We start from the raw sequence: 72,089 nt of genomic DNA on the forward strand, positions 1-72,089 counted from the left end.
AGAGCCTTGTAACTTGTGGTGGGGCCCATTTGTCCTTTCGGCAAGTTACACTATAGGAACAGCTATACCCAAGGCTACAACTTTTGCTCTCACCTGATTTCTATAGCAGCTCGAAGGATTTATCGCGCAAGGTCATTCCCAAGAGTGATGTGTCTCTTGGCAGGCCTCTCTTAAAAAGATAAAACTTGAGTGTTACTAACACTTTTCTCTTGCACCTAGGACCATGAAAGCCAAGGGAGAGGATAGTGTGTGTTAGAAGTAGGACCACTCGACCAACTCTTTTGCACAAGTGCACCAAACACAAAATACACTTATTCTTTTTAACTTGTCATTACAATGATGTTCTATCTAATTGGAGATGTTGCTCCAACAACCATGATGTTCTTTTTAACTTCAAAGGCAAAATGTTGAGTAAACTAGAATTTAAAATCCTGGTCAACTTAATGAAAAACACGTTTGCATGAAGTAAAATCATTTTTTGTAAAAATGAGACAAGTTGATTGTTCTTTTTACTTGCACAAAATTGAAATGTTGATTGTGAATTTTTAATTCTGGATTGATGCAAGGAAACCAAATTTTTGTGTTGTTGATTTTAAGCACCAAAAAGAGAATGAATCCTAACTTGCAAGAAATAAAGGTTTGTTTTGTTGATTTTAAGCACCAAAACGAAATTTGAATCCTAACTTGCAAGAAATAAAATTTGTTTTTGTTGATTTTAAAAGCACTAAAAGAAGTGTTTTTTTATTGTTAGCAACAAAAAGGGTTAGTTAAAAACCTGCACAAAAAATAAACAGTTAGAAAAATCTGAAAACATGGTGGGCTTCCACAAGCCTAAAAAATAATATTATCAGTTACAAGGCCCTTCTTTTACAATGTTTTGTTACAATAGCGCTACTCTGTGTGAAAACAAAAGTGCTACTTAACACAAATGCGCTAAAGTATAGACAAAGGCACTAAACTAAAATATGTAAACAGCAATACAAGAGCGCTAAAGTATGGACAAACGCGCTAGTTAATAAGCAAAAGCACTATAATATGTGCAATAGCGCCAAATTTGAGACAATAGCACCATTGTAAGAACAATAGCGCTAAAATGTCAAATTGCAATAGCGCTAAAGCACGGGCAAAAGTGCCAAAGCGTGACCTATGTGTTAAGCTAAACAGTCAACAAGTTAGTTTTGTAAAAATAAAAAATGTTGTCAATTGTTAGATTCACGTCGGGTTCACCAAATGATGCTCTGCAAAATGGGGCAAGGTTAGACTAAAACTTGTGGTCATATAACACACAAAACAAAGAAACAAAGGCAAACATTAGTGTTAATCAACCAAAAATTAGTCTAAGCAGGCATACCAAAAGAGACACTAAAAATAAAGTAAAGCATTTAACTATGAATATAAATGTAAGAAGACATCTCCAAATGCCTTCTACCATGCTCTTAGCTCCTTCTCCCTTGTTCCTCTCCTCTCCAAGTTCCAAATTAGTGTGCCTCTCAACAACTTTTTGCACTATGGATGCTTATGGAGGTTCAAGATTGTAGATGATTATTAAAAGTATGCAAATGCAAGCTTAATAACCAAATTAGGATGAGTTATCTAAATGCTATTTGTTAATTTTAACCAAAAGAGTGAATGTGAGTAAGATATGCTAAATGCTCTCTAAAATTCTCTATAACTTAGATGCTGGTGTAGGAGCACCCATGGCATAAGGAAAGTATATGGTCAAATTCATCATTTGAAATATAATTTATATTTGAAGGTCATTTATAATGTATTTGAATCCATTTGGAATGATTTGTAAGACTTGGAAGCCTAAAAATGTAAGCAAGTCCTGATTATGTCCTAGTTGTCCATATAGGCCCTTATAGATCAAGATGGTCAAAATTGTATAAAAGGCCATGAGAAGGATATCAAGTATGTAAAAGGTATTAAATAGATTATTTGGACATGTTTATGAGGTTTTTACAATTTGGAGAGTCATTAAGAAAAAGTGTCAAAGTTGCAAGAAAATTGCAAAAGTGCAACATTTGCAAAAATGTAAAAGTGCAAAAATTGCACATAAAGTTGTAAAAGGGAAGATGAAGGGTCATAAAGGTAGTTGGATGGCTTATAACTACCAAAGAGTCTATAAATATGTTTTATTGGTCGAACCAAATCATTATTGGAAGAATAGAGAAGAAAGGAGAACATTTTGAATACATTTTGGTGCTATCTACTATTGTTATTTTGGTTGGCTTTCCAGTTTTTGTGTTGGTTCCAGGCCTTGTACGACCATGTATGGCCTGGAAAACTTTGTATATGTATAATGGATAGTTAGATATATTAATTATCTTTCTTTTCCTTTTGGTTTGGAGTTATTATGTTTAGAAATGAAGAAGATATGGAAGTTTTGATGAAAGTTGTTAATTGCAGATTTGATACTTCCTGAGAACAGTCACATTGCAGCGTATAGTATGAACTCATATGATATTATTAAGACCTCTAAATAGACTTATTGGAAAGATATGTGAATATTATTTCTTTTCCCTTTTGTTTGAGGCATTTTTGTTTATATTTGAGAAAGTTATGAAGGTTTTGGTGAAAACCGTTTGGAACTACCCAAAACCCTGATTCACTGCGACCAGTTTTAGAAAACGCATCATAACTTTGGATTTAACCGTTGGATCTTTCTATAATTTGGAGAAAAGTTTTATAACTACCATTTATATAATCTGACTGGAGATATTGTCTTGGTGGTTTATATTTTAAGAGTTATTAATGACTGTTCATGACTATAATTTCATGACCAGAATAGAGTAAATTTCACAGTTTGGACAAATTCTTGGTTTTCATTTGCAAGAAACGAATAGATGAAGGGTTTAAATCATTCAAGTTCAGTGCATGATATATGGAGAATATTTGATAATGGTTATTTGGTTGATTTTTTCATGATGCTCCGCATCAGATGCATACAAGTTTTTCAGGATCTAGATTATGAAGAAATGGGCTCTATTTATAGGAAAAATGGAGCAATGGATGGTTGAGATTGAGTAATCTCAACAAGGGTCAGGATTGAATGATATTCAATCCATGTGATGGCTTTCAACCCAATCCCAGGATGACAAGTGTCAATATGAGATAGGTTGAGAGGAGAGAGAATAAGCATTAAATGCTTGACATGACCTGAAGGTTAACTTGGGAGTTAAGGTCAAGGTTGGGTTGAGTGAATAAATTCTTTATTCAAAGAATAAAGCTTTTATCCAATGGTTAAACTCTTGTGCGGGTAAAAGGGATAACCATGGTCAAAGCAATAAATGTTTGAGGAGACACATGAGTCATATGAGGGTTGAGTTAGGGGTTAACCATAAATGGTCATGTAAGAGCCATAAGTGGTTTAGAAGACTTTTAGAGGTTAAATTGTTGAACACACAAAGCATTAAATGTTTTTCAAAGACTTTGAAGTCTTTGAGAAGTGACTCCAAGTTGCTTAGGAATGTGACCATAATTAGGGGATGGATTAGGCTAATTGATTAGGATTAGATAGGTTCTAGAAGAATTTAGGAAGGGGATTTAGGAGGCAAGTGGGAGATGTAGGAAAATGCAAGTGGGGGGAATAAATGATTTAAATAAATGGTTTTTTTAATTTATTTAAAAGAAGAAAGGGGATTAAATTGAATAAATAGAATTTATTCATTTAATTGATTGTGAATTTTGGTTTAATGAATTAATTAAAATAAATTAAATAATTTATTTAATTAATAGGAGAATGATTTGAAGATGAATTAATTAAATATTAATTTAATTAACTGATGGCTAGTGGATTTTTTATTAAATAAATAGCAAATATTCATTTAATTAAAATGGACAGATTTATGTGACTACATTTTCTATGTGCTAAACAATGCGATGAATGCGCTAAAGTTTACCATAGATGCACTGCATAAAGTCCCAGATGCGCTAAAAGAGTGTTCCGGTGTGATTGTAATCTTTAACCTACACAAAAAATGATGTTATTTTCGGGGTCGAGCCCCACGATGGGCACCAAAGATGTATGAGGGAAAATGTGATGATCAAAACAAATAAATTGAGATCAAATGACCTACATACCAATGAGACTCTTAGTGCAAGTGTAAACTAATTTAAACTAGTTTAACTTCCCAAGGGGTGTCCCATTGTTCTCTATCTCACAAGATCCCTAAAGTTAATGTTTTTCTCTCAGATCATTGAGCAAATGACTTAGGAATGACAACTCCAAGAACAAGTGATATTGTGATCTATATGCATGAATGCATTCTAAGATCTATATGATATGTTAAAATCTATGATGATTAAGTTAAGATGAAGATAGTGATATGATAAAGATATTGCTAAATTATCTGAACATGATATACTAGCATGGATATACTATTGATATGAAAAATGCTTCTAAATGCTATTATGATATTCTAACAAAGAGAGGATAAAATTCTTAATACAATTAGATTATAATGTAGATGCATGAAAATTGGATTTGGATCTAGAGAATGAGGAATGAGAGCTCTATTTATAGGGAAAATAGGGCAATGGAGGGTTAAGATTGACTAATCTCAACAAGGGCTAGGATTGAAAGTTACTCAATCCATGTTTACAATTTTCACCAATGAAATGGTGACAATTGTCAACAAGAGGTGGCTTGAGAGGAGATGCAAGAAGCATTAAATGCCTGATGAGACATGAAGGTTACCTTAGGAGGTAATTTTATGGTTAGATTAGGGTCATCCATGGGATAAAGATTTTACCCAAGGGGTAAACTCTTGTGCAAGGGTTAAAAGGATAACTAGGGTCAAATCCATGAGTGCTTGATGAGACCCTTGGGTTAGATGAGGGTTAAGTTAGAGAGAAAGTCTCTAACAATGAGGGGAGGTTGAATTTGATAGTTCTGATACTTAATATAAGTACAGATCCAATAGCCAACAAGATGAGAGGGGGGGGTGAATCATACAAACTTAATAATCCATAAGAACATTAGATTCAACCTCGGTAACATATATATTAGTAATATAACCAAAACTGTTAAACATGCAAACTCAAAAGCATATGAATAATATAAACCTCATAACACCAAATTTAACGTGGAAACCCAAATAGGGAAAAACCACTATGGGATTTCAGACCCACTAAGAAATATAGTCTTATAGAGTATGCTCAGTTAAAAGCAAATCCTATTAAAGATTACAAACACATTGCTAGATGTGACCCGGTTAAGGGATTTCCCTCAGATCTGTTAGGATCTTCACTTTGTTAGAAGTGACCTTGTTAAAATATTTCAAACACTCAATCAGAATGTCACCTTGCTAGAGGGTTTACATATAAGACTGTTAAGTCCACTCGGTTAAGAGATTTTTTGTCACTTTCACAAAATAACAGTAATAAAAATATATCTGCAACTTCACATCTAAAATGCTAAAGCAGATTCCTATTTGTTCAATACAATCTAGACATAGAACTAATCTTGTCTATCTGTTGGGCTTCTATACTCTATTATTCTAACAGGTCTTCAAGCTTTTGTGCTTGGTAATCACTATGTAGCATCCCTGTGCATACACTTGCCCACATGCATTGTTTATCTATAGTTTCCTATTTATAAACAATTAGGTAACCACTTAATCTCCTTGATCACATTTCCCATGATCAATCATAGCCATCAGATCTTCAATCTTGTCCAGGTTCAATGCATCTTTCAATCTGAAAACGTTTTACCCCACCTTGGAACTTGCATAATAGTCTTGGAACTTGTGCCAGGGTATTGCGGTTCAATCTGAGCTATAGATCTTCATGTCGACTTTCCATTGCCTTAGATTCGTTAACAAACTTCTTCCATGGCTCACCAATCATTTGATCTGCTCCAGCTCATCGGCTTCCTTCATTAAATACCGCATGTAAATATTTAATGCATTCTGTTATAGCTCGGTTACAACTTGGTAACAACTCGATGAATACAAAACTCCACTCGGTAGACATTCTACCTTCATTAACCGATAGCGATAACCTTAGGGTTTACCAACTAAGTTCCTTAGGGTTTACCGACTAAGTTCCTTAGGGTTTACCGACTAGGTTCTTTGCTTGATAACATAGTATAGTATTAACCTTTACAATTTACAACATATGTATGATGTTAAAATAGTCTAAAACATCATGATCTCATCATTGTCTAACTCGGTAGTAGTTGCCCATTGAATACCTTATTCATCCCCTTATTCATCATATTCTTTCCTGTGTCTTTTACCGACATCTTTATAATCTTCATATCATACTTCTCAACATATGGAAACATCATACTGAATTAGAAAATGAATTTCTTGACATCAATGACAAAATAATAATATCAAGATAGTAAAACATCTTTAGTCAATTATATCCATAATCATCAACAACCTTCTCAATATCCTTAAGAAATGCCAACAATCTTTCATTGTATGTTATAATGCAATATTGCCAACAATCTCCCCCTTTGGCATTGATGGCAAAACCAATTGATTTGACCTTAATAGATTCAGATTGCTATGATTCTGAAATGCTGAAATGCTCTCCCCCATACATTAGACTTCTCCTCATTTCTTCAGTCTTCTTCCCAATCTGTAGTCTGCTCATTTTTCTCTTAGTCTTCTCCCCTGATAGGTCTTCTCCCCCTTTGACAACAATGCCAAAAAAAAATAAAGAACTAAAACATAATTTCTTTCTGTAAGAAGTGATTTCCTGCTGTTGTGTATCAACTGAGTCTCGGTCAGAGCATTTGTCTTCAATTCCTGTTCCCTGTATAATTCTTGTATTATTTCCTGTACACTTTTAGAAAACATCCTAAAGTGTATAACTCAGCATTAACTCCCAAAAGATATTCAATAGATTCATCGGATTGATGCTTTCACTGAACTAGGTCAGTGAGTAGAAGATAAGGGTAGGACCCCTAACTTACTTCTGAGATATTCAAAAGTGTCCTTTGGTAGTGGCTTGGTGAAGATATCTGCTATTTGCTCCTTTGTGCTAACATATTCCAACACCACTTTCTTCTCTTGAGCTTCTTCTCTAAGATAATGATATTTGATAGATATGTGCTTTGTCTTAGAGTGCATAACAGGATTCTTTGAAATATTGGCACTATTATTGTCACAGAATATAGTTACTGGCTTGGTAACTTTGTCATTTATACCTTCCAATAGTTGTTTGATCCATGCAATGTTGGTACAATTCAATGCTACAGCAACGTATTCAGCTTCTGTTGTTGACTGTGAAACACATCCTTGTTTCTTGCTAAGCCAACTCACTAGTCTTTCTCCTAAAAAGAAAGCTCCTCCACTTGTGCTTTTTCTATCATCAATGTTGCCTGCCCAATCAGCATCAGTATAAACTTTTAAATCAAAATCATTTCCTTTCTGATATACTAAGCCATAATCCTCTGTGCCTTTCAAGTATCTAAAAATTCTTTTGATTGTTGTCATGTGTGTTTCCTTAGGATCTACAAAGAATCTTGCAACTATACCTACTGCATGTGCTATGTCTGGTCTGCTGTGAACAACATATTGTAGTTTTCTAATCATGGATCAGTAGAGTGTCTCATCAACAGATGCAGATTCATCATTCTCAGATAATTTACAGTTGGTAGTCATAGGAGTACTTATTGGTTTTGAATCCTCCATTCCAAATTTCTTCAAGATTTCCTTTATGTACTTGGATTGAGTAATGAAAATCTCATTTTTCATTTGCAGTATCTATAAACCTATAAAATACTTTATCTCACCGATTAATGACATCTCAAATTCCTTGCTCATTTCATTTCCAAAGTTCTTGCATAAAGAGTCATTTCCACAAAATATAATATCATCAACAAATATGGCTGAGATCAGTATTCCATTTTCATCATTCTTCATGTACATGTTGTTGTTCTCACTTGTCCTTATAAAACCAATCTTAATCAAATAAGAGTGCAATCTTTCATACCATGCTCTTGGTGCTTGTTTCAAACCATATAAAGCTTTGTTCAATTTACGTACCTGATCTTTATTATTGTCTTCAACAAATCCTTCAAGTTGTTCAATGAAAACTTCTTCTTCTAATATTCCATTCAGAAATGCAAATTTGACATCCATTTGATATACCTTGAAGTTCTTGAAAGGAGCATAGGCCAACAATGTTCTTACTCCTTCAAGTCTAGCAATAGGTGCAAAAGTTTCACCATAATCAATTCCTTCTTCTTGAGCATAACCTTTGCAAACTAGTCTTGCTTTGTTTTGAATAACTTCTCCTTTTTCATTTAGCTTTTTTTTGAAAATCCACTTTGTACCGATTACATTTTTGTCCTTCGGTCTTGGGATTAGTGTCCATGTGTCATTCTTCTTGATTTGATCAATCTCTTCTGTTATAGCATTTACCCAATCTTCACTATTAAATGCCTCTTTCACTATTCTCGGTTCAAATTCAGATATCAAACATGTGTTCTATCTCAGTTTGTTCCTTTTCATCACTGGATCATCCTTATCTCCTATAATCTGACTTGGTGCATGATGTCTTCTGACATACTTGGCTAATACAGGCTCGGTAGGCTCTATATGATCTTCTTCATCACTCAGTAACTGGATATTCTCTTCATTTTCTTCAACAGTCTTCTCGGTAGGACTTCTTGGTTGAACATAGACAAATTCATCATAGTCTTCTAGTTCCTTATAATTTCCTTCATCATTTCTTTCTGCAAATTCATCAATTTTCACATTTGCACTTTCTACTATTTTGTTAGATGATTTGATCAAACATTTAAATGCTTTGCTTCTAGAAGAATAACCTAGAAATGTTCCTTCTTCACTTTTCTATTCAAACTTGCCATTTCTATCATCTTTATGAACATAGCATCTACTTCCAAAGATTTTAAAATAACTAACATTAGGTTTCTTATCATACCAGATTTCATATGGTGTCTTTAAAGTACCTTTCTTCAATTGAACTCAGTTCAAGGTGTAAACAGTTGTGCTTATTGCTTCTCTCCAAAATGTTTGTGGCACCTTCTTTTCAATCATCAATGTTCTAGCACAATCCACAATAGATCTGTTTCTTCTCTCAGCTATTCCATTCTGCTGTGGAATTCTCGGTGCAGAGACTTGTCTTTTAATACCATGATCATTACAGAATAAGTTGAATTCATTAGATGTGAACTCTCCTCCTCTATCTGATCTAAGACATTTCAGTTGTCTTCTTGTTTCATTTTCAACTCTTGCCTTGTACCATTTAAACATTTGAAGAGCTTCTAATTTTTCCTTTAAAAACATTACTGAAATCATCCTTGAATAGTCATCCACAAATAATATGAAATACTTATCACCATAATAACTTTGAACTTTCATAGGACCACAAAGATCAATGTGCACTAGATCTAAAATTCCCTTAGAAGTGTAAGACTTACTTGTAAAGCTTGATCTTGTCATCTTACCCATCTGGCATCCTCGACACATAGCATTCTCAGGTTTTTCAAGACTCGGTAAACCTCTTACTATATGCTTCTTACTTATTTTGATTAGATTATCAAAATTTACATGACAAAACCTTTTATGCCATAGCTAGGTATCATCAATCTTTGCATGCAAACACTTATTCTGAGTTGAGTCAAGGTGAAATGTATTACCTTTTGTTTGTGTCCCGGTAGCAGCTAACTTTCCATTCTTGTCATGAACTTTGACAATTCCTTTCTGAAATTATATTCGGTAATCTATGTTGTTTAGCTGTGCTACACTCAACAAATTGTATTTCAAACCTTCAACCCAATAAACATCATTGCATCTTGCATTATCAAGAAGTGTTATAGATCCTTTACCTCTTACCAAACATGGTGCATCATTACCAAATCTAACATAGCCTCCATCATAATCTTCTAACATAACAAACTTGTGTTTATCTCCTGCCATATGATGTGAGCATCCACTATCTATAATCCAAGAATCATTAGTGTTTATGTGAGATATTAGGGCTTTTTCTTCATACCTTTCTTCATCTGAGCCATCCTTGATAGCCACATAAACTACTTCCTCTGTATCAGTCTCATCCGATTTGTCATCATTAGATTCCTCATCAGCTATTAAGCATGTCTTTCTATCTCTTCTTCTGAAGTCTCGGTGTCCTCTGTAATGATTATCTTTCTGTCTGTCATCTCGGTAATCTCTCTTTTTAGTAAAATCTTTGTTAGGATAGTTAGAAGCCATATGTCCTATCTTATCACAATTGAAACATTTCAAAGGTAGTTTTCCTTTATACTTACCTTTGCCTCTCGGTAACCTTTTGGCTAATAGTGCTTCAAACTCTTCTTGCTTTCTGATTTCCTCATATAGTTTGTGTACTTCTTCCATGTTCTTCCGAAATATTTCACTTGCTCCACTATGATCTCCTTCAGAGTACTTATACTTTCTTTCATTGTAATCATTAGATTCATCAAGATGAAAAGAACTAAATGCAGATTCAACTTTATTTACCGAAGATCCACTGTTATCAAAATTACTTAACTCAAACGCATGCAGTATCCAATAGTAGCATCCAAAGAAACTGACATATTAGGTATAGACCTCAATTCATTGATTGCAAAAACTCAGATTGCATAAGCTGGTAGAAGGGTTCTCAACAACTTACTTGTTATATCCTTTTCTTCAATAGTTCCACCTGCTCCTTTGATTTGATTGACAATCTCCTTTAGTCTTGTATTGTACTAAGTTATGTTCTCACCTTCATTCATCCTCATAGATTCAAGTTGTCCTCTCAGACTGTCTACTTTTTCTCTTTGAACATGTTCATCTCCTCCATATACTGATATGAGCTTATCCCACATTGTCTTTGCATCATTGCAACCTTCTAGATCATTAAACTCTGAATCGGTCAATGCAGATGTTATTTCAATCATTGCTTGAATATGTTCTTGCTTCATCTTTATCTCTTCCATAGTCAATGGATAGGTGCTTGGTGTAACAAAATCATTCTCCAGATAGTATACAGTATATTCTCCAACTCTTGATAGATGTAGCTTCATCCTTTTCTGCCATGTAGAGAAACTTGACTTGTTCAGCTTCGGTGCATCCCTCTTATACATCTTTGGATCTTTAACTCAAGTGCCTTTAAACTTTCCTTCCAGAGTACAAAGCTCTGATACCAATTGACAGTTATGATACTTAATATAAGTACAGATCCAATAGCCAACAAGATGAGAGGGGGGGGGGGTGAATCATACAAACTTAATCATCCATAAAAACATCAGATTCAATCTTGGTAACATATATATCAGCAATATAACCAAAATTGTTAAACATGCAAACTCAAAAGCATATGAACAATATAAACCTCATAACACCAGATTTAATGTGGAAACCCAAATAGGGAAAAACCACACTGGGATTTTGGACCCACTAAGAAATATACTCTTCTAGAGTATGCTCAATTAAAAGAAAACCATGTTAAAGATTACAAACACATTGCTAGATGTGACCCGGTTAAAGGATTTCCCTCAGATCTGTTAGGATCTTCACTTTGTTAGAAGTGACCTTGTTAAAGGATTTCAAACACTCAATCAGAATGTCACCTTGCTAGAGGGTTTACATATAAGACTGTTAAGTCCACTCGGTTAAGAGATTTTCTATCACTTTCACAAAATAACAGTAATAAAAATATATCTGCAACTTCACATCTAAAATGCTAAAGCAGATTCCTATTTGTTCAATACAATCTAGACATAGAACTAATCTTGTCTATCTGTTGGGCTTCTATACTCTATTATTCTAACAGGTCTTCAAGCTTTTGTGCTCGATAATCACTATGTAGCATCCCTGTGCATACACTTGCCCACATGCATTGTTTATCAATAGTTTCCTATTTATAAACAATTAGGTAACCGCTTAATCTCCTTGATCACATTTTCCATGATCAATCATAGCCATCAGATCTTCAATCTTGTCCAGGTTAAATGCATCTTTTGATCTGAAAGCATTTTACCTCGCCTTGGAACTTGCATAATAGTCTTGGAACTTGTGCCAGGGTATTGCGGTTCAATATGAGTTGTAGATCTTCATGTCAACTTTCCATTGCCTTAGATTCGTTAACAAACTTCTTCCACGGCTCACCAATCATTTGATCTTCTCTAGCTCATCAGCTTCCTTCATTAAATATCGCATGTAAACATTTAATGCATTCTGTTATAGCTTGGTTACAATTCGGTAACAACTCGGTGAATACTAAACTCCACTCAATAGACATTCCGCCTTCATTAACCGATAGCGATAACCTTAGGGTTTACCAACTAGGTTCTTTTTTTGATAACATAGCATAGCATTAACCTTTACAATTTACAACATATGTATGATGTTAAAACAATCTAAAACATCATGATCTCATCATTGTCTAACTCGGTAGTAGTTGCCCATTGAATACCTTATTCATCCCCTTATTCATCATATTCTTTCTTGTGTCTTTTACTGACATCTTTATGATCTTCATATCATACTTCTCAAGATATGGCAACATCATACTGAATTAGAAAATCAATTTCTTGACATCAATGACAAAATAATAATATCAAGATAGTAAAACATCTTTAATCAGTTATATCCATAATCATCAACAACCTTCTCAATATCCTTAAGAAATGCCAACAATCTTTCATTGTCTATTATAATGCAATATTTCCAACAAAATTAACCATTAATGGTTTGGAAGAATTTGGGGACAAATTTAAGAGTCCTTCCAAATTTGGGGGAACTCCACAAGTTAGCTTGTTGAAGAAAATAAAGCCTTCAATGCATTTAGAAGACTTTCTTCCAAATTTGAGAAGTGACCTCCTCCAATTTAGGAAAATGGCATGATTAGAGGGATTAAAGCTAATTAATTAGGATTAGATGGGTTCTAGAAGAATGTTTAGAAGGCAAGTGGGATATGTAGGAGAGGGCAAGTGGGAGAAAAATAATTTTAATTAAAATAAAATGTTTTATTTCAACTAAAATAGATGCAACTTGCATAAGTACAAGTGGGGGGATTTTTATAAATAAATTAGATTTATTTATATGCAAGGGTCAATTTAATTAAATGTAAATTAATTAAAAGGAAGAAAGGGGGATTAATTAAATAAAGTGATTTATTTAATTAAAGGCTAGAAAAGGTGTAGGTGAATTTAATTAAATAAATTGAGTAATTCACTTAATCAAATAGATTAAAATGAAGAAATTAATTAAATAGGATTTAATTAATAGGAGGGATGGGGTTAAAATAAATATTAAATATTTATTTAAGAAGGTGGTCAAATTTATATGTCTACAATGAGGCCTTACAGGAAGGTGGTAAGATTTATAAGTCTTGTCTAATTTTGACAAATTTTACTACTGAAATAGACAAGTAGATAGATAGCCCATATTTCTCAAGCATATTATCCCACAGTAAACTTAATCGGAAATGTTGAAGGTCAAATTTTGACTCTAATGGGATAGATTGGTGATCTAGAGAGGGAAAATGACAAGATGCAGAGAAGGGCAGGTGAACTCTGGAACCTAGTTGGTCCCCAGTTAGACACCTTGGTATGCCATAAGATGGAATGTTTTCACAAAATGACTCAAGAGACACCAACTAAGCTGTATGCAATAAAATTCCATGCTTATGTTTTGAACAGTTTTGTTTCTATTTTGGAAAAATTGCAGGTAGGTTGGAATACCTATTTTGGATTTCTTGAGTCTACATATGCAGATGTACTCAAGTATGTATAGATATAGTCATCCATTGTGTATACATTACATAGAATTTTGCTTCAGACCCTATCTTTGGCATTGTTGTCAAAGGAGGAGAGATAAGGTTGATTTTTTTTAATTATGGAGTGATGCAATCAAGGTAGGTAGATCTAATGAAGGACATCCCTGCCTTATAGCTCATAACACAAATCACCATGAAAGATACTGGCATAACACAAAACACTAAGCAATATACTGACAACCAATAATATATCACAAGATATGACCGGTAAGTAACCCTAACTGGTTGAAGCAACAAAAATATAATCGGTAACAAATAAATCCATCATTACAATCAGTTAAAGAATTGCATAAGCCTCTAGCGGCTACACATGCTGGACCACAACCAAGGATTACAAAAAAATTCATGCAACACAAATCTAAGATCTGCAAATCTTCTGCTTGACAAATAGGCCTTCGATAACAGTCTACACTAATCCAGACTTCAGTCCCCCTGGACCAGAATCTCTTTGGAAACTACATCTTTGCTCGGTCTCCTTCCTTCAACCTCTGTCCTCTGTCCCCCAAATAAATATCTAAATTTTCCCTTTATACCATCCACAAGCAATAACAACTTGATCAAGTTGGCCAAAGACCAACTAGTTCATGATGAAACATGCAAATGATAACATGTCGACCCGAATCGCCAAGAACATCTTCAAGTGCATAAAAATTCACACGATCCTTTGGGAACATCAGACAAGACCCAAAACAACATTTCTCAACAATTTGCAAGTTATGGAAATCACCCGCAACCCGATTCCATACACTACAAAACCAACCGGTAAGAGCACACCAATACTAGGCCAATACCAGGATCGATGTCTCACCGGGATCAAATCCAAGGTGTTGGTTTGAACTAATCCAGTTCTCCTGCATCATGGAGTGTATAGATTTTTGAGTTTTTTTAATCTAAGGGGGAGCCTTCGAATTACTTCATTCCTAATCCAATGTATAGGTTTCACAGGTTTCAACACAACCATTTTTCACAAGTGTTGCCATCAATGCCAAAGGGGGAGATAGTTGGCAATTGACACTCATCTAGTGATTTTTTATGTTTGATTTATGGTTTAGGGTTGTCATTTATGGAAAATATTCTTGGAGACTTGATCTGGTGGTCGTAATTTCTCTTATCCGGAAGTAGGAGTTAACCGGTAAATCAAGGTTATTCCATTCCAGTTTTGGTTCAGATAGATTTCTAGTGATTGCAATGATTTTGGTGACTAAGTTCGAGGTGAAAATGATGAGGCCAACATTAATGAAGCATTTTGTAAAACTATTTTGATCTGGTGCTATGTCTTGTTAGAGATTCAAGCCGACTTGAAGCTACATATTACACTTTTGATAGTCGACTTGGAGGAGATTATTTTTGATATGACCGGGTATATAAGATTGAATTGGCGATTGGTTTTTGGTGTATTATTATTGTTGTGATCCATTTTGGTGCGATTGAGCACAGTTTCATGTGGGCATTTGATTCCTAGGTGATCTGGTATCTAACTAAGACAAAAATAGAGCATATTGCAGAGCGAGTATAGTCAGAGATCTTGTGCTTAACTGGAACTCATTCTTGCATTGTTAGATGCTATTTCAGAGCTCTTTAAGTGTATTTCCTCATTGTAATTGAATTTTAAGTCATTGAGACTTTCTTGAAGGTTGTATCCTTCTAGGTCATTGTATTTGAGCAGTGAGCTCTAGGCAGTGAGCCTGAATTCAAGTGTATTCCCCATTTATTTAATATTTATGTACTCCTAGCCATAGTATATGAATATTGTGGGTTCCAACCCCACTGTGGTTTTTCCCTTTCCGGGTTTCCACATAAAAATTCCATTGTTGTGGATCTGTGGTTTATTTATTGCTTTCTTATGTTCTTTACTATTATGCATTGCTAACAGGTGGATAAAGAATAATTTTTTGAACTTGAATTCTGACATAACACTGATTCACCCCCCCTCTCAGTGTTCCTTAACTCTAACAGAATAATCATCAATCAACAACTTGAAATATCTATCTCCTTGCAAACTTCTGACTCTAGAGGAACCACATAAATCAGTATGCACAAGATCTAACAATCCATTAGAAAAATGCTTTTACTTTTGAAAGAAACTTTGATTTTCTTTCCTAATTGACATTCTTTGCGTATAGAGTTAGTAGGATTCATCAATTTAGGAAGATCTCTTACTGCCTAAGGAGAACATATCTTAATCATTCTATCAAAATTTACATGACAAATCCTTCTATGTCATAACCAACTTTCATCAATCTGGGCAATCAAGCAACTTTTATCAGCAACATTCATGTGAAAGATATTACCTTTTGTATTTGTACCTGATGCAATCTCATTTCTGGAACTACTCAAGATTCTACACTTCTCATTCTTTAATTGAAGATCATATTCCATTGGTGAGAGGCTCATCTTTACACTTTTAATAATACTTTATAGCTTTAATTATGTGTGAACTAATATGCTTGGCAACATTCTTACAACTTGCATGTTTACTAATTTTTGCTATTATATTCTCCTTATTAGAAGTAATATTAGGAATGATATATTTTTGTTAAATATTTTACTTTTTGATTGATTTGCAAGTATAAATGTTGTGATAACTAGAAATATGTTGCTTTGTTCTATTTGATCTTCATAAATATATTTTTTAATATATTTTAAGAGAACAAGCAAACTAAATAGTCAACTCCAGTTCATTTGCCACTTGTATGATGATAGCTCTTGAAGTGTTCTCGATATAAGATCCTCTTGATCTTCCTTGTGTCTATTTCATCAATTGTCTATAAAACTTTAACTTCCTTCTGAAGTTTGTTAGCCTAATATTAAGTTTTCTTCAATTCAGTTGTATTTGTTACTCTATTTTAAGCAAGTAACAATAGTTTGAATTTGAATAAAGGATATGTATAAATATCTTGTTCAGTTTTGTAAAATGTAATAGGACAATTAGTCAGTAAGTTAGCCAGTAGTAGAGTTCCATATTTTGTAATTAGAAATTTTGTTTTTACTTCCTGTTGGAAGTGCATTTCAATGGAAATCAAAAGTTGATCTAAGAATTCTTGTACTTCGGATCCCACTGGGGGAAGAGCAGGGCCCGCTCAACCGAAGGGACGTGATCCTTGTGTTGTTTCTTTTACACATTTAGTTTTGTCTATTGAAACTGATTTCAAATTATTCGAATTCTTTGGTAATGCTTTTTGATTAGATTAAGTGTTGAATTTCAAAAGTTATAGTTGTTTAATTCTCACTCAGATATTGTTTCAATAATTGCATGTTAAGAAGTCTTAGTTTTCTACTATCATTTAGTTTCCTTTCAGTAAATGAATTTAGTTTCTCATTATAGTAAGATGAAGAATCTGAAACTAAGGAAAGAACAAAAGAATTATTGCGTTAGCTCATGGAATTTAGTTGTTTTCCTATTTGTTTAAATAGATTTCATTTCTGCAATTATAATTTAGATTTATTTTCTACAAACGTAATTTAGATTTCACTTTCAACAAGTGTAAAATAGGTTTATATTCCAGCACTTATATATATTTGATTTCATAGGAATTTAAAAGTTATTTAAGCTTGTGATTAGATAATTCCATGATTAAGATCTTAAACTTTGTTATGTTTGGACCCTTGGTATCAGATTTGAACCCTTTGTAGGATAGTTGATTTTCATAGTTTAAATTTGCAGCTTGTGTCTTTTAGTTCTAAGCTGTAGTCATAGGAATAGTTCTTGATAGATTCTGAAAGCTCCAAAAGAGCATGATCCAACCCCAGTCACTGTTTTATAGTGCAAAACCCCCATAATTGAGACCCTCCTTATCGCAGACATATTTCAGACACACCTCAGATCGATAATGTAAATAATTTAAATAGTGCAAGTTGTGACATCAATGACCTTGCCCACCACCCTTGTCAACCATATGTCCAACACTTAGAAGATTATGCTTTAGGCCTTTTACATACAAGACACCATCAGTATTGTGCTTACCATCAAGAGAAATATAACCTCTACCACGAATTATACCAGCTTTGTCATCACCAAATCTTACAACACCACCATCATACTTTTCCAAGCTCACAAAATTTTTCTTATCACCTGTCATATGATGAGAGCATCCACTGTCAATCACCCATATCTTTTTCTTCAACTTGTGCAACCAAAGCTCTTTCCTCATTAATGTAGCTAGTAGAATTAGTAGGTATTAGATTATCTTCCTTGATAGCAATAAACACCCATTCGTTATCACTTGAATTTCCTTTATCAGATTCATCATCTGTCACACCTTCGTCAGCAGCATAGTAACATCTCTTCTAAAATTTAGGCTTTTAGGTTTTCTTAGGAACTCTTTCTAGACACCTTGAAGAAAAATGTCATATCTTATTACATGAAAACATTTAAGAGACAACTTTCCTTCATACTTACCGACTCCCTTGGGTAATCTCCTAGCAATCAATGCTTCAAGTTCCTCAAGCTCTCGCTCTTCTTCTTCAATTTCCTTCTTCTCTTTCTCATATCTTGATATCCTCCTTGAAGAGATTTCACCCGAATCAAATCTTTCCTTGTCCTTTCTAAAAACAGTGGCTTTGAATGCAAATTCTAACTTAGGAAGAGAATCAACAAATTCACTTAATTCAAAGGCTGATAATTTACCAATCAACATGTCTTTGGTTACATCTGTCACGGACCGGATCTCCTCAATAGAAACAACTTTATGTTTGAGGATGTAGGCAAGGATCTGAGCACTTTAACAATGTCTATCTCTGATTCTTCCAAATTTCCACCGTCACATTTGATATTGCATACTAAGTCATTCACCTTCTTCATAAAAGAAGTAATGTTCTCATCTTCACCCATCTTCAACATTTCATACTTTCCTTTTAGGCTTTGCAATTTAGCAATCTTCACATAGTTGTCACCTTCTTATAGGGTTTCCAATTTCTTCCAAATCTCATGAGCAGTTTGCAACTCCATCACATTTGTCATTTCCGAATCAGTCAAGGCACTCAGCAATGCTTGCTTAGCCCTAATATTGTATTATTCTTCCTTAATCCCATCTAGAGTTGAAGGACCCTTTGCAGGAATAATATATTTATCTTTAGTAACTTTTCAGTAATCTCTGCCAAAGAATCTCAAGTGACACTCCATCCGGTTCTTCCAAAGTGAGTAATTTGTTCCATCAAATCTCGAACTCTTCTTCTTTTAAGTTGCCATCCCAGATCACCTCAAGATGTTAAACTTCTTTGGAGGAACCTTCTCTAATACCAATTGATGAAAATAGGGCAGACAACTAAGAGAGGGGTGAATCAGTTGTCATCAAAACTTATAGCAACTTTAATCTCAAATCTGATAATTAATAGTGAAAGCATAAATCAACAACACATCATGAACACACATAACACCAAGATTTTTGATGTGGAAAACCCAATCAAGGGAAAAAACACGATGGGAACACACCCACAATATGATTCTACCCTGTTAGAAGTATATGAAATATTAAGATGGGGAATGCACATGTATTTAGGCACACTGCCTAGGGCTCACTGCTCAAAAACAACAAAGGGCAAAAACCTTGGGAAGACTCACTGTCTTACAAACACATTCAGATTACATCTGAAAGATCATGAACTAAGAAAATAACATCTTCTAATGCCCAATTACAGTTTTGGTTAAGCACATACAACTTCCTCTTCTCACAATTCTGCTCTGTCTCCAAAATATTAGTACATTATTTGCACTACACTCATCCACATCACACTCAATTACAAAAATATTACATTTATTTATACAAGACATCAACCTTGGATCAATATCATCAAGGTCGGCTCAACACATATCACCTAATTACAAAAATATAACCATACACACGACAATATCACATGCAGACCAAAACAATGTTAGCTAAGACATAGAATGGACCTAAATAACCACCTTGAATATGAAACACCTCCAATAATTATGCATCAAACACCTACAACACACTACAAACATCATGTCAGCCAAGAACATGAAGAACACCACCAAGCCAAAGAAAATCATCAATAACGCATTCACCAATCAATGCGGACCACCAACATGAATAGTACATGATCTAGAAACATCCAAAAACATCATGAATTGCCACGACAACATCCACACCAACTAAAATTACTAGAATCATCATTATCATCATACCGAACTTCAAGAACATTAATTGAACTAACTATCAACCTGAAATATTCACTTATGGACCTCTAAATCAAGAACCACTTGAATTGAGGACACACATCAACGTGTCAAACATAATTCCAAATTCACAAATCAATATATTACAATGTGGAGAAATGCATATCAAAATACTGAACACTGGAAATACTGAATGATAGAAAAAATTTGCCACGACATAGATACTCATAACTCACTCAGAATTCCATGTGGACCTATGACACTTATACTGAATCAACTAGAGATATCACTCTACGAACCCTTTAATCCACAAACATTGATCATAAATATACAACATAAACTAACTAATTGAACTTCACTACATCACTACTCAAGACAGAGAAAATATGTTCACAACAATGACCACATTTCTCAAACACTTAAAGATATCTTATAAGCACATATTTGCAACACTCATCCAACAATGTCCAACAACAAGTTTATCAAACCATGAGGAAGGGCCCACATCACTGAAAAATGGTTCAGCATATTGGGCCATAGGACTAATGGGGATTTATGAGCCTCAAAAACATCCCTCCAAGCATTCTTTATAGGAGAGGAAGAAATTGCATTAACAACCTGAAGAACAACATTCGATGTGCAATCTTGTCATAGAAAACTACAACACCACATGCTTCAAATATAGCCTTTATAATAAGGGAAGCCTATGCATCCATAATATGAGGAGCCCACAAGAAAACCTCCCCATCATTTGCATATGAAAGATCTTGCCAAAAAATTGCAAAGAATTCAAAGCCTAGTAGAGTACAAAGCTAGTTTGGATCCTATTTTTTATTGGAAGGTTATTGAGTAGGGAAAAAATTAATTATTGGAAGCAAAGAAAGTGAATGGTGGAAGAAACTAAAAATTAGAGAAGGTGGTAATAAATTAAAAGACCCAATTGTATAGCTAAGAATATAATTTGAAACTAAAGAAAGTGATTGTGATTTATAAAGTCTAGGAAAACAATAAAACATGAGGTCTAGTGAACACTAACCTTGATTTTTGTAAAGTGATTTTGTCAATAGTTATGAGTTTCCTAAAAGAGTTGACAATATTCAGGAGGATATTAGGACTCCAAAACATAAGAGATGGTCTAAGAAGGAAAACCCAAGTAGAGGAAACAACACATAGATCAATAGAGGGATCAAGACTAGATTTCTATTTACAAATAGATAGATCATTTTTGTACCTTTTATCAAATAACCACAATCCTTTTGTCAACACCTTAAGAATATATTCCTTAGTAGGAAAATACCATCAACTATGGCACTAATAAACACACTTCCTTTTAGTTTTCACAATTTATCACTAAGGATGAACTAAGTCAATATTGCATAAAAGCAAAGAAATTACCAACTAAGGCTTCCTCCATTCCCAAAAATAGCTTCATCCATAAGCAAATCTAGAACATTTGATGCAATCTTGTAATACAAATCTAAAACATCACATACTTCAAATCTAGCCTTCATAACGAGGGGATCTTATACATGAATAATGAGGGGAGCCCACAAGGCACTGCATGTAAAATATCTCGCCAGAAAGTTGCAAATAATTTAAAACCTAGCAGAGCACAAAGCTAGTTTGGATCCTAATTTAAATTAGAAGGTTATTAAGTAGGAAAAAAATTAATTAGGGGAAGAGCACTTGTTATCATTCATGTTTTAATAATCGTTCACTCTTTGTACACCCAACCCTTCAATTACTAAATTTAAAAAAAATAAAAAACAAATAATTAAAAGTTCATTAATAAATTTTACATGTATCAATAGCTGCTCATTTTTTAGCATTTTTACCACTATAATTGATCCATTTGTGCACCTTTATTGGAACCAATAGTGCATGACTACTAGGGCATTTGTGCATAAGTATTGGCAATTTTAAGTGCATGGTTGTTTGGGGCATGTTTAAGTAGGTGTTGGGGCATGTATTACGGATTCCATAGTGTGAATCATTACTACCTAAAGCCAAAACAATAGTTATAAGGGGTTAAGTTGCATGCGCTGACAACCAAAAAAATCATCAAAATCCAATCTACTATCTAGAATCGATGGATAACTGGTACACTTCCCCTATTAGAAGCAAATAAATTGAATGGTGGAAGATTAAAAATTAGAGGTGGTGGTAATAAATCAAAAGACCTAATTGCATAGGTAAGAATATAATTTAAAGCTAAAGAAAGTGATTGTGAATAAGTGAACATATATTGTAAAATGATTAGGAAGAATTATACATCAAAATATTTAAGTAGAAATTTCTATGTATAAATCATTAGTCTATAGAGAATTTAATATAAAATGGAATGGAAACATGATAATGATAGTTGTAAAGTAAAAATGTTAATGAAATATTTTCCCATGATGGATATGTAAATAGAATTTTAGAGGAACTTAAGTATGTTAATGAAATATTTTCCCATGATGGATAGTATGGAAGTCATGAAAGGCATTGAAAAAAATAAATGTGACTCGTGTTTGCTATATGCCACCATTTATGGAGGAAGCCATGAGTTTTTTATCACTCAAAATCTAAATACAGGGTGTTGCAAATCGGATCAAGTCACAGTCAAAGTGTAATCATAATATTCAAAGGCCAAAGTGTAAGAGAAATTAAAAAAGAGAGCATCCAACAAATTGGAGCATTTTTCCACCAAAGGAGAAGTTTACTAAAATAAAGGTAGAAGTGGATGCAATCACTATATAGAAACCACCACAGAAAAAGTGTGCTCATTGTGTAGTGCCAAAATAATCTCAGCCTCATCTTGACATAAGTCTACTAATATATCTAGGTAAATAGAGAAAGATAAGTCTCAACTTGTCATTGGATTTAATCTCAAGGCTCTATTTTTGGCTTGGTAATCTTGATGAGTTAAGAGCTTAATCATATGTAATTTTGAAATCTGAACACTTAAATTCAAGGATGACAATCATATTGATGAATGGGGCATGATTTTTATCAGTTATTATAAAATTAAGTTAAGGAGGGCCTCATTGTATTCTTATTCATTCTGATCATGAATCACAGATTGTGATTCGAAATGTTGATGATAAAAATTGGCATACACAATTGAATCTATGATAAATTATTGAACATTACCATGGATTGTGGAAATTTGATAGCATTAAACAAAAGAGAAAGTTAAGAAGAAAGGATTTTTTACATGGTATTATAGTTTATAGTGGTGGTTTCATAAACAAGCATGATGGGTCAAAAGTTCATCTCACTTTTTTTAAGAGTGATATTTTTAGAGCCAATGGTAATATTTTCTATAATATGTGTGATTATTTATAATACCGAGGAATAATATGTGCTTTAGAATTTAAATATGTCAAGTTCGAGGATGGACAAATCAGAGGATGGAGGTTTTCTATCATCCTTAGCTAGCTTCTCACTCAAGGGTGGTTCATGCATGAGAAGAAATTTTTCCTCACTTGTGTCCTTGAATAAAAGAGGGGGCTTGGAATTATGTGTGTCCCTTAAAGGAGCAAGGGGGGCTAGATTTTATTGTGGTTACACTCGGTCTATTCACGTTTTGGTTGGTGTTTTGTACAACAAAGGAGGAAATGTTTTCACAACACTAGAGGAAGCATTGGACACACTTGAAGGAGATATGGAATTTGAAATGAAAAGTGTCTCATTGTGAAAGGAGGTTGGGAACACTTTATGTTGTCTCATGTTGTGTATATGTTTGCAGTATTTTGTTGGTTTGTGGATAGTTCAACTAACAAAATTGGTGGTTGTTATTGGTTTGTGGATAGTTGAATCTACAAAATTGGTGAGTTGTTGTTGGTCTCTGGATAGTTTAATCTACAAACTAACTATGGATAGTTGAATGTTCGGTTGGAGAATTAGAATATTTTCCCAGACAAGAGAAGTTTGGGTTAATGTTGATGCAAAGTTGGATGATCGGGCCATTTTTTCCTAGCTAGGGAAGTTTAGGTTAATGTTGATACAATTTATTCTTCTTCTTCTTCTTTTTAATTATGTAAATGTTAAGGGGGATTGTTAGTAAATTAAGGTTTAAATTTAATAAATTTACTTACTTAGTTAGTTGGGTGGAAGCTATTCCTGTAATGGGAAAATAAGGCTACTAAAGCCAATGCAAATCAATGTAAAATCATCCAATTGAATTAATAGAATTTCATACTTTAGTTTCACCTTTATCTACAACAATTACTTGTTTTCATTTTATTTATGTTATCTCTACCATTTATAACAAATATTGAGTACTTGTAGATTGTCAAGAATGTTGTATTATAGTGATAGAAGGAAATGTAGGAAATATCATTGAAAAAATATGGTAAGTGAAGATTAGGTTGAAATTATGATGTGGATGTGTGTAATATAATAGTGGGATGTAGGAATAAGAATGATAGTATAAAATGCTTGAAAATTTTGTAGTACAAGTGAACATCAAGAAAACATACATAAGAGATACCAAAAAATGTACAAATAAAGAAAAAATAGAGAAATATTAGCTATGGAAAGGAAGAGCATTTATGAAGGTTGAAAATTATGTCAAAGATGAATATTTTATTTTCAAGTGATTATGAAGGTGTGTGTGTGTTTGTGTGTGTGTGTGTGTGTGTGTGTGTGTGTGTGTGTGTGTGTGTGTGTGTGTGTGTGTGTGTGTGTGTGTGTGTGTGTGTGTGTGTGTGTGTGTGTGTGTGTGCATGTGTGTGTGTGTGTGCGTGTGTGCATGTGCATGTGCGTGTGCGTGTGTGTGTGTGTGTGTGCGCACACGCGCACGTGCGCGTGTGCTTGTGCTTCACTGGAAATAATTAATATTAGAGTTTGGTGTTCAATCAAAGATTAATTTTTTTGTTAAAGGGACATAAGAATAAATTAAATTAAATTGACTGGATTAGTACAAAGAATAGAAATATTCTTTAACAAACAACACAATGGAAAAATATGGTCAAAGGAATCACTAGAAGGTGTTGTGAAGAGTATATTGATAAAATCTAAGGGCTTGCAAAAGAGAGAGAGAGAGGAGTTAAAATACAAATTTTATTAATGAAAATGGATTTGGTTTATTATAGAAGAGTAATGACAATTTAGTTCACATATTTCATAAGAATATGAAATGGTAGAATAGAAGAAATTGTATTTGGGGAGAAAGGATTACCAAAATGAAGATACAAAAAAGGCACATATGAGTGTGAATTTATAGGTTAAATGGATACTCTATAATGAAGATAAGTATAAGTTAATGAGCAATTGGTGGAAGATGTTTGTTTCAATTTTTGGTTTTAGATCTAGAAGAGGCAAAAAGGGTAACATAAATTCATTTTTAAAGGCATATTCATGTGTTGAGAGTACACTAATGTTGATTTAATAGCTCCTAAAAATTAGTTTCATTACTCAATCCTTTTTTGAAATCCTTAACCTCACAAATCTCTTACTTGGGGTGTTTGATGTAGAAGCTTTATACAGGTTGAGAAATATTGCATTGTCCAAAAAGATATAATTATCTTTATTAATTATTAAGTGCAATTTGATAAATTTTTGTAGTTATGTTTGGATTTTGTTTTGGTAATTTTGATAATAGTTCTTGGTAAGCCTTATAATGCATAGATGGCAATACAAAATGTTTTAGTCAAATTTTTATTGTAATTTAGAGATGGAGGCTAAATGATAGTCCTTAACTTGTGTGGTGATGCTTGAGGAGAATTTCATCTTCTAGAGGTCATGATATAACATGGTAAGCATTTATAGTTCTTAATTAATATTTTGGAGGTGGCACAAGATTTAAATATTTGATCTATGAACATTGGAGCCATTTTCATGACTTTAGTAAAGAAGGATCCATTTAGAACCATTTTTTAGATGAGTGTAAATTTATATTTTATCAATTGGGGACATGTTGATATCCTTAGACCTATTTCTGTGTGCCAAATAACTTACTAATTGATTATACCTTGAGATGATGCAAATTAGTTGTAAATTGGTAATATATCATAAATTCATCCATATATGCATTCAAATTATGCATTAATGAGTTTCATTTTTAAAACATGAAATATTTTTCCTCTAGAAATTGTTGATATAAATTGGGTGGTTAGACAATTTCGGTAGCACTAGACATAGAATTGCAAGAGTTCAAATTTAGAAGCAAGGCAAAACGCTAGACTTAGTGATAGAATAAAAGTAGACTAAGATTAAGGTAAAACATTGAAAGTCTAATGGTGCACTATATTTTGTCTAAATATTGTAAGAGTGTATTGCAATAGTCATTCATTAAACCATTCATCTAAGACTACATCAATGGATGTGCCATCAAAGAAAAATGAATAGTGGTTAAATGGAAAGAAAAGAAAATCTGGTGTCTTTTTTGCTTGTTTGTTGATTATTGTGTAACATAATGATAAGAGTCCATGCTACAAGATTAAAAAATTTAATATATGTGCATTGATATTGATGACTACAATGAGGATGGTCGCCTTGTGGAGGAAGATTCATCTAAAATTATTGATTTCAACTCTCAATATGAGATACATAAGATCTTCAAATCTATGTCTCGAGTCAATTTGAGAACATAACCTCTCTTTGAAATCCACTGTATAATCTCCATCCCAAGCCTACAATATATAAAGAAAAGATATCTTAGAAACCACATATGGTTTTCTAAAACCATATGCCAAGTCTCATACAACTAGTCCAAGTTTAACGCATGTGAGACCTCCAAACACAAGAAGTACTGATTCTTACAAAAATTTTACTCCTATGAGCGATGGGGTCATATATAACTACTTGAAAGGAAGCAATGTACAAGAAAATGCTTCTTGTACCAATCTAATGAGAGGATATGGTGCAATTTTTTATTAAAATCTTTCATATTTATATTAATGAGATGTACATACACTAATAAAACAACATGCAATAAAGAATTATACCATAACACAAGATGTATCATTTGGAAAACTCTTTCAGGAGAAAAAAAACCTACACTTCAAAATCCTACTTAATACATTAGGATAAACAATGGTTTTACAATCACTTGTAAAGCAACTCTTCTTCACATGAGTTTACAGTGTCATTATCTAGAGCTATTTTGGTGGCATAACATTACCAACAAATCACAATGTAGACACCTAAAATGTCTCATTATTAACATGCTAATTATTCGTCTCTATGAATTAAATAATTATTTAATTATTTAATTAAGCTAATTAAATTCTTCTAAATTAATTTAATCATCATTTCCACATTACTAATTATTCAATTTATATTCCTAATCATTTAATCAATGAATTCCCTATCTTATATTAATTAAATATTTATTATTTAATTAATTTTGATTTTTTTCCTTTAATTAAATAATCTTTATTATTTAATTAAATTTAATTTCCAATAGTTAAATAATTTTTTTAAATTATTTATTTAACCATTCTTTTCAAATATTCAAATTCAAAATTTGAATTTCCCCAAATTGTAATTTCATCTAATTTCAAATAAATGTGTATTTCAATTTCATGATTTGAAAATCAAATTCAAGTCAAATGCAAATTAAAATTGAATTTTAAATAAAAATCCTAGAGAACATGCTAAAATCTTGACTGAGTAATCAATTTAGTTATCTAACTTAGTTAACCCTCCAATCACCTTTTCCAACTCAAAATCAGCTTTTTCTAACAATGTAGTCAATTCTGTTATCTCCCAAGCTAACTCAGTTAACTAATCAAACAATCTAGTCATCTAATCAATCTATTTAGTTGACTTGTCAATCAAATATATATCTCAATCAATTCAGTTCAACTATCAATCAACTTTTTAGCTCACTTTAGTTCCACCTCTCAATCAATCTCCTCTCAAAATCTGTAAATGAAGCATCTTTTTCCCATTTTCAACAATCACAAGCTTCAAATTCTTATGTCAATCTTATGTAGGTTAGCAACGCAATATTGAGAGACATCATACCATGAGAAGCAGAAGGACAATGGAAGCGATTTGCATCTATGCAATAGGGAGTTTTGATTGAGTTTATCTATAGCCTTATTGTCTTAATTACATGCTTTTATTGATGTTATGAATTCAATTAATTAGATAGGATTTGTGATTTCCTATTGAATATGATTAACAATAATGAATTTTAGCATAACACATTTGGTGAAACCAACGTGAATCAATAGCAAACTAATTTTCTTGCATGTTCTATCTTTTGCAGAATTTACAATACGGAATTTCGCAATCATTCACATGTTTTTGCATGCGTATGATCAGTATTTCACATGCATTCAGATCTCATTTCACATGTGTTGAGATGGGGTTTCACATCCATGCTTTGAGTGTTTCACATGCGTTCAAGGTGTAAGTAGGGTAAAGTGTTTAAATCATTTTGATTTATTACTACGTTGCCTCTCTGTTTCAGACCTTAGTTATTATTTTTTGTTAGTCGATCGAATAGATGAATGTGGATTTGCAATTTGTTTAATAAAATGGCATACAAAGTGAAATTTAAGATTATAGGATCTAGACGAAGAGTCGAACAAAGAAGACAACATAAATATTATCTGAGAACTTTGCATGTAGAACACAAATTCACTAAACTAGAGTTGCAGATTGCCTATTGTCAGTATCAGAGATGTGTCCAAGCCTATATAATGAAACACGGTATGATAGAATGGGTCGAGTTAGGAATCTGATAATATTTCATAAATTTTAACCCTCTGTGTTGGAGGATCTTGTTTTTCATTTTTTGCACAAAAAAGTGTTTTGCATGCTTTCAGTTAGTGTTTTGCATGCATTCTATGAGTATCTCGCAACTGTTCAGATAGTGTTTCACATGTGTTCTATCAGTATTTCGCAACCATTTAGATAATGTTTCACATAAGACTGGTAATTATTCTTTTCATTTTGTCTCTGTGTTTTGTTTCTAATTTGATTTTTTGGTGCTAATAATGGTTTGCTTGCAACTTGTGGCAAGGGTAATAGAGATGTATATTTAAATCAAACTACTAATCTGTGTGCTTGCAGGATTTGTTTGTTTTCCTTTTAGCAATTTCACATTTCAATTTTGTGCAATAAAATGAACATGCATGGTAGCTCACACTTCAATTTGGGTTTAATCAATTGGCATGGATCTATCTTTTAATTAGATTAGCTCACATATTTCTATCTTAAAGGAAATGAATTTTTTTTGTTGTCTCTTGAGCGCTTGCTCGATGTGTATGGTGGACCCACTACTGCACTGAGTACCTTTCCACCTGCCTTTGGGGTCTTGGGAGAGAGGGAAAGGTGATAACGACACTCACATTTTATTTTGTAGTAGAGGGATATCTTTGATTGGGGATTTCATCACCTCACAAGGATATTTCAAATTGGGATGCATTAGGGATATCATCTCTCCCAGTGTAATCTCAAGCAGGTTTTTTGAGCCACTATATAAATATATTGGTCAAGCGACTAAAGTGTTGAGTGAATTTGATGTATGTGGAGGTCCTTTATGCACTAATAACCTGAACTAAATCCTTAAGTGACTTGCTTTAAGAATCCGTCACTGACTAGGATCCCTCTGAACAATATTATGAACCAAATTAGCAGCCAAAAATCCTTACATTTAATGGTTCAAGGTGTGCAGATTGTACCCCGTAGATACCTCTCATGTACCCTTCAAGATGAGACAAGAATGCCCTGGTTATAATATCTCTGGATGTTCGGGGTAAGGGAATCGGGTATGCCCGAGAAGTGAGTGTCATGGTGGGGGATCCAGTGCTACCAGAATCTCTATCTATCCATCTTTCTTGTGGTATAATATTGTAGAGGCTCCATTGAATGGTTTCCACTTCCCAAACTAAGCCTGCAACTATTTTGAAAGTATCTTTAAAATTGTTCATGTGTTTGACTAGTAAAGAGTCAATCAAATCTTGGGCTAATCTAGGCCCTTTCCCATGCAACTCTTCCTATCATAGTTTGCCAAAAGCAAATTCATTTGGCCATATTGTCTTTGCAATCTGTATTTTGTGTTCTCGGAAACTCTTGAAACAAAAATTTGTGCTCAAACAAAATCACAAAAGTGACAAACTCAATCAACAACAAACTATAAACAGGATCCTCACATTCAAAATAAAAGCATCTTATTCACATCTTTGTGATCATAGGTTTGTCCAAAATCCATAGGTCTCATAGAGTTGCATAGTCCTCATATTGCATAGTCCATCAAATAGTCCTTATCAAGTCTCAAAAAGTTCATGCATAGTCCTAATTTAGCACCTACATTATCTTAGGATCAAGTCCAACTATTTGTTTAAGAAGTCATTAAGATCAAAAGACCCTCATATCAACCATCAATCAAACTAGGTGTCTTGTTCATCAGTCTAGCATAAGGTATCACCTGTCAGCGTCTCAATCCAGGTCAGCATCAAACCTTGATACTTTTAAAGCGGTCTCAACCATTTGGTCATTTAACTTTTCAACCCATTAGTTGCATATTCATCTTAGAAATCATTTCTCATTTAAAAAGAGCCTTAGAGAATGTGTTAATATGGGCTTACCAGGTGACAATTTCTTTCTATTCCTCTGGCCTAATTTAGGACCAAATGATGATCAAGAAGAATTTATTGATAGTCTTAATAACCTTGCTTGGAGGTTAAGAATAAACACCCCATAGTATATAGGAGTTACATTTGTCATAGAGGATAAAATACGAAAATCTCGTTGTATCAAGGTTGAAGCTAAAAGAAAAATCATTCAGCAGAGACCTGAGAGACTCGAGCTACAACAAAAACAACAACCTCATTCAAACCCTTAGTAGGTTGTCAAGTTAGGGTTCATCTAGCATACACAATCCATCCTTATATTTAGGTCTTGCATTTAGATCTATAGGTCATCATAACTAGTCATAAGTCTTGTGTTTTCAAGTCAACTTCAGAGTCCTTAATGCCCATAGAGCGATCACAAAAGGCTAAGAGTTAGATGGATCCAAATAGTGACCAATTATTCAAACCTACCTAAGACATGAATCTATCTACTTATTCACATTCACAACCCCAGAGGGGTATAACGTTGCCAAAAAACATGAACAACATATTGTCAATAGATGAAATCCAACACAAATTAACGACTAAAGAAATATATATTGCCCAACATGACCCACAAGTTCTCATGGTCCTAAATGCTCTTCTTAATCATGACAGGGATAGTTATCTTTTCCTCTTAATACAAAATGGAGCTAAGTTACCCTCAAACTTTGACGTCACAATAATATTCCCACCAGGGGTCACTTTAAACCAAGGTGTGAATCAAACACCTCACTCCTCACAAACATAAGCTACATCTTCAAGCTCTACCCACAGAACAACTCAAAATATGCAAGAAACATCAACTCAAGCCATTGTGGCTTCAACTCAGAACTCACAATCTGGCACTATATCCTCAATGGAAAATGTCACATCTCAAAAAAAAGCTAATGTCACTTCTCAATCCACGTTGAATGTCTCAAGCACCTCAACGCAAAATCAAACTAGCACTCCTCAAATCACCACTACCACAAGTACTTCCCAACCTATAGTACCGGTCTCTATGGGATCTACTTATAGAGGTCAAATCTCTAATCAATATTTTACCAATCTACATGGATCAACTCAACATAATGCTGGCACACAGTTCACTAACTTTACAACACCCAGTGGAACCCATAGCACACAACTTCATAATCACTCAATATTCCAACAAGTGCCAATATACACAAACACTAATCCTTTTATGGGGAGCACATATGCAACAAATGTGCCTATGACTCGGACAGAGATCTTGGCCTAGCAAGTACAAAACATGCAGAAGCAGATGACAAACATGCAGTCTGGAAATGAGAAGAAACGTTATACAGTGGAGGATCTTCATCCTTATCCCTTTGATAGGACCTTATACAACAAGTTTGATAAGTATATAGGAAAAGGTGACCCCAAAGATCACATTAGGTAATTCTTCACTACTTGCATTGAGGTAGAAAATGAAGACATGCATTTGATGCATCTATTCCCTAAGAGTCTTGGTGGATCAGCCTTAGAGTTGTTTTCATGCTTGTCACTAAAGATCTACACAAACTTTAGAGATGTAAATAAAGCATTCTCGAAAGATGACTTTCCACTCCCAAACATTGACATGATTGTGGATTTGACTGCTGAGAATGATATTTTATCATTGATGATGGATTCTCTAGGTATAACCAAATCATAATTGCACTAGAGAATCAACACAAGATAGCATTCACCTATCCATGGGGGACATACTATTGGAACGTGATGTCATTTGGGCTTAAGAATGTTGGTGCCACCTACCAAAGAGCTAATGACAACTTTTTTTCATGACAAGATACACAATATTTTGGAGGACTCTGTTGATGATTTATTAGCAAAATCCACAACCAGAAATAATGATCTTGATGTCCTTTCTAGAATCTTTGACAAGATCGAGAAATACATTGTAAGGCCAAACCCCCAAAAGTGTGTATTTGGAGTAATAGCTGGAAAACTCCTGGGTTTCATAGTCTCAAATAGGGGCATTTAAGTGGATCCCACTAAAGTAAAATCTATTCTAGAAATACCTCCACCATCTGTGCTAAAATAGTTGAGGTCTCTCCAAGGAAGATTACAATCAATCAGGTGCTTCATAGTACAATTGGTAGATAAGTGCCAACCATTTCAACACCTTCTCAAGACAAGTGAAACTTTTAAATGGATACACCAATTCCAAGAAGCATTTCAAGCGCTTAAAGATTACCTCTTGTCAACACTAGTCTTAGTACCTCCAACATAAGGAAAGCCATTGCTATTGTACATATCAGCAACTAACTTATCTCTAGGTGCACTCTTGGTACAACATGATGACTGTGACAAAGAAAGAGCTATCTATTATATCAACACAACATTGGTAGGATATGAGCTCAATTACACCTCCATAGAGAGAGCATGCCTACCAGTGATTTTTGCATCACAAAAACTTAGGCACTACATGCTCAACCACAAGGTACAATCTATTGCAAAATTTGACCCACTCAAGTATCTCCTCAACAAAGTTGCCCTGACAAGCTGACTAGCCAAATGGGCCATGATCCTAAGTGGATTCAACATTGAGTATGTTGAAAAAAATTCAATCAAAGGCTAGATAATAGCAATCAATTAGCAGAAGCACCTATATAATATACTCATCCATTGCTCACAGATTTCCCTGATGAAGTACTATTTCAATTGGCAGCTTCCATAAGGTGCAAGCTATATTTTGATGGATCTTATACAAATCATGGAGTAGGAGCCAAAATTATTTTTATCACCCCCCAAGGTGATTCAATTCTAAAGTCATATAGAATAAGTTTCCCATCTACTAATAACATGGTTGAATATGAGGCCCTGGTTATAGGACTTCACACTATTGTACAATGGAAAATAATAGACTTACACATCTATGGAGATTCATAGCTCATATTCAACCAAGTAAATGATGATTATACCACTAAAGATGACAAGCTAATGCCATATAAAAGGAAGGTGGATGACTTCAAGCAACATTTTAGTCATATTACTTTTAAGCAAATCCTTAGACTACAAAACATAGTAGCAGATGAAATGGCAACTGTAGGATCTCTTCTTGACATGCTGATAAATCTAACATAGTTTGAGTTCATGGTAGAGAAATTGATGGTACCAACATATGAAATCCCATCTTCAAGATATGTGTTTGTGATAGTCGATCCTGAGTCACCATGGTATAATGACATAAAAACATATCTTCATGAGCAATATATATCTCCTGATCTATCATGCAATCAACACAAAACCCTCATGTGCCAAGCATCTAGACATGTCCTCATAGCAGATATCCTATATAGAAAAAGTTTGGATGGTACACTTCTTCGATGTCTAGATTCTGAAGAAGCACAATTGGCCTTAAAAGAAGTGCACAATGGAATCTGCAGTGCACATTCTAGTGGTCCTCCATTGACAAATAAATTCTTGCGCATAAGTTACTATTGGCCAGCCATGGAGAAGGATGCCTACAAATATGTCCAAAAATGTAGACAATGCCAAATACATTGAGATCTAATTCATGCACCTGTCCAAGATCTTCAACCCATCACATCACCATGGCCATTTTCACAATGGGTACTTGACATAGTAGGGAAAATCAACCCTACTTCTTCCAATGGGCACAAGTTCATTATGACAACAACTTAATATTTTAAGAAGTGGAAAGAAGCAATCCCTCTAATGTATACAACTGGAAAACAGATATAAAAATTCATACTCAATTGCAATATTTGTCGATATGGAATCTCGATGTGTATAGTGACAGACAATGGATGTCCTTTTAAGAACTAGGAAGTACAGGAATTATGTACCACATTCAACATCACTTTGCAACACCCTACCATCCCCATAGTAACGGCCAAGTAATGGAAACAAATAAAACCATTCTCTCAACTCTCAAGAAAGTTGTCAATGAAGCTGGAAGAGATTAGCACCTATAATTGAATCCTACACTTTAGGTTTATAGAATAGGCATTCGCACAGCTATAGGAGCTGCTCCCTACTCTTTGGTCTATAGATCAAAATCTATTTTTCCTATTGAGGTAGAATTACCATCCTTGAGAGGCAATTTGAAACATATCATATCAGATGAGGATTACAAAGTAGCAAGGCTACAAGAGTTAGAATTACTAGATGAAAAAAGAAAAATTGCACTCAACCACTTGCAAGGATATCAGAATAGATTAAGAAGGAGCTACAATAAAAGATTAAGGGTAAGGCTCTTTGAAGTCAAAGACCTAGTCCTAAAAGAAAATTACAGAAATTTGGTAGAAAGAGAAAGACCAGGCAAGTTTGAACCTAACTGGTTGGCCCTGTATATAATAACAAAGATCATTAGCAATGGTGCATATCATCTGACAACAATAGAGGGAGATTAACTCTCTAAACCTATTAACAACATGCATCTCAAAAATTATCATGTTTAGTGGCTAGGTAGTTTAAGATTGTTAGCATTTCATCTTGCATTGCATGGCATATAGCTTCTTTCAAAGTTGCATCGCATTTACATTTACATGGCATTGCATACAGTTGATTTTCGCATTTGCATTTTAGGTCAATTCATCTTGCATGGCATTTACATATAGTTGCATCAATAAAAACAAAGGCGATTGTGGGAATTAGTCAAATTGTTTCCATTTGTGCATGCCAAGGTTCATCTCATTTCTTAGATATTCACTTGTGAAGTTTTAGAAACTCAAAGTCACTCATCTTTAGTGTTGTCTTGTGGTTAGTATTTATCTTTGGTTGGGTAGAGAGCTCATTTTTTTTCTTGTTACCTAAATCTATCAATTGCTATATCTTACACACATTAATAAGTTGCTCTAAGTCATTGTAGATACTTGGTTGATAATGTGGCTAGTGAAAAATCTAAAATCCTACTTCAACACTGCTATAACTGTCATAAGTTTTGCTACTTAAAATACAATGCAAGGAAAAAATAAAAGATGCCTAATAGTGTATCCAAAATCAAGGTGAAAATAAAAGAAAAAGAAAATATCAATCAATGCCTTGAATGTCAAAATCTTGGCTATGGGAACATGTGTGTAGCTCCATCGAGGCTATGGATGCCTGACTGGAAATGGAGCAATATTTGAGAAATTACAGTGACTTGTCAAATCTATACATGTCTACTAGAAGCGAGGCTCTATCCAAGATGATTTTGGAGTTAGGATGACTCACGTAGCTAGTCATACAGGATTCTAATGGTCGCCAATCATCATATGATTGGGAATAAATTCAAATGCTCATACATAAGCAATTGTGGACCAAAGTCTCAAGAGTCAGCGAAGGATTTTTCCACGTCTCCATTTATAAATCATACTCACCTGGTACATTGGGTTGAAACATCTAAAGGTTGTTGCAAATGGAATGGGTCCTTGTCTCCAAAATGTTCTACAACCCCAAGCCTTGTTAGGGTGTAACAAAATGACCAAGTCACATGAGTATGTCCTTGCTCAAATAATAGCATGCATTTCATTTATCATTTTTCTTTGCATTGTTTAAAGCATTTAGGTTGCATCAGTTGTCATCATACACATAGTTCATCAATTGTGTCGCCTGAGTCTGCAAACTGGGGGCAAGTCCTGAAAAACCCAAAACATTCATAAAATGTTCTGAAAAAATCATTCAAAAAAAATCACATATGATTCTGAAAAAAATCATAAAAATCATAAAATGTCCTTAAAAATTCACTCAAAAACATTTAGATAAGATCCTGAAAAAACCCTAAACATTATAAAATGTCTGAAAAAAAAAGTCTAAAAAATGGGATGTCTTAAGAAAATCCAAAAACATTGAAAAAGAGAAAAAATCCAAAAACATTGCAAAAGAACAAAATTCTGGAAAACAAATAAAATCCAAAAAACATCGAAAAAATGAGTAAAAACCCTAAAAAATCATAAAATCATCCTACAAAATCTTCAAAAACATTAAGAAAAGTTCCTGGAAAAACTCCTAAAAAGCAGAAACTATCCTTAAAAAAGTGCTTAAAATTGAAAAAATCAACAACCAAATCTTGCAATAAAACATCTCATAGAGATCAAACACTTGAGCAGATATCCAGTAAACACTTTGCACGAAGTCAACAAAGGATAAAACTATCTTATCAAAATCTGCAACCAAACCGATCTAGTTGTCTTATCAATTTTATCAACCAACCATATCAATCAATCATCATCTTGTCCTTGTTGGTATTCTACACTCTAATGAGAATAGTTGTTGTTGTCATTGATGGCAACTAACTGGCAACCAACTGGCAACCAACTGGCAACCAACCGGCAACAAGTTTCTACACATGCACCAACATCACAGACATCATGCACCGACAAGCACCGACATCGACAGGCACTGTCACTGGTATCCAGATTACACCGGAAATGAAGTATACCAGCACTCAGGCTAACATGGGATAAAGTTTTTCTTATATGAATTATATTGTAAATGTAATTAATTATTTGTAAGTCATCTTGGTATATTGTAAATACTCATATATATGAGATCTCATAGGTCATTTTGTATGATGGTTGAATGTAATGATTAGTAGATTATTGTATGAGGTGATATAGTGAACAACAAAGGTTTTTGTTAAGGTATTTGACTGAGCTTAAATGGGTACTGAACTAGGCATTTGAGATGCTATTTTGAGCAGTACATTGTATTGGATTTAATTATCCATATTATAGTCAGTGAGACTCTTTTGAGCAGTGCGCTCCAGGCAGTTGGTCTTCCTGCATGTGCATGCCCCTATTGTAAGTAGTATTTATTCATATTGGCTAGTGAGTAAATATTGTGGGTCACAAATCCCATCAAGGTTTTTCCCACACTGGGTTTCCTCGTTAAAATATCTTGTGTTATGGTGTGCATTTATGTTGCCTCTGTTATTTATGTTTACTGCACTATTTCTTATTTACCGGTACATTGTTTTGGGTTGCAAAGTTATAAATAAGTTCAAATATTTAATCAACCGGTTAGACATTGATTCACCCCCCTCTCAGTGTCTTTGGGACTGTCATTGAATCTAACAATTGGTATCAGAGCCTGGTCCTCTATTTGCAAAAGTCTAACAACTTGAGGAAGATTCTGAAACCGGTATAGATGGAGAACTTAAGAAAATAGTTGGAAGGAGCTCTTGAAGATTTCGATGCAGAAAAATTAAAAAATATCAAACTTGAAGATGATCTGAGGACTTCTAAGGAATTCATTAAAGGACTTTAGGAGAACCTAGTTATAGCACAACATAAGAGAAAATAACTTCATGAGCAAATGCAGAAACATGATGATGAAAAGGAAACTCTTAGTGATATTGCAGACAAGTTGAGGCAAGAGAACACTAACATGAGGAATGAAATGCAAGACTTAACCATGAGGCTATGCAAGGATCTTGAAGGCAGAAAGAAGAATGAAGAAGACTTGACTAGGAGACTTAATGATGGAGGTAATGAAAATCTGAGACTTTGTCATGAAATTGATATGTTAAAGACAAATCTAATTCACATGCAACATGATAAAGATGAGCTTGTGAGACAAGTTGGAATTCTTGAAAATGAGTTGATCACTACAAATGAACACAAAGAAAAATTCAAGAAAAGTTCAGAAAGACTTGATGACATGCTGAAAAGACAAAAACATGATGGAGATACAATTGGACTTGGATTTGAACATGGAAAAAGTTACGAGACTGCAAACAATCAAGATCACAGTAAACCGGTAAGACAACCTAATTCTTATAAATTTAATGGGAAATGTTTTAATTGCAATAAATTTGGTCATAGAGAAAATCAGTGCAGATTTAGAAATAATCAAAATACAAACTTACCCACTGGTCAATGTTCCAAATGCAATAAAGTTGGTCACAGTTCAGAAAATTGCAGAATGAATGTGAAATGCTATATTTGTGGTAGATTTGGGCATTTATATAATCAATGCAGAACACAAACTGGTCAAGGATATGGAAAATCTATTCAGATGAATAATGTAAATTGTTATGCATGTAATAAGATTAGACATATTGCAAAATTTTGTAGAAGCAAGACTATACCAGCGAACAATAAAGGATCTAGTGTGAAGGGAAAAAAAAAGGTAAATGAAATAAAGCAAGAATTTTCAAAACAATGGATTAAGAAAGGAGATCAGAAAGTTGATGAATCTATCTTTGCACTGGTAGAACAGAGTAACCCTCCACCAGTAGGAGATTCTTCATCAAATTATGGAATAATCCTTAGGGGGTATTGCAGCAAATTGAAAATCTTGCATTCTACCCTTGGTTGATGGGAAGAAGATTCATTTATTCTTTACTGGCAGATATGTTAAGTTTTCACTTAACCGGCAAGCATTTAATGCGGTTTTTGAAGAGCTTTTTCATTATATAACACCGAAAAATCCTCATTTCGAATCACCAAGAATTCAAGCATTCAAAGAGTGTGAAATTGAGCTAGGGCATTCTAAGGCGAAGCAGCGAAGTGATTTTCAAGCATTCAAATTTTGAGTAAGAGATATTTATCTTTGAAATGGCATCTTCATCTTCTGCACCTGAGTTTATTGCAAACCCTACTGTGGTAGAAAATGTTAAGCGCCCTAGGCCTATGTTTAAAATCATCCCTGAAATTGCCAAGCAAGATGATTCTATCGGAGCATTTTCAAAAATTCCGAAGGGAGTCGCTTTTGCTGAAGACCCTAGAATCTACATTCACTGCAACATAGAAAACCTAGGAACCGATTATTTGGAGAACATGTACAGTGGTGTCATTACTGATGAACAAGGTTTAATTAAACTGGAGCATAAGATAGTTGAAGACTTAGGATTCATTGAGATACTGAACATACCTAGATTTCCTAAGGAGGTAATCCGTCTAGTTCCGGGTAGAGTTCATGGAGAGTTCATGTGGCTTGACTCTATTTTTAAAATCTCTAAGGAAGCAATCAAGGTAGTTACTGGTTTATCCTCAATCGGTAGTAGGCCTGACAAAATTAAGAATATACCTAACAAAGGAGTTATGGAGTTAATCAGAGCTACATCTGATAATAGATCTCTTAGGGTTAATGACATTACTGATCCTAATGTGAGATATGTGATTATGGTACTTGGATATAGAGTAACTCATGCTAACAGATTGTATTCACTTTCCAGCCTATGCATTCATAATGCATATGAGATGGTAAAGAAAAATGCTAAGATTGATGTTTGTGAATGGCTTAAAGATGAATTAATAGACAAACTGAAAAATATTAACGGTGACAAGAAAGGGACATTTCGTTTTGGCAACCTTATTGTGTGTCTAATGCTTTACTTCACCAAAGAGATACCCGACATTGGTCATAAGGACTTTGGATATGACATCCCAGTAGGCAAAAAAATCAAGGAAGCTATCACCGGTATGGACTCTAACAGTGATAATATTATAACAGATTACTTCAAAAACTTTCAGAATAAGATGAGAGCTAAAGAAAGGTTACCCCAGAGCATAGTAGACAAGTATGACAAGCAAATCTACTTTGTAATCAAACATGATGAGACATGGATGGAATCAGTTAGCCCTAGAACTATTTGGGTTACTAAAATGGGTTATGAAGTGGATATAAACATTCTTGAAACATATGCAAAAACACTACTTGAGGCACCTAGAGAACCAACTGAAGAAACTTTTGGAAATGTTGAGACCATTGAGAGTGTTGTTTCAATGCAAAAACAGAGAAAAAGAAGAGAAAAGTCATAAGATATGCATCCAAGATGGCCAAGGAGCTCAAAGAAAATGTGATGAACATAAGTGGTATATCCGCTAGTGATCTAGAAGGATTGAAATTGGAAGCTCATGTTTCACCGATTGTTACTTCTTTAGATACTGATGGTAGGAAAGTAGCAGAGTTCAAAAGAGCAGAAAGGAGGAAGAGAAAACCCTCACCAGTACCCTCTCCTTCTCCCAAAAGGACTAGAACTCTGAGGAAGAAGTAGCATGCAGTTAGGGAACCTAAAAACAAACTAACACCAAAGAAGAAACAAACTAAGACACTGGATACCCTGACATCGAAGGAACTGGTAAATGAGATCACACTAGATGGAAATCTTTGCAATGTGAATAAGTACTATCATTCCTACAAAGATTCAAACAAGGACACTATAGAGGTCAGTATAATTTTACATTTAGATTTTTGTCACTCAAATTGCACCCATAATGCACAAGTTGAAAGATCAAGCAACTTGGTGAAACATGGGATAATTTTCAGGCCTGTGGGTTGCCTATAGTGAGAATTAACCTCCACATGAAGGGTTGTTTCCTTGTGAATAACTCTAAATCTTTACCAAGAAAAGGGATAGAAAAACTTAAAATGAAACTAGAAAGACTTTGCAAATGCTAAACCAAAGTGAAGCATCAATAAGATATCTCAAAATAATAGAAATACACTCCTAAAAACACCAATATATGCAAATAGACTTCTGGTTCATAGCACATAAATATTTCATGCAAAGGATTTAAACTTCACGAAATTGAAAGGAAAGAAAACTTTCACAATCAACCAAATGAACCAACTTATCACAATGCACAACCTATGACTTACAAAAGAGACAAAAAATTTTAAGGTTATCTAGGCAATAACACAATAAACTAGCTCTCAATCATGAATAAGAAAATGAACTCCAAAATATAAGGCATAAGCTGATAATTTTTATTCAAAATTCTGTCATAAAACTGCATATGAGCTACAAGAATGAATTCTCTGCTAAAACCAGCAAGAGAATGATCAAGAACTAGTGAAGAAATGTGAGGCCCTACCCCGAGCCGTCATAGCATTTCAGTTATTTTCATGTTGGACCTATTTTGGATACTATATTTTGATGCATTATGGACTCAAATTTTATATGATCTCGTGTTATGGATAACATTGATATGATTATGTCATTTACTTTGATTTGCAGTACTTCATTTTTATATTAGAAATTATGGATGCAGACTCTATAAATGATTAAGTTCCATGTTTAGGAGGATGATGCCATTTAGTAGATGATTGTATGTAGATGTTATCAGATAATTGGATACTTGATTTTTATAATGGAAATTTTATGCGATGTCTGAATTGTATTCTTTTGATAATATTATATGTGATTTTTGGAATTACTAATGTGCAAGTGAGATGTGCAGGAAAATTATTCCATGTGACCATGGAAACTATTCGGAAAATCAAGCCTAAGCCTATGTACGATTGTGAAGCTAGGGGTTGTCTATTTGGAGAGACAACCCCTCGTTTGTAAATGTGTTTTAATCTGTAAATGTTATGCTTGGATGTGTGTTTAATTTGGAAATTGTTTAATTTATAAATTCCAAAAAAAGGGGCATTTGCCATGTGTAATTCTTTTTGTAGTGTCACTTGACACATGTGTTGTAGGATGAGTTGGCATTGTCATGTCTCTTTTGAGGAAATTTATTTTACCAATGCATATATTTTCAATTATCCTAAAATGGTCCCAAGAATGTCTTGGTTAGGGTGCCATAAGTAAGGTCAACTCGGGGTTGACCCGTAAGTAAACTTTGGGTGGGCTTTCAAGGGGTTAAACCAACTCCTAGAGTTAGTTTAGGAGTAGTTTTAGTGGGCCATATGATGTACCTATGGATGAAGGTCAAATTTAGCCATGTGTCCACTCCCTAGGGTCTATTTAACCTCTCCAAAAATTGAGTTTCCCAAGTTGGCCGAGTTTCATCTTTAGAAGAACCTTCCTAGGTTAGATAACCCTCTTCATGAGTGGCATTGCTCTTTACCATTCCTTTTACCCTTTTTGAGGTACATTGGTTAGGAAGTGTGTAAGGTATTGGGAAGACCAACCAATGAACATCCTTCACCCTTCCCAAATGGATTGGAAAGAGTGAGGAGTGTCTTCATAGGGAATAGTTTGGGAGGGAGAAGTTTGATCACCCACTCTCCATTTTTGGAGATTTTTGAGTAATTTTTGGCAAGTTTTAGTAGAGGATTTTGGCTAAGTCTTCAAGGAGAAAGATAGGGGATTTGGGCAGCTCTTCTCCAAAGGATTCATCACCCTTTTGTTGGCAGATTGAGGTTGGTTATTTTCTAATTTTTGTATGTCTTTGTGTTGTTGAAAGTTTTTGTTACTAGATGATTTCAATGTTGGTTTCTTATGTGTGGGAAGATTGTTGAAGTTCTTCCCTATGAGTTTTTCCTTCTTTTTGGTTATTGTGTTTCCTTGAGTTGTTTATGTTATTGTTTTGGGAGTTTTCAAGGCCAAACTCACCCTTGGGAGGGTAGAGTGGCCTTGGGGTGAAGGGTTGTTTGACAGCCTTTGAGTGAGAGGCTCTCTTTGGAAGAGAGTGAATCTCAAGGGATTTTATGACCCTTACTGCATAGTAATATGTTTATGCAATGGGGGTCATAAGGGGAGTTGTTGACTTGTATGCCTTGGGGGTCATAAGGAATTGTAGGGACAAGTTTAGAACTTGTGGATGTGTTATATTTGTAGCCTTGTTATGGCATTTTGTTCTCTATTTGTAGAATTCTCCTTGAAGTACTTAGTCCACCTTCACCCCACTTGAAAAGTCACATAAGTGACTTTGTTTAATCCTTGGGTTGGGAGTGTCTTTATTGTTATGAGTTTCTGAATGTGTGTTTCCCATCTAGCCTTGATTATCCTAGCTCAAGGGTGGCTTCTAGTAAGCCTAGGTTGGGAGGTGAGCCTCCATGGTCACAACCTTCAAGTTTTATTGCAAGTTTTGCTTGAGAAAAGATTGGAGAAAAATCTTTGGGATGACCTTATGTTTCATTGTATTTTTAGTTGCAAAAAAGAAAAAGATTTCCTATTGTATTTTAGTTGCAAAAAAAAAAAAGAGTTTTCTTATTGTAATTAAATTGCAGAAAAGAAAATGTATTATTTGACTAAGTTTTACCATGCAATAAAATGTATTTTACTTGAAGTATTTATCATTTAAATGAGATGAATGCATTTTTTGGTTTATTTCTGTATTGGTATAGTTGCTGGAAAAAGATTGGAAAATGATATTTCATTTTGTTTAAATTATTTAATGCAGAAAGGAATGAAATTATTTTCTGTTTCTATGTGTTTTTGAAAAAGGAATGAAGAGTTAAATGTTAATAAAGTAGTCACTTTAATATAGAAATGAAATATTTGGTTAAGTCAATAGTTCAGATACAAAGGAAAAATAAATAGATATCTTAGAGTTAATACTGCATTTTATCTTACTGTTTTAGTGGATTCTGAAATAATTAGTTGCAGCTGTAAATATAATATCACTGACATTTCTTTACATTCTGTGAAAGCAGTAAATAAATCTAGTTATAGTTATTTAATTTAAATGCTAACTATATGTCATAAAAATAAAAATAAAAATTACTCTACTCTGTTTATTGAAAATAGCCTGCTTTAAATAATGCAAATGCAAACTTAAACCTGTAAACATATATATATTCTCATATGTACATATATACATTTTTACAAGAGATAATGCCTACAGTTTTATATGTAAAACTAAGTTGTTGTTCTTTAAACAAAAAAAAAGATATAAAATAGACATATACGATGCCTTTATATCAAAATAAACATATATAATGAAATATTAAAAAGCTAGAAAAAGAAATGCATTTCGTTTCTGGGTTGTTTTAATATTTGCTCATGTTGTGATTTTTGTAGTCTTATATAATAATATATATTATTATATATTTTATTTACATTTTATTTTTGGAAATGAAATACTTTGTCATTTTAAATTTTTGGTTCATACTAAAGTTATGCATGCCTGCACAGTCATATATATATATATATATATATATATATTAACATTTAGAACTATAAAAAAAATTAAATAAAAATAAATAAATAAAAAAATGAGCTCAAACCCCCCTGGAACCGAAGCCCTTGCGAGTTGTCGTTAGGTGGATCGGGCCCCTCTGTGGGCCGAGACCCACAGGGGCACCCGCGGCGCCACTGCGGGCCGCGACCCACAAGGGCGGCCTTGACCACCACTGCGAGCCGTGTCCCACAGGGACGCCGCGGCGTCACTGCGGGCCGCGACCCCCAGTGGTGGCCTCAGTGGCCACCACAGCGGCAGTCGCCACCACTTAATTATGTCGCCCCCTCCCTCCTTCTTTGAACCTGTGGCCCCCCATGCTTGACACCCCCCCTCTCTCTCTCCTTCGCCTCCATTAAACCTACACACACACACACAATGGGCAAAACAAAAGAAAAATATGAAATGTTGGATTAAGAAACCCTAACCCATTTTCGGGTTAGGTTAGCATTTGAAAAGAGGAGAGAATAGATAGACAAGCAACCCTAACCCAATTTCGGGTTACCGTTTTCTTAATAATAAGGAAATGAAATATTATGTTAGTATATTAAAAAAAAAGATAAATCAACCCTAGATAGGGTTTATAATAAAATATTAATAAAATGAGAGTAGGGGGAATTCTTTTTAAATTTTGAAAAAGAATTCCCCCCCCCCTTCCATTTGACTATAGCCATGCGAAGAATTTTATATAGTTAGTTTTTAATATAGTCTTTATTATCAAGGTTTAATTAAAATTGGGGATTAATTTTTATATAGCTATATTATTCTCATAATTGAATAAATTTATTAACAAGGTTTATTAATGAGAATATTATATAGTTATTTCTCATATTTAATTAAATATGGATGTTGGGTTAAAATTCCTTTAGGGGATTTTATTAATGGAAATGATTAAATGCATAATGTAAAATTTTAGCCTATGAGGTCATTATTGACTGAATATTTAATAGTTGAAATTTAAATGTCTAAGGGGACTTAATATTCGACTTTATTATATAAAATATATTTATTTGGCAAATATCATAATTGAATTAGTTAACTTTATTAGTTATATTTAAAATTGTAATCGTATACGTTCAATTAATTATTTTTAATATGAGATAACATTATCATTATTTTATTTAGCCTTGAGTATTTTAAATACTATTGCGATAATTAATATCTCTCGATTCTTGTCGGAGAATTTTAATTAGAGGGAATTAATTAGATTAATTAGATTAATTAATTAAGTTGAGATGACCCCCTTTTAGGGAATAATTAGTCTTCTCTAATTATTTTCGCCATATTGATTTAGTTAATCAAATCAACTTTAGTAAACCATTCTTTAACCCTGAGCTAACCCATAGTTAAGACAAAACTTATCTATTCCACTTTTTTATTGTAGATTACTTAATGAAATTATGTTGTTTTAAAAAAAAATTGTTGTTCCGTTTTTGCCCAAAAGTTTGGGCATGACAAGAAAGATAAAACTTTCACTTTATACAAAAACCTTCCAAAAGGTAGAGGAAAGATAACTCCAAAATGACTGAAGATGAACTCCCACTGAAAATATCTTTTCTGAAAACTGATCCTCATATAGAAATAAAAAGCCACCAAAAAAGGCTTGAAAACATGCAAAAAGAACTCATACAAACTTGCTCTCAAGTGGGAAATTCAACTCAAATTCTTAGTCAACTAAAGGTTGACCCATGTGGTGCTCAAAATCAAGCCTTATCATCTCAAGATCACGAGAAAAACTCATGCAAACTTGCTCTCAAGCTTAATAACCGCCTGCATTAACTGTCAGCACATGACAAATTAACATTCAACCACCAGGACTACTGACGGCTTGTCGCTATGTCACAGGGATTAACATTCAGGCACCTTTTCGTTGTGGTATAGTGATAGCCGCTAGATCTTCAAGAACCTGTTCGCTTTTTAATCACCTCTTTTACCTTCAAAACAAGCCCACTTTTGAGTCACTCGTTTGCAGACCCTTGCCACGTGTTACAATTTGACTTGTCCGTGGCCACCACCTGGGCTCCACCTAAACACCTTAATGCTTTATACCAGACCCACCTCTTCCTAGGCTCGCTTTGGTTCTTCTTCTATGCTCTGCCACATGGCACATCCTGATTCATTTCGAGCCCTCCTAGATAGCCACCTCAACTGCCACATCGCCAGTTGCTATGTCGCATGAGATAACCAGCAAGCATCTTCATCTTGCGGTATAGTGATGGTCGTTGGATCTTCTCAGACTTGCGCGACCCTTATCTCACATGGGCACTCACCTTTTCTGTACATGCTTTGTCGCCAAGTCGCGGTGAGTATTCAACGATCATCTTCCCATCGTGACATAGCGATAGTTGTTGGACCTTTCTTGATCACCATTGATCTTTCTGACTTGCTTGCTATTTAATCTCTTTGAGCAGGTCTCTCTTATGCCATGATGTCACCACGTGTCAACCACTGGTTCGCTCATGAGATCCACCTGGGCACCACCTGTGTGTCGGGTTTGCCACACGTCAGCCTACGGCCCGCTCACGGATCCACCTAGACCGCCATGTCGCCTTTGGTTCTATTGGATATCATTCTTTCAACCAAACTACTCCCTCGGTGAGCCGTTTACAAGTCTCATCAAACCTACAGTTTCATCGATGCCTTTATCTTATCGGCGGGACCAGTTTTGATTTCTTGATATACCCTATGTCAATGGAACTGAGCATTCAATGAAACCTTTTAGAGATTCATCGTGGCCAAGGTCTGCTTGAAATTCATTTTGATGACATTGCACCTATTCTGTCGTGTCATCACCACTGGACCTTCCACCTCTTCTACCATTTATGCCACATCACCAGCCACTAAACCACCATCTCACCAGTCGCCAAGTCATGATGATATATGGCAAGCATCTAACCATCGCGACATAGCGACAACCATTGGATCACCACAATCTGCGTACGATCTGCCCGACTTGCTTGACCTTTAGCCTCTTCTTTCCAACTGGTCACAAAATTTGGATGCCTTAAGATGCACGCGCACGCGAGGGGCCCACCACTTCCTTAATCAGCCACTTGCCAAAATCCCATAAGCTTTGACACTATAGTTACATGTGTTCTTATATTTAAATGCGATAAACTCCCTCTACACTGCCAATGTGGGATAAATGCTTTTACACATCCCATGTTATTGCCTGTGTTCTACGCCTGCGCCTTTGTTTGAAAACTTCTAAGCCTTGTCAAAATGCCATCTTATCACGCAACAGGGAGGATTTGGCAAGAGTTGTGTTGGTTTTACGCCTGGCAATAATGCATTTACCTAAAGGTTTGATAAGCCACACCATTTCATCTGCAATGGAGCATAAATATCTCTATGATCTACAACATGTTGAGCTCAACCCTTGTGGGAGCCACATTTTAACCCACATATTGTCTTACTTTTCCTGTATCTGCACATGAAGCAAACAAGTTAGACAAAAATAGTGCATTTTTTATTTCTCATTCATGATTTGACCTTTTCAAAATGAATGAATGAAAGGCTTCGTTAGGGCACTATATTTGGCATGTGCAAAATTTGGTAACATAGATATCTATAAAAAGGTTTTGATTGAAGTTGTAGAGGATCTACCAAATGACTTATATTTAAGGCTAGAAGCTAAAAGAATGTCAGTAATGGAACTGGATAAAAAACTAAAAGTTGAAGCATTATTGCCAGTGCACCCTATAAACTCTAGAGAGGAAATTGATGAGCTAATCTCTAAGGCAAACCGGTCATTTTTTGTCAGTGGACACCGGCAGGTGAGCCTAATTGCTGGTAGAGTTAAGGAGATTGTTGATGAGACTGAAGATAAATGGGATATCTTTTTTGTTGAAAGGGAAAAGAAAGAGGAAAAGGAAAGACAAAAAATAGAAAAATATTTTGCTAAGGTATACCGAAAGGACAAAGGGAAAGGCAAGATTGGTGGTGTCCCTGCTATAAAGGTAACAGATAACATCCCTCCACCGGCTTAGGACACCCCTCCATTAACTTCAGCATCACTGGTACATACAGAAAATCAACTGGATAAGGCAACTAATGAAGTAACTCATGATGATACTAACCTAGAGTCTGAAATACTTTTCACCATGAATGTGGATACTAAAGGATATAAACATTGTTGTGGATAAAGAGACTGCAAAGGTTAAGGCAGATGATGTTAAGGATAGTAAGGTCTCTGAGATACTGGCACACACTGTAGACTCTCAGAAGACTGAGATACCAACACAAGCAGAGCAACCGGAGACTGAGAAACCAACAGAGGATAAGGTGACTAACACAAAGCAACCAAAATCAGAGAAACCAATAATTGAAGAGGTACTTATACAAACTAAAAAATCAAAAGCAGAGGTACAAACACAGATAGAGGAGCTAGTAGAAAATGTAAGTAAAGTGGAAGCAACAGATGGAAATAAGGAGGAAATAGTGAAGGTAATTGGGCAAGCATCTGTTGAGAGGAAACCCATAGAAGAACCAAGCACATCTACAGGTGAATTTAGACCTACTAACATAACAGAGGCTATCTTGGATTCTATCAAGAGGATAACAGATTGTAATGCCTTAGCATTTAAGGTTGTTGATAACACAATAACTATCTTGAAAATGATAGCGCCTACCTGTAAGATAGATCACATTAATGATTCTTTAGGTAAATTGGACACATTGTCCAAATTCATTACTGAAAATGTCATAAGTATAGATAAGGTGAATATGGATACCATAAAGGAAAGAGTAGATAAAGAGAAAGGAGAATTCTTTGAGAAAACCATCAAAAATTGTAATGAGCATATGGATTCATTATTATCAGTACTCAACTCAACAATTTTGGAGTATAAGGAGCTATATACAGAAGCATGTAAACCTCACTGTTTGATAGAGGATATAGATGAGAAAATCAAGAAGACACAGAAATAAATTGATGATATTGTAGATAATTTGATAGGTTCTTCAGGACTTATCTTAGTTTTTTAGCTGGAAATGACAATTTTTTAGGAGAACTTAGAGAAACTTGTGAAAGAGAAAGCAAGGATAAGTTCAAAAGCCTGGGAGCTCAAAAGTAAACTTGGTCCAAAATTGGACTGTCTCATTACTCAACGGGTTGAGCTATCAAAGGCAACAATTCAAGGAGAACGGTCACCAAAGCAACAAATGCACTATCTGACTGGCATGATCCAGCAAACTAAGACCATTCTCTCTGACAGCAACAAATTCATGCAGAGCCTAAATCTAGTTTTGGCAGACATTTTTTAGATTGTAACCAGCCAGTTACAGGCGATGAGGTAGCATTTTTGTATTCTTTGATTCTTATTGACATCCTTTGCCATTGATGTCAAAGGGGGAGTAGTAGTATGGAGAAAAATAAGGAATAGTATGGAGAAAATAAATGCATAGAGGAGATCACTTGCTCAGGGGGAGCACACTTCTTTTTTGATAGCAGTTTTGGATTTTTCTCATGAGTGTTGCCATCAATGCCAAAGGGGGAGATAATTGGCATTCTACACTCTAATGAGAATAGTTGATGTTGTCATTGATGGCAACCAATTGGCAACCAACCGGCAACAGGTTTCTACACATGCATCGACATCACAGACATCATGCACCCGCAAGCACCGACACCGACAGGAACTTTCACCGGCATCCAGATTACACTGGAAATGAAGTATACCGGCACTCAAGCCGACATGGGATAAATTTTTGCTTATATGAATTATATTGTAAATGTAATTAATTATTTGTAAGCCGACTTGGTATATTGTAAAGACTCATATATATGAGATCTCATAGGTCATTTTGTATGATAGTTGAATATAATGAATAGGAGATTATTGTATGAGGTGATATAGTGGACAGCGAAGGTTTTTGTTAAGGTATCTGACTGAGCTTAAATTGGTACTGAACCAGACATTTGAGATGTTATTTTGAGCAGTACATTGTATTGGATTTAATTATCCATATTGTAGTCAGTGAGACTCTTTTGAGCATTGAGGTCCAGGCAGTTGGTCTTCCTGCATGTGCAAGCCCCTAGTGTTATGGTGTGCATTTATGTTGTCTCTGTTATTTATGTTTACTGCACTATTTCTTGTTTATCGATACATTTTTTTGAGTTGCAAAGTTATAAATAAGTTCAAATATTTAATCAACCAGTTAGACACTAATTCACCCCCCCTTTCAATGTCTTTGGGACTGTCATTGAATCTAACAGTCCTAAACAGGGAAGGTTATGCTCAAAATCAGATGGATCGGTCTTAAATGAGGTATTCAGTCTCTGAGATCAAACATTATCAATTATCACATCGAACAATCAAAGCAAAGGCATAGATTAGTATGGCTGTTATTTTTTTGGTCTTAGTAAGACTATCTTTTATCAATTGATGACAAGTCATGTTCCTATGGTACTCAAGGATGTCCACAAGTGACTGGAGGAGTCGGGATGGTTCATGATCTTTTTCTTTGTTTGTTATTCATGGTGTGAACCGATGAAGTTTTGGGGCAATGGTACTTTGGGTGTGATGAAACCCTAAATTTTTAAAAAAATTAGAGTTCCAAATCTCATGCAGGACAATGAGTTCACTGGAGAAATCATGTGAGACACCTATGTTCAGGTATATTTTTCCATTTCAAGCTCCTGAAAACCTACTCCGATGCATACGTCAAGTGGTTGATTTTCAGGTATGTATGAGGTTGCAAATGTGGAATCATTCCAGGTACACCTTTTCGAATCATAATTTATTTCCATCTAAACATTATTATGTCAAATTAATTATTCTTTTGTATTTTGTGTATATCCAAGTACCTTCGTTTCAAATTTCGGATTCAAACAGTGTCATTTGATATGTTTTATATAGCTAACTCAAATGCTCTTTTCTTGAATTTAAAGTATACATTTTTAGAATTTTTATCAAAATGAGTGCATTTGGATATTAATAATTTTCTCTTGTAGGAACATTACATTGATTGGATCATGCCTATGAATTGTCTATATCATTATATGATGGCATGCAGAATCTTGAAGCCTCATGATTTTGTTTGATATTTTTACGAAATACATTTTATTTACAATTTATTTTAATTTTCCTAAAAAGTATAATATTAATTTGAAGTGTTTGGCTTTGGATATTTATATTTTTGTTTCAATTAATATTATAATGTTATTTATTTAAATTATTTATGTTGCAAGGTAACAAAGGTTTATATGATATTTTTAACTAGCATGAATTATAGTCTTGTTACCTGCAAGGAAAAGAAATAATGAGTTTATTTCAAAAGAAATTAAATACCGATATTAGCTGGGGGAAGAATATATATTCTTGAATTATTTTAATAAATGATTTTTTTTTATTTTATTTTTTAAATACTATGAAAACATCTTTGGTGGAACTTATATTTAAATCTTTTAATTAAAAGATTTAAATACATTGCAAAAGGAAATCAAAGTTTTTTTTTTTTGGACGAAGAAAGCTCTTTTGCGGAATGTATTTTTAAATCATTTTTAATAAATGATTTAAAACTTTATAAGAAGGAAGTGAACAGGATTTCACAAAGGAAAAGGATATCATTTCTAGTGAAAGCAAGGATGAAAGAGCTTCAGGGTTTTCCTTTGGAAGTTTACCACATACAGAATCAAATTCAATGGGAAATAACAGTTTCAAAATTTAAAATGTGGTGAAGGAAGGTTGGAGGATTACTGGGTGTGAAGATTTGAAATACCCTACAATGGTTTTGTCCCTGTGCGTGATAAATTGAGACACTTAAGCATGCAGAATATATCTTGACGAACTTGGGATCCAGTAAAGAAAGAGCTAGGTTGAGTTATGAAATAAATCTTGTGGGAATTAAAATTAGCTCATAAAGATTAGTTGAAGATAATAAAAAACAACAGCAAAAAATTCATTCACGTTTTTGTAGTTCAGGCCATCTTTTGGAGCTAGATATGAGTGATTAATGATGTTTTTAGTCTTAAAATGATTGCCCCGACCATATATCTCACCTTGGAGGGCCTTTTATGATTATTTTATTGTTTTCAAAGTGTCAGTGAGCCCATAAATAACCCATATTTGTAAGTGACGGCCTAAACGGGTGAAAATTCCAACAATATCACAAAGAATTATGAAAATAATCAACCTCCTATTTTTTTTGTTTTTTTTTTCATTCTTGCCGCTATGCTACCAAAAGGGGCATTAGTGGAAGTCAAATCAATAAATTGAAAGTGACATTCATAGAAGCATCATAACTATATGGATTTTCTAAAGAGCCAGCATTTTAGTTCTTTTTCATTGGGCATCAGCACAACTTAAAATGTACTTCCCCCGACAATGCATAGCTACCCCGATGAGCTTAAGGTAATATGATTTAATTTTCCCATTAGGTAAGTATTTTAAATTAAATATTTTGCATTTTGATTTTTTCAAATGGTAAAATAATTATGAGTTTGTGCAAGAATATTATTAAGACGTTATTTTCACTTTTTGAAAGCTATAGTTAATATTTTTAAAGTGACATTTTATGATTTTATTTTCAAAAGGTAAAATGATTTATACTTCCCAAGCAATTATTTTAGTAACATTTTTACCTTTTAGATTTTTCTTTTGATTTGAAACCAAAATGATTTCAAATGTTATTCACTTTATATATTTATATTTTGTATTTTCAATAAGACTATCAAAAGTGATTATTATTACTTTTAGATTTATTTTCAAAATCACTAGATTATTTGATATGATATTAACATGAACAAAGGGTTAGATTATTCTTTGGGGAAAATTATTTTTAGTAGGGGATATGTTGTCAATGTTTTTATATCTAAAATCTATCCTTAGAAATTTATAATTTATCAAAGTATTTGATTTTATTTTTTTTGTGCAGGATACTATAACATAGAATTATATTTCTTAAGTTTGCATATATAGGAAGTATCTTTTACCTAAGAAATTTCATAAAATATTATATTTTCATAATGATTTTTATCATACATGTAAATACCATAGAAAGGGGAAAAGTTATTATTTTTCACATTTAAAGTTATTATGATCTTTGAATTATCTTTTGAAAAGGAAATATTTTGTCATAAGGAGGAATTACATTTATAAATGTCTTTTGACAATAATGAATAACATTTGATTATCAAATGGTTGATATTTTCTTTCATCAAATATATTTACCCTAAGTAAATAAATTGAACATATGCATTAGGGTAAATCATTTATATCATATGGATAATGGTTTGATTCGTTTTTTGCAAGTATATATTTCATATGATAAAATATTTCCAAAAGAATTGAAGTTGTCCTAAAAGGTGAAAATGTATTCTTATCGCGTTATTGGAATATTTGTCCATGGATATCATTTTCAAAAGGGAAGTATATTCTTTTATGAATCATATTAGATATGATAGCTTTTACCTTATGTTATTATTTGAAAATCTATATTAGGGTAAATTAATATTTTCCAAAAGGGTTGAAATACTTTGATTACTCTAACCAAGTATTTACATGCAAGAAAAGGTTATTAATTTTTCGAAGGAAAACCCTAATCAAGGATAGAATATGATTAATTCTTAAATCAAGAAATTTGATTGGCTTATCTTATGTGCAGTAGATCTTTGGGTGATAATGAATACTTAAAGATTTGTACAATCAAGCCGAGGAACTTTATCAAGGCGAAAAATAAAAGAACATTATTAAAGAATTTATTTAGTATGTATTTTAGGGTTTTCATTTGTAATTATTTCTTAAACCAAAGGGTGTGTCCTTTGGGAATGAAATTGTCTACAACTATCCCTTATGTTTATAAAAGGGAAGTCACACAGAACAAAAGGAGGGGACAATTTTTTCATCTTTCAGAGACCTTGCTTGTTGGGATTGCTAGTTTTATGTTAAAGCAAGTCTGTAGGAATGAGAAGTTATTTTTGTGCAAGCAAGAACATCATGAAGTACCTATGAGTCTATAGCTTATGTATATCTTTTTATTCCAAAATTTATATATAAGATTTGTTGTCTTTATCTTCAGATCATTTTGTGTTACATGGTGTTGATGAATCAAGTTCTTTGGATAAATCTAATTAAGATTTGTTGCAGTGTGCCATCACATGTTGTTGTGTAGGAAACATAATTATTTTTGTTATTCTTGCAACACATAATGAAACCATTGTAGTGATAGTCTTGTATATTTGTGAGTTTTTCAAACTGTCTCCAAAGTTGATTACAAATATTCGGCCACTAAGTAACATATAAATCATCAAATAAGGCACTGGTCTATTGTTAGTTTTTTGTGAGTAAATTTGGTGTGCATAAGGTCCTCATCAGGGAAACATACTTCTTATTCCTATCAGTATTGTTCTTTCATAATTACTTAAGTTCCAACAAGGTTATTTTTGTTCTCTCAAAAATAATAATGTGTCAGAATACAATTTCATAAAAAGCCCAAAGGCTCAATAACATGTCTAACAAGTGTCTCAACCAACAACCCCCTATCAGGAGCCTTTCCAAGTGCCTGACTGCTCAATCCTACCCCAGGATGACCCAATGGTGGATGAGGTGGTCCCATCACACCTCCATTGCTTGTATCCCGAGTTGTAGATCTACTTGATCTACTCCCAGACCTATAAGCCTAATAACTATGTACACATTGTCCTACAAGAACAATTGCCTCATAATATTGTCAATAATACATGGTCTCTTATGCAACGTGAAAAAGCCTACTAGACTGTGTGCATATATCGGTACTTGGAGCAAAATGTTGATCATAAAAATTATGAACCAACTATTCCCGACAAACGGCATCATCTCACTCTCTTTGTAGCTAGTCTCTCTCAGAAAGCAATAAATCCCTCTCCTGGACCCAAGTCGCCTGCTCGTGATGATATGGAGCTCGATCATCCTTCCATCGTTGCTGCTCTGTAGCCAGGGCATCCTATAAGCTCTGTATCTGAGCTCTCATAACCTATATGTTGTCATCCTAACTCACAAATCTTGACCTACAGGTGCATCCTCCAACTCGGGCATGTCAGTGTCATTTGTGTTGTCATCTTTGTCCTCTCCACTTAATGATTCTAATGAAGAATCATCCTCATCATTGACTGACTTGAAGTCTCCACTGATATCTATCTCTGTGTCACCTTCCTCCTCATCTCCCTCATCTCCCTCTCCTATAGTAGAAATGACCACTAGTGCAGTACCTCCATCTCCACCCTCTCCACCTCCATCTCCATCCCCTCCTCCATCTCCATCTCTCCCCCTCCGTTGTCTAGGTCGCCTACCCATCTATGGTGCAATAGGAACTACAAGATCAGTCAAAGGAATAGGACAATGTCTCACCCACCATGCACCATACTGAGGAGTTGTCCCAAGATCAACAAATCATGCTCCCCAACCCCACTGTATAGGTCTTAGAGAATAAAACTCAGTAAAAGAAAAATGAGCTTCTATACAGGGGCCCCAATCTGACACCTCTCAAGCAGTATGAGCAAAATAGGTCGTAACATCTAGAATACATATGTTCTCCAAGACATCCAATATATAGAGAGTACTAATAAAGAGGAAGCTTCTAGAAAGAAAGCCAATAGAGATGGGCATCCAAATACATGTGACACATTTTCCAACCACCTATAAGCATGCAAATGACACTTGTACAACATTTGCTAACACCTCTTACATACCTCCAAACTTGAGCACCCAAACTTTTCCATAAATGGGTATGATAGATGCTCTTACACCTTATAGTTATCATGGAATCTATCATAAGTGGCATGTCTTACAATTGTAAGAGAATCTATCATAATTGACTATTAATAGTTTTGGATTAAGAAAAACATAGATTTTGAAGGGGCCCTGAAACCCTTTACAAAATGATTCTAAGAGGAATAGAATCAAAGATTAACATCCAAAACAAAATGGACTACATGGATAAGCATAAGAAACAATAGCCAAAGAGATAGCAAAAGCCCTGCTAGGCATAAAAAGATAGAAAGGAGACCAAACCCAAACACAAACAGAGCTAGTAACCAGAAAACAACACAGACCCAATTACATAAGGCTTTTGAGGGTCTCAATGACCTCAGCCTCAAGGACATTCATTGTATTAGCAGCAGTCTTCATAGCTTTGTAATCTGCATTCTAAATAGCTACCTTTTTATTCATATTCCCACGGATCCTTTTGCAGGGTCCTTCTCCACCCTGAGTCACCTCAGCATCATCCCCAATAATAACAACAACCCTATCTAGCTGCTTCAGATTATTCACCATAGTATTCATAACAATCGCAGACTATCTGACAATTTTGTGACGACTTTCCATAATAGTTTTGAGGGTGTCCTAGATCTGATTATAGCCTTCCTCAACATGGGTAATGCGATCCTCCAACCTTTTCTTTAGCTGACCAACTCCTTCACCCATCTTCTTGATGCAGTCCATAAATGACTTCTTCTCAGCCTCAGTCCAATTCCCCTCATTATTCTGATTACCTTGAGTAGAACCATCAGGTATCACTTCCATTTTGCTTCCCAGGGCTCTTTGGTTGATCCTTATCTCCTTCAGTTCATGGAACAACCATTTGAACATGCTAAAAGTGTCAATAGCATGTTCACGAGCTATGCCCAACACATTATCATAATCCTCCCTCTTATCATTAAGCTCAACACTTTTGGGATGAAGGTCTTCAATACCAACCGCACCCACATTACCAGTCCCCTTATTGGATGAAGGAGAGGCCGGGACATTAGGAAATTCAGGGTCCTTACCATCTTCTGCCTTCTCGCTATAAGAGGGGGATCCATTCTCAGTAGAAGTAGAGGGGGAGGACATTAAAAAGTTCTTTTGACCTTTAATACCCTTCCTCACCTTAGGTTTTGAACTCGAGGGTATTTCAATTTTATCTTTTTTCAGGGGAGGGGAATTCCCTTCAAACCTAGACCCAGAGGCATCATTGTCAAATTCACTCGCACTAGTCTCATCATTCTTAGAAACAATATGGATATAATCATCAAGGAGAGGAAGAGCACAAAAATGGGCATCAATAAGGACTAGCAGGCCTTCATGCAAGATGGGAAACTTGTAAGGGTTCTTGCGGTGGTCACAAAAATTAACCCTAAGAGAAGACATGAGATAGAAAGGGAAAGAAATATTCACACCATGGCAGAAATGATTTAATATAACAAAGTGATGACCATACACCCTGGTATAAAAACCATCCAAGCTAAGGTAATTCATGATTACCTTAAGAAGCTTCTACCAGAAAGACTTAATGACCGCAATGTCATAGTAACTAGCCGTCTTTTTAACAATTTTGGCCCGCTCTGCCTCCTTCTTGGGGAAATTTTGCACAGCTTGCTCAGTATACACTCTATCTCTATAATACTTCATACCCTTCATAGATAACCCTATGACCTATGCAAGAAGGGCTTCATCAACCAGGACCTTCCGACCATGGAGAACAATCATTCCATCCTTCTAGTTCTGAGGAAAATAGTTCATGGCATCCTGATTACACCCTTGTAGCCTCTCAATGTAGGGAGTGAACCCCCCTTTCTCCAAAATCTGCCATAGATTCTTTTCATTCTTCAACTGCACATAACTAGGCAGCTCAATTATTTTTCTCGCACCACCCATTCTATCTTTCTCTCTGTAAAAATCTCTGCAAAGAATTTTCAGAGTGAAAGTTAGACTCCAAAAAATATTTAAAATCGCCCATTAAACATGTGAAGTAAGTTTGCATCGATTCTCATGTCCTCTCTAGCCAACTGTCTCAAAAAGGAAGGTATCAATAACTCTAGAAACACTCAGAGTCATTATGGCATGAGTTATCATTAAATTTACTCCCCTGACATCACTCGTGGAACAAGTGCATAGAAAATTCTGATTCCAGCCTGTCACCTCAGGTCCAACTAAGTTGTGCCTTACACATCACTCCTCTATTTGCAAGGAAGTAGGCCACCACATTGGCTTGTCTGTATACATGAACAATAATGCATCTATCAAAGGTTTTAATAATATCTTTTTCCTTATTCATCCATATATCAACATTCCAAGCCGGAGTAGATTTTCCCTTTAGGTAGTTGATAATATTCTTTAAGTCCCCCTCGACCCAAACAAGATTTAAGTTGTAATATTTAGCAAGTTTTAAGTTGTGATGTGCTCTTATAGCTTCTGCAACATTATTAGTCTATTTTCCAAGAGGGAGAGCAATATCAAAAATGAAGTTGCCATAGTGATCCTGTATCACCCCTCCACAGCTTGCTTGACCAAGGTTCCCACTAGCCACACCATCAAAATTGATTTTGACTCATCCTTGGGGTGGAAAGTTCCAACTAATGTTGTCCCTAGGATTGACCTTAGGTTTGACCAAATGAAGAAGATGACCAAAATCCCAATCCTTGGCAACATTGGCTTCATACTCCTTAAGGATTCCACTTTGAAAAAGAACATTGGAGCTAACACTCGAGAGATTATCAGAGATGGCTCTAGAAATTTTCTTGAAGACAATATCAAGAGGGAGATGGATATTCTTGAAGATACAATTATTACGTTCTTTCCATAAACCCACGCCATGTGAGGAAACACAAAGGACCATAGCTTCTTCAAGAGAATATTTCTTGAGAGTGGGTTCCATTGGTGAACGAACTCCTTTATGGCCCCTGGGAGAGTCTAGTAAAGACCCCATTTCTAAAGCACCAGACCCCAAATCTCAGAAGTGTAAGAGCAGTGTAAAAATAGATGATCAACAGATTCAACATCCCTCACACACAAGTAGCATCTATTTGGGATAGAAAAGCCTCTCTTAACAAGATTGTCTCTTGTTAAGATTTTATTAATAAAGAGGAGCCAAAAAAACATATTGACCTAAGGAGATAGGTCCTTGATCCACACCTTGGAACACCAAGATACATGGGGTTCATTATAACAATCCACAGAAGCAACAAAAAAAATCCCATTAGGAGTGAATTTCCAAATAAGCTCATCTTCCACACCATACTCTAGACCAAAAGAATTTAGGGAAAGTTGCATGTGAGTAAAAGAAGGATTAACAACAACAAAAATTCACCCACTTACCTTCTTTCCAATAGTCAACCACCATTAAGCCAAAAGATGCCACACAAAGATCCCTTAAAGATCCTAATGTAGGATGAGAAGCAAGTGAGTGATTCCCAGTCTAGCAATCATCCCAAAACTGGATTCTTCTGCCATTCCCCAACTTTCAATAGGCTCTCCAACTAGCCACTTCCCTAGCCTTTGAGGATGTTGTTCCAAAGATGAGACCCAGCGAGCATATGAGAAGAACTCAAAAAATCATGCAAAGAATGAACAGTAGAGAGGTATTTGTTGTGCCATAAGGTGTTCCATTCCCTTCTATAGTCATAAGATCTCCAGACCTATTTAGCCAAAAGAGAATTGTTAATCTTTTTAATCCTTATAATTCCCAATCCACCATATCTCTTTGGCTTGCATACATTCTCCTAGAAAACCAGAGGGATTCTTTTATTTTCCTCAATCCCAGACCAACAGAATCTTTTCTAAATTTTATCAATAAATTGACTATTAATAGTTGATTCTCTTACAATATGTCATTACCCAACTTGGGCATGTAAAGATGCCTCATGAGACTTGTCCATTATGTCATAGAATTAGGTTCTTATGCATCATAACTTGTCATAGGGATCCATCATTCGTCATAGGTCGTCATAACCTCTTGCACTCTACTTAAGATATCGACACATGGAAAATAATCTCTACCACTAAGTGGGATGCTTACGTCCACATATGAGGACAAAAACATCCTTATCACCTCCCATTTCACCTCCCAATATGACGACAACTCATTGTGCCAAGTCACACTAAAAGACAAAATAGGATGTGCAAGAAAATACAAATGTAGGCATAAATAAATACATTTAATAAATAAATCAATGCTAAAAAATACAAATATTGAGACACATTAATTTTCAACATGCTCCGACTTGACAAATGCCTTAGTAGAACCAATATGAATAAAATTTAATATCTAGGAGCCGAGAGGTCAATGATCTTCAAACACCATCTAAAATTTTTTGTGCTCATAGGTTTTATCAATTCATCTACAACATTCATCAAACTATCAACCTTTTCTAATTTTACCTACTCATCCTCTACCATATCTCAAACAAAATAAAACTAAACATCAATGTGCTTTGTTCTAGCATGGAAAGTCATATTCTTTGCTAAGAAAATGACACTCTAATTGTCATAACAGATAATAATCATCCCCACATTAAACCCACTATCAGAACACAACCATCTAGCTTCCATATACTCCACTTCTAAAATGGAGAAAGTGACTACAACTTGTCACTTACTCATCCAACTAATAAAACTATTGAACATAGAAAAAACATAACCATCATTGGATATCCTATTGTCAATGTCACTTTCCCTATATAAATCCACATATCCATGAATAATGACAGAATGTTGAGGTCCATTAGGATAACATGGAAACATGAAAATATATGGAATACTTATAATTACCCCTCAAATATCTAAACACTCTCTTAACTTCATCCCAATGCAAACATCCAAGATTAGCCATGTATCGACTCAGGACTCCCAAAGCTTGGACATTGTCTATACTAGTAAAAAAAAATCACATACATAAGACTGCCAACAACACTCGCATATGGTACACTGGACATGTCCTCCATCCTAGTAGGATATTTTAGAAAATCCTCCACAAATAGCTTTGTTTATTGTGAAACTATAACTATTTGTAGCATTATAAATTGAATCCCTATGCAATTTTCTACTTATCTAGCCTCTATTTCAGCTATCTTGGTCTTCCATGTTGTTGGAACCATCAAAATCTACTTGGGATTTTGCCTGGTAACTACCAATTTTCCTCTGGATGTGTTAGGGTTACATAAAATTTTGTCTAAGTGTTAAACCTTTAATCATTGGTTGGTCCCTAAAGGTTTTGTTATATTTCATTGTTGATGCAGGAGCATCCCCAGTTCATAGCAATCTTGCATCAACCAAAAATATTTCCTTTCTGTTTTCCTTTCTGTTTGCAGTTTCAGAATTTATTTCTGTGTCTCTTGGATTTGGCTCACCAGAACCTGTGGAGTTGGAATTGGATTTTAAGACTTGATCATATTCCTTATTCCTAACCCGTGGAGCATTTGGATCATTTTCCGGCAAGTTATCGCTCCTAGTTTCCATGTCAGTTTCTTGTTACCGGTTGCCTGGACCTATTTGCTTTGGTGATCTACCAGATCCCTTATGTAGCTTGTGGAGCCCTGAGCATTGATTCTAATGTTCCTTGGCATGTGGTCAACATTTTCCCATGATCTACTCTTCATCCTTTGGATTTTCCGGAGGAATTGTTTGGCGGAGGCCAACCTTGTTGGTTTTGCATGTTAGGTCTTGTTCTTCGAGTTTTGATCTCTTTTTGGACCCAACCGGATCCCCTTGGATCATATAAATCATTTTAATAGCACATTAGAATGTAATAAAGAAGTTATACTGAGCATAGAAGATAGATCCTAAGATTTGAGGTCCCAGTTGTGACCTGTTTTGTACTTTGAACATGTTTTAGCATGCATGTGAGCCAGTTTCTATAACCCGGTTGTTACTGGTTGGTTGTAATTAGTTTTCATGTTATAATATAATCTGTTATGCATTGCCTCCATCATTTACTTGTGTTTCCATTGTGTTTATTCTTGATGACCAGTGCGAATTGATCTTTTTGATGTCCCTCCTAACTGGTGACTGCTTCAAGTGGTATCACAACAGTTTTCATTCCAGATATTGCATTGTCCTAAGAATTTTGTTGTAGGGTGGCAAATTGTGGATCCAACCTGCAGCTGCAGACGATTGGCATAAAGATGGTGTGAAGAGGAACTAGAAATGGTGGAGCGTGTGGGAATGCAGACCCTATTGTGATGGAAATGTTGTGAGGAATATAAGCCCGATTGGAAGCTGTGGAAACAGCCCAGAGAAGAGGCTAACACACTGAAGATGTAAGCAAGGATGAAGGAGAAGAATCCATGGCAGAACAAGTAAACCCATGGGCAATTGATCCGGATGAGGAAAGGTTTTTGAGGGTTTTGAGTAGGGCGAATACTAAACCTCATACCCATCGGAATATGATGGAAAGTTGTATTCGGATGAATTGATGGATTGGATCTCGGAGATGGAGAAATATTTCGATTTTGAAAACACTGCAGAAGAAAGGAAGGTGAAATATGCATGTACCCAATTGAAAGGTCATGCATCTCTTTGGTGGGGGCATTTGCAAGTTGATAGATAGAGAAGAGGTAAAGAGAAGATCAAGACATGGGATCAGATGGTTGCTAAGTTGAAATCAAAATTTATGCCAGCTGATTATCAAGTGAATCTATTCTGGAAGCTGCAGATATTGAGACAGAAGGAATCTATTTTGAAGGAATACACCGAAGAATTTTACAAGTTGAATATCAGATTCGAACATGTTGATGATGAAGTTGAAAAAGTTGCAAGATATTTGAATGGATTTTGGGTGTCTATACAAGATGAACTCGGTTTGATCAAATTACAGTGTTGAAGAGGCTTACCAGTATGCCCTGAAGGCAGAAGAAAAGCTAAACAAAAGACAAGAGCAGAGACAGAAAGGCAGAGGTAGAAGGTTTTTTGGAAGAAGATTTCAAGGAGGAAGAGGATATACCAGAGGTAGAGGAACCCATACAAATCAAAACAAGGACAAGGAAGTGAACAAAGAAGGTAATTCATACCAGAAAGATGATATAAATTTCTACTGGAAGAGAGAACCGGATGGCTACTGGAATGAGAATTTTGGAAGACAAGATAGGAGAGTGTTTAGAGGAACTTTCTTTAAGTGTGGAGGTGAAGGACATCATGCTTTCGAGTGTAAGAAGATAGAGAATACCAAAAGAGTAGTGGTGGTGGAAGAAAACCCCATCGGATCAGATAATAAACCAGAAGATGGAGAACTATTGATGATGAGGAGAGCTTTGTGTCATACCGGGAGAGATGAAGAGCCCTTGCAAAGGAAGAATTTGTTCAAGACCAAATGTAAGGTATCTGATAAGTGTTGTAAAGTTGCTATTGATAATGGTAGTTCATGTTCAACCCAATAATAAGAATAATAACTCTAGTTGAAGTCTCAACCCGAAGTTTGGACATTCACTTGGTAAAGTCACTATTTCCATAGCTAGTGTTCATTGGATTGTCAACCCAGGGATGTAATACTTGAAATGGGTCTGCACTATATATGCACTAAGTTCCTCTAATAGCTACCCTGCATTACTACAGCAGCTAACATATATGTGGAAAGGATAAACAAGAATTGAAACTATTGAAAGGCTACAGGAAAATTTCTGCATTAACATAAATTCATTCAAACAATACTGGCTAAGTTCATTGTTGCTAAACAGAAATTACTCTTGTTTGGTTTGGCTGCAGGAACAGTCAATGGATCTATTTCTAATGCTTGCAGGAACAGTCAATGCAAGAACGTCTACTGCAGCTAAAGAAGAAAACTAATCTTAACAAAAGTACATGAACACTCACCAAGTGGGCCCCCTTGGAGAGTGATTCCAGGCTTCCCAAAAACAACTCTAAGTGCTCAGAATAACATATCTTTATTCATTTTTTTTCGGAAGTCATTACATGATTCAGCATCAAAAGAAACTCAAAACACTTGTAACTTTATTTCTAAAATCTTGTGCTCTACTTCCTCTCTTTTCTATCTAACCTATGAGAAGAGATAAAGACCTTTATTTAAAAGAAAACAATTACTTCCTATTACACGGATCACGCCGATAAGAAGAGGAGGATAACTAATCAAGAAAGGAAATAGTTGGAGTTAAGTCACTAATAATGTGGATCTAAATTGAACCATGGTCATAACACATCATGGCGGTATTTTCAACACTAATGTCTACTTGAGTAAGACATCAGTAAATATTACGCAATTACTTTTCCTCTGATGTTCCTTACGCTCATCAGCATTTCTACTGATTTGATTTTTCAGTCTCCTCCTTGAATATCTCCTACTGCAACTGGCACGACAGGAGAGCCTTCCCAGCAGCATCAATTTATTCCTACAATCTCAAAAAGAAAGAACATACACATATATTTTAATTAATCAAAACATCTATTAATTTCACACATGATATTGCCTAAACAATCCGCATGGCAACAGGAATGAATAACATGGCTGCAAGAATAAACTGGCAAAGACAAAACATGTTTTAATAGGTTCAGGCTAACATCTAAAATACATATAGTAAACTTTTGATACCTCATTACTACTATGTAAATCAAAATATGAGAAAAACTTAAGAGTTCTGAGGACAAAAATATGCTAATGTCTCAACTCATCATGCCCCCCAACTTTAAGGTCTTGTTGATCCTATAGCAAGAGGAAAATTCTTGATTCTAGCACTAACTCTTAAGTCACCAACGGTTCCTTGACCTGTTCCTCCTGAGGCAAATTCCAATAAAACCCCTTCATCTTTTCTAATCTAGACCATCTAGCTTCTTTTGTAGCTGCTTCATAGGGGTGATTTGTAACCTTACATCCTAGCAATGGCCACATAAGTATAGGGGGCTGAAAGATCAAAGGTAACCAATTATTGGTTTTCATCCTGCCCAGTTGGATATATTTAGGGGTTCTTTGCATAGATGCATGAAAATTTGGCAGTGAATGAGGTTCTCCTTGTTTCAATTCTTCTGGCAAATTATTCCAACACTGAGTTAGGCCTTCAATTGCAGCCGCACTTTCATTTTGAACTAAATGCTCATATACTTGGAATATTTCTTCCCTCATTGGCAACACTTGATTCCTCACATCTTGCCTTACCAATAGCTTCTGCCATTCATAATAAAGAACTCTTGGCTCTTTTGCTTCCTTCCTCAGTGGTAATGGACAATCAAATTCAACATCCCTATGTGTTATGTCCCATGCTCCCATGCTGATCTCATTCTGAATCCATGACATTAAGGCTATTATGTGGATATCACCAATGTATAACAAGGGATTCCACTCACTATCAGAAGTTATAGCATAGTTATGCAAGTAAAGCTCACACAATAAATTTTTCACAACTACTGGGGAAGTCTGATAGGCATCATAAAATTCCTCAGGGGTTTCTAAAGAAGGGATGAGGTCCCTAACAATGCAGTTTAATTTAAAATTTAAATACCGCTCTTTCAAATGTAGAGCATAAACTCTTGGCGGTGCCCTACATTGCATTAACTCTGGGACCATACTACTGATTGTATCAACTTTGGCTTCTAATTCTTCAATTTTATTATCCCTTTTTTCAATTTCCTTTTGTTGTTTGTCAATAATCCCCTGTAATCTAGCCCTTTCTATCTCCCACTGCCTACAAAATGTTAATGTAATAGATAAACTGCTAAGGGATGATGGAGGTCTAATAGATGTTACTTTTGGACATGGAATTTCTTCAACAGGTTCCTCAAGCTATCCTGCCACATATGCTAGACTTGAAAGTTTGTCAACATCATCCTCCTTCTAAATTTCAACCTCTATTCAGCTCTCTTATTCTGATGCTTCTACTGAAATAACCTCTATTGCATCACTTACTCGACAGACTTTTTGGGTAGTACTCCGAGTTCTTCTTGCATAAACCTTTGGAGTGGTTGCAGGAATGATTTCTTCCTACGGCTTTGCTATAGGAGTATTTCTCTTCGGTCTACGCCTCTTGGCTATAGGGGAAACTTGAGTTTCCGATGGCTGAACCATAGGTTCATCTTCTACATTAATTCTTTCTAATTCCTTCCCTTTTCTTTTAGAAGATGACGATTCTCTCTAAAAAGAAGTGGAGGGTTGCTCCATGTTTGTCTCAACCATCTCTCCTTTGTAATAGTCATAGCTCCTTCAGTGATGAGCGATTCATTCTCTGCAGAAATTATGGGAGAAGACGGTTCTCTCATTTCCTCCTTTTCAACTGCTAACTCATTTGCAATGGGAGCATCTTCAACCCTAAACTACAATATGTCTTTGAATACCCTCCATTCCATCTGTGAAACATCCCTAAGAGAAAGTTCTACTAGAAATTTTATCAAACCATGATGGTTGATAGAACGATTTCCATTCTTCCGTGTTTCTTTGGCACTTGTGGAAATGAGGTGATATAAAAAATTTGGAACATTCACTCTCTGGTAAATGACAAAGCAATTTGAAATGGGGTGAATGTAAATTTGAATACCTCCCTTCACAAGTAATGTACTTCATTACATATAAAGCCACCCGGGGCCACTCTGCTGAAAGGGAAACCCTCCTGGTTCCTTGCTTGTCCATTATTAGAGGTCCATCTGTGGGGCGTGTAAATTCTACTTTGGTGCTTCTAGCATCTTTTGATTTTGTAAATAATTCTCCTTCCTGCAGCAACCATGTAACCTCAGCTATTCATTGCTCTGTAGCAATGACCCTTAATCCTTTAATAGTAGCCTCCCCTTCGTTGAGTGAATGCATAAACTCAAAGGCAATTTCTTCATTATAATCTATTATTTTCAAAAATTGGACAATCCAACCATGCTGCCAGAAATAATGCTCACAAAGAGCATCCTGTAGCAATGCATCATGGATTATTGGTTCATGGTGGATTGGATCTCCACCCATTTCTTAATCCGTTAATGTAGCAATCTCTGCAGCTGAGAAACGAAGAACCAAAATACTCTACAGACTAAAAAATGAAACTTCCTTACCTATTTTCAAATTTGGCGGCAGAATTCATTACTTTCTTATGCCAAAGAATATCTCATTAAAGGAATGATGGCAAGCAATAAGATCAAGGTACCGAAAAGGACGAGTAATTACTAATTTTGGAAACCAGACCATAAAACACCCCCCAACTTACTTTGTCACATGTCCACACATGCTGAAAGGATTTAGGGAAGTGTATGCAGATTTAGTAAAGGCAATAATCATAATGAAATCATAAATGCCTAATTAAAATAAAATAAAATATGTGCATACCTATAAGCATGTGAAAAGAATGGCAAAATGAAATGACAGATAAAGAAATGAGATGGGATGATGTGGATGGAAAAATTTATTTATGGAGAATAATATTTCCATAAGACATGGAAATATTGTTGTGAAATGATGCGTGGAGAATTATGAAGTCGCAAGTATGTTCACTGTAGAGGCTGCAGGAACCTTACCTCCAATACTTTGTTCAATTGCAGAAGGAACTTGACCAGTTGCTGTAGGAACTTGTGTTTGATCCTTTTTAGCAAATAGTTGTAGGAACTCCTCTTTGTTGGCAAGCTTATGATAAAGATGCAATTTGTGACCATTTACCAAAAGCTTGAACCGAACAGGATTAATTGTGGTCAAACAAACATCTCCATTGTTGAAAACTTCCTCTATCTCATATGGACCTAACCATCTAGTTTGTGGCTTTCCCATAGTATCTTTATATCTTCAGTCATACAATAGTGCCCAGTCACCTACTTTGAACTTTTTCTCTTTGATGTATATATCATGCCACTTGGCTCTCTGATTTTGTATCAGTTTTGTCTTTTGGACAACCATTTTTCTCCATTCATCCAAAGCATTCAATTGTTGAATATGATATTTTTGTGCTTCAAAAAGTGTTATATTTAATTGCAAATTTATCCTCAGAGTTTTATGCTCAAACTCAATAGGCATCATTGTTGTTTTTCCATACACCGTCTCAAAAGGTGTAAAACCAATCAGTGTCTTCCAAGTTGTTCTGTATGCCCAAATTGCTTCTGAAAGTCTATGAGACTAGTCTTTTTTATGAACGACTACTGTCTTGGTAAGAATGTCCTCTAGCTCCCTACTTGTGACCTCTACTTGTCCATTAGCTTGTGGATGATATGGGGTAGATTTCCTGTGCCTTATATTGTATTCATTGACCAAGGCTGCAATCAATGTTGAAGTAGAATTGTGGTCCTTGGTCTGATACAATTTCCCTTGGTACTCCATATCTTATAAATATCTCCTCATAAAGGAACTCAGCCACCTTATTATCTCTTGCATGTGTCATGGTGCGAGCTTGCACCCATTTGGTTACATAATCAATACATACTAAAATGTAAGATTTTCCATTAGAAGGGGGATCAATTGGGCCAACAAAATCTAATCCCCATTTATCAAATGATGCAACCAATATTTGTGGATACAATGGCATCTCATCGGATTTAGTAGGTCTCCCCATGCACTGGCATCTGTCACATGTTCTTGTATACTGTGCTACATCCTTATATAATGTTGGCCAATAATATCCTATATTCAGTATTTTGAGTGATGTTCTTTTAGCAGCAAAATGTCCTCCACACGGCTCATCATGACATGCATGCATGATATCATATGTTTCATCTTCTCTTACACATCGTCTCATGACTTGGTCAGGTCTAGTATAAAACAAACAATCAGCAATCCATGAGAAGTTAACTATTTTCTCAACTAGAAACCTTCTTTCTTTAGGGGAGAAATGAAGTGGCATTTTAGCAGCAGCTAAATAATTGGCAATATCAGCATACCAGGGAGCGTGAGCTTGTATAAGAAATAGATGTTCATCCTGAAAAGCATCATCTATGGTTGTAGGATCTTTCTGTAACTGAAGCCTTGAAAGATAATCTGCAACTATATTGGACTTTTCTAGTTTATCAATATATGTGATATCAAATTCCTGCATCAATAATAACCAAAGAGCTAATCTACTGGTAATTGAAGGCTTATTCATGAGATATCTGATTGCAGTATGATCAATATGCACAAATATGGAATACCCTATTATATAGTGCCTGAATTTGTTGAGTGCATATATAACTGCTAGCATTTCTTTTTCAGTGACTGTGTAATTTAACTCGGGCCCCTGCAAGTTCTTGCTAATATAATATATTGCACTCTCCAAGTTATCAACTTTCTGTCATAAGACTGCTCTTATTGCATAATTAGATGCATCTGTATGAATTTGAAAGGGTAATGACCAATTCAAACCTTTAAGAACTGGTGCTTGGGTTAAAGCGTGCTTGAGCTTTAAGAAAGCTTCATTGCATGAAGAAGTCCATTTAAATTCCATATCCTTGGTAAGTAGAGAATATAAGGGATTTGCAATTTTGCTAAAATATTTGATAAACCTTCTATAATATCCAGCATGACCAAGAAAACTTCTGACATCTTTTTGCTTTACCGATGCATTGATATTTTGAATAGCTTTAATTTTCATTGGGTCAACCTGTATTCCTTTTATACATATATGATGACCAAGAACTATACCTTCCTGCATCATAATGAAGCACTTCTCACTATTTAATGACAAACTATAGTCTTCACAGCGTTGCAAAACTTTCTTCGGGTTCTCTAATGCTTCTTCAAATTCAGAACCATAAGTTGTAAAGTCATCCATATAAATTTTCATGATGTCTTGGGAAATATCTGAAAATATGCTTATCACTACTCTTTGAAAAGTGGCTGGAGCATTACATAATCCAAATGGAAAAAAAGAATATGCATATGTTCCCCAAGGACAAGTAAATGTAGTCTTTTCTTGGTCCTCTAGGGCAATCTGAATCTGGTTGTAGCCACTGAATCCATCAAGAAATGAAAAATATCTCTTCCCAACCAAAAAGTCTAATACCTAATCCACAAATGGAAATGGAAAATGATATTTTATTATTTCTAAGTTCAAATCTCTATAATCAACACATACTCTCCATTTTCCTCCTTTCTTAGGAACTATTACCAAAGGTGATACCCATTGACTATTAGAAATAGGATAGATAAACCCAGCTTTTACCAACTTCTACAATTCCTCTTTAACTATTTCTTTTAATGCAGGATTGATTATTCTTTGTGGTTGTCTAAGTGGGCTACAATCTTCTTTTATGTAGATACGGTGGGTACAAACTGTGGGATCGATTCCATGCATGTCCTTGTAATCCCATGCAAAGGCATGTTTATGACATTTAAGCAAGTCCATGAGTGCTACTTTTTGAGTATCTGCAAGATCACAATTGATATTCAAATATTTATTCAAATCAACTTCTATTTTGATAGTAAGATCAACTTGGGATATATCAGAAAAATGAGAAGTACAGACTTCCTGCAGCAACAGAGTATGCAATATATCAGTGGCTGCAGGAAAGTCTAAATCTACAATATTTGGTACCAACTCCTGCAATTGTTGTTCTTGTTTTAACTCATTTGTCAGAATTTTATAAATAATTGAGTCTTCATCATGGAATTGCATGAATGGTCCTCTATTAATCATCATAAGGTGATTAATAGAGTCAACTCTCTCAGATTCTTCTCCCAAAGTAGGCCAAACGGCTTGTTGTTGATCAAATTGGGGCAGAGCAGGAGAATACAAAGCTAATGTTTTTGTAGAATTCCCATCTAAAATAGTCATATCCCCTGATCTACATCCAAAATATGCAACAGTCATGGCAAGCCAAGGTCTTCCCAAAATCATCGGATATCCTCCTAATGTCGCCTTTGGAGACAGAATCATAAAGTCTGCAGGGTATTCCTAGGAATCCAAAGTAACAACCACATCTTCAATCATACCATCAAGTCGAACTGTAGAGTTGTCAGCAAGCTATACGACTATAGGTGTAGGTCTAAGACTATTGATTTCAAGTCGTTGCATTACTTCTCTTTTCATCACATTAATGGCTACCCCTAAATCAACCAAAACATTCTTTATCTGAGTGCCATTAATGACTATATTCACAACAGGACTACCAGGATCTAAATATTTAGGAATTGAAACCTTTCCTAGAATAATATGTGCCAGTTGACCCATCACATGCACTATTTGTGGATCCTTCTTCTTCCTGATGGGTTTTTTTAAGACATGCCTCCCTAAGTGCCTTACTGTATATAGGAACATCTTTTATTGCTTGTAATAATGAAATTTTAATACATGCATGTTTTAGTTGATCTATGCTATCAAAACCTTGCTCCTATTCTATAAGAACTTCTTTTTCTTGCAATCTCTGGGGAAATGGGGGTAGTCTCTGTTTCTGAGGTATTGTGGTTGTTGAATTGGAGATTTCTTATTCTTCTTGCATTTCAATTATAACTGGAGGAGATGGATTAGGCAGAGTTGTCCCGAATCTGAGGTGAATATCACTTATAGATAGAGAATAGGTTGGGTATTGATTAGGATCAGCTGAATAAACTTGTTGTTGTTGCTGAGATTTAATATTAGGATTTAGAATTGGCTAAGTGGACTACTGCATTGGTTTAGGTGGAACAACAGTGGCTGCAGGGGGGGGCATTATTGCAGGCGATTGTGGCTGTTGACTAGGCTGTTGATATCTAGAAGATTGATTAGTCCATGGTTGACTCCCCCTCCATTGAGGAGTAGGTTGCTAATTCCCTTGAAATTGGTGCCCGTGTGCCTGAGGTGGAGACCAATTTCCCCATGGCTACTACCACTATGGCATTTGACTAGCAAAATGTTGCCCTTGGCATTGAGGACCATACCAATTTGGATAACTACCAAAATTTTGAGCATATGATGATTGCCATTGATTATTTGGTACATAAGAATTTCCACTATAACCAGAAAAAGAAAGTGGATCCAGAGGCATACCTTGTCTTTAGAAATTTGGCCATCTTTGAGAAACATAGAAAACTTGTTCATCCTCACCTTGTATTGGCTTGAAGTCAGGAACCTCAAGATTTGCAACCATTTTACATCTGCAGTCCTTTTTTTCTTTGTCTACAATGAGGGTAAAATTCTGCAAGAAATGCATCAGCTTCTTCATGCTTCTTCTTAGCTGAGAGTGTATCCAACTGAGTAGCCATATTGTTTATGATGTCCTCCTTAAA

Source organism: Cryptomeria japonica, chromosome 5 (genome assembly GCF_030272615.1).
Source record: "Cryptomeria japonica chromosome 5, Sugi_1.0, whole genome shotgun sequence".
NCBI classification, from domain to species: Eukaryota; Viridiplantae; Streptophyta; class Pinopsida; order Cupressales; family Cupressaceae; genus Cryptomeria; species Cryptomeria japonica.